At 50.7% G+C, this 60948-nt stretch overlaps 2 protein-coding genes across 5 annotated transcripts; one reads left to right on the forward strand and one right to left on the reverse strand.

Annotated features, from left to right (window-relative positions):
• Positions 1 to 3631: 3631 nt before the first annotated feature.
• Positions 3632 to 8672, reverse strand: ZDHHC22 (zinc finger DHHC-type palmitoyltransferase 22). Its single transcript, XM_069016011.1, has 2 exons — positions 8114 to 8672; positions 3632 to 3928 (listed from the first exon to the last, which is right to left on the reverse strand). The coding sequence occupies exons 1-2, from the start codon at positions 8670 to 8672 to the stop codon at positions 3663 to 3665; spliced, it is 825 nt and encodes a 274-aa protein (XP_068872112.1). The 3' UTR covers positions 3632 to 3662.
• A 17222-nt stretch (positions 8673 to 25894) lies between these two features.
• Positions 25895 to 60054, forward strand: TMEM63C (transmembrane protein 63C). Of its 4 annotated transcripts, none has more exons than XM_069017956.1 (24): positions 25895 to 25985; positions 44897 to 45011; positions 45281 to 45501; positions 45826 to 45905; positions 47053 to 47140; positions 50416 to 50453; positions 50872 to 51014; positions 51325 to 51376; positions 51819 to 51927; positions 52373 to 52446; positions 52551 to 52631; positions 52771 to 52891; positions 53008 to 53141; positions 53360 to 53482; positions 54007 to 54160; positions 54706 to 54812; positions 55598 to 55684; positions 56199 to 56264; positions 56381 to 56543; positions 56769 to 56874; positions 57074 to 57241; positions 57521 to 57636; positions 57783 to 57854; positions 57935 to 60054. In XM_069017956.1, exons 3-24 carry the CDS (start codon positions 45304 to 45306, stop codon positions 58145 to 58147), a joined length of 2493 nt encoding a protein of 830 aa, XP_068874057.1. In that variant the 5' UTR covers positions 25895 to 25985; positions 44897 to 45011; positions 45281 to 45303; the 3' UTR covers positions 58148 to 60054. The 4 variants fall into 4 exon arrangements, with proteins under 4 accessions (XP_068874057.1, XP_068874059.1, XP_068874060.1 ...); XM_069017958.1 differs by having other exon boundaries at positions 44918 to 45011; XM_069017957.1 differs by lacking the exon at positions 25895 to 25985 and adding an exon at positions 26237 to 26307.
• The last annotated feature ends 894 nt before the right edge of the window (positions 60055 to 60948 follow it).

Here is a 60948-nt window from a genome sequence, read left to right on the forward strand (position 1 = left end):
AGAGTTGCATCTGCTAATTTCCTCTACACTGCCATTGTAAAGACTTCTGAGACCTTAGGGGCAACACCATTTTTTCGGATAGTCACACTTAAAATAGACAACCCACTAAGCAAAAGTCTGTGGTTTCTGTGCAAGGTCTTAAGCAACAGGGAGCTTTTACTTCAGCCACTAGCATTACCAGAGAAGAAATCTGGTGGTCATCTGATTTTCCAAAGCCAGAGGAGCCTAAGTGCTTTATTTTTAAAACCTTTGCGAGTATTTAGACATTGCCACAAGAAATCATGTTCCAAAATATATTTGCTATTGCAGCTGCTATGTAATGAAATGCAAATAGTAAGTAATGACTCTTTAAGCACAGAAGATGAGAAGCTTTTATTATTTATCCTTAGAAAACTTTAGAGCCATTGAACAGATTTAGAATTTGTGACATTGCCATTGAGCTCAGCCTTCATTTACTAAATCATAGCTAAGAGCAAAGGTTCTGTTCACAGTTGTTGAGCCCTGTTACATTTTCTTGCCAAGGATTTCTGTAAGTATAGAAAGGTATGACGAGGAAGCGATGTCAGGGCAGCTGACTAAAAAAATACCCTTAACTGTTCCTGCAGAACCACTACCCCAAACAGGGCAGTCTGCACACTTGGGAAAGAGCAGAGAATTAAGCCAATATACAGGGTCAGTCTAATGTTACATTTTTATTGCTCTTTCCATCCCAGAGAGTTGTAACTATAAAGGCTGTATCCATCTGAAAGTCCCCCACAACTGCTGAAACCCAGTAGTTTGCTGCAAATGAACCACTTAGCTGCATAAAATGGTGATGCAGCAATTTCCAGCCAGGAACACAGGTGTCTGACAGGAAGAATAGTTGTGCGTGATTGTGCTGCAGTGACTCAAACTGGGATCTATCTGTGCTTCTGCAAGGACTGAAATTTTGTGGTGAGGGCAGACAGCTGTAACCCATTATGTAGACATAATCCAGCCCTGATGGGAAGAGGCAACAGGCTTCATGGGCAACTAATGTTGTTTATGTTTACTTGTACTGTATGGATTCTGTCCTTGCAGATTGGCCCATTGAAACTCGGAGTTTTCTGCCCTTCTCAGTGTGCAGCCCTAAGGAGCTTTACAGTCCGAGGCATTGTGGCAGCAGGTGCCAAGTGCCATGAGCTGCCCGAGACTGCAGTGTCCCTGAAAAGCCAAAAGCAGAGGGCAAAGATGTCAAACCATAATTTCTGCTGGTGGGAGGTAGCTTCTGGCTGAAATTTTGAAAGTCTGTTGTCTTTAAGTCTACAAAAGTGGAGAAGCTGGATCAGCAAGTCTGTGGAATAAGAACCATCCTTCCAAAGCAAAGTGTATGGCATGAGACTCTGGCTCTCATTCCAGTGTCTAGGTGACTGTCTGCTCACCTTGACACCATTTGCCAGGAAGGAATAATTTATGTCGAGATGCTGTTTGTGAGTGATGATAATAGCTTAATTTTCCCATAGCTTTGAGTTGACAAGCTATGAATTTGGTAGTGTAATTTATAAATAGAAATTGGAATGGGTCTGCAAATTGGTTATTAGATGCATTTTTAGATTGGTCATTACATTAAAGTAGAGAGGATGAAAGGACTTGTCAAAAATCACAGGATGAATTATTGGCAAAGCCAATAAACAAATCCTAATTTCTTCCTTTGACACATTTGTGTGTATGCTGTAACAAATGTACAGAGACAGCTAATGACAGCTAACTGTCAAAAAGCACACTACAGCTCATGTAAAAAATCAGAACACCTTTTATTGTTCACTGTTAGAGAAAATACAGCATATTACACACGGAAATAATGGTGTGTTCATGCGAACACAGTGTGGAAGGATGTATATCCTCCATGTTTTAGTTATCCAGCAAAGGGTTTTTCCAGTATATTTTCAAGGTTACTCTGCTCATCACAATAGACTTTGTTTGTTATTGATTCAAACGTATTCAAGTGTAAAGCGGTCAAAAACGGTTACAAAGCCTGTAGGAACAAGTGCCTCCATTCTGCCTTGTGAGAAAAGCAAGGATGAAAGCAAGGTGCATTCCACTACTGGGAGCGCACCAAGAGCATTTCTGAGGAAGAAATAACATTTTTCACAGCTTGTCAGCATACTCCCCAGCCTATTAAAGAGAAGCAATGGATTCCTATCCAGCCCACATAAGCTGATGCAGTTTGCCAAAACAGAGGCTTCTCATTGCAGCTTCTGGGGAATCCAGTGCTATGACCCTGGTAGAGATGTCACGGTGTCCTTTCTTAAGGCATCTATAAGCATAGGATCTCAGCACTGATCTAATGGGCTGTTGCTGCAGCTAAAAAACAACTGACACATTAAGTTGATTAATCCCTGTAGTAATTCTATTAACATCCTTAATGGAGGTATAGCATGGATAAATTTACCCCTCTGCAGCTATGCGAGAGGGAATTGCCCTGGAGAGCCTCTAACTAAAGTGTGGCAGGGACGTCTGAGAAAAACATTTTTCTGTTTGTTTTAGTGCAAAATGAAGTGCCCTGATGGGCTGGAAAACCTCCCTGTCTTCTGGGATTCTGAACTCTTCACAGCATTAATGGTGCAGGTGTCCCCTGTGAGAGGGTGATGCATCAGGGCTCTGACACAGCAGCAATGCTCTTGGCACCCTCCCAACTGTTTGCTGTATGGCCACATTCCTTCTGTCTCTCTCACAGGTATGCATAATCTGCCTCATCACACGGCTTCTCAAACACAGCATTTTCCTTCACCTTTGTGGTTTCCTCTCCTTGTCCCTCCATCTGATCATGATTTATCTGCTTGCTGCTCCCTGTCAGAAGGGCAGCTTTGCCTGGACTCTGTCATTGGACAAAGGACTGCTACAAATAAGTAGCAGAGCAACAATCTTGACCTATCATTGTGTAGGGAACAGATCGAGAACAGAAATGAGAAATTCTCAATTTCTTTTTGTTTTCCTCCTGATTTTCTAGCCTGTGGAGAGAAGGTTTACCTGATACATTAACCATGTTCATAGCCTGTTCCTAGGACAGCTTGATTGCATTGCAGTTCTGTCATTAAGGGCTTCTCAGTATTCAGTGAATCAAGAATCATATCTTTAGATGGAAAGGACCTACAAGGATCATTGAAATCCAGCTCTTTGCCCTACACATGACAATCCCAAGAATCACACCATGTACCTGAGATATTGTCCAAACACTTCTGGAATGATGCTCCCATGTGAAGTTACCTCAAGTATGTAAGAGCCAAAAAGGCACCCCACAAAACCCTCCTTAGGACTAGACACCATTTTTACAGTCTTCCACAACAGCCCAGGCTCCTGCTTCTGTTTGTTAAGACTATACAGGGTGACTAATGGGGCTGGGGACTGGAGGATTTAGCAGGAAGCCACAGGAGGGCCTGACTAATTTTTCTGCTAGTTCAAAGACTGTTGCCACATATGCAGGTGCAGTGATGTGACTACTAAGCTGCAGTATCTCGTCTACATGGTTTGTGATTTCCATGTTAATATGCTAAATTTATTCTGTTTGATAGCCCATCCTTTCCTCCCACAGCGGCTGCAATCCCGAGAGATGGAGTAGCCCAGCTCTGTAGTGATCCAGGAGACAGTGGGAGAGAACAGGGAAGGTGTTTTGTGCGTGGGATGCACACACACACACGGGGATTTTATTTCTCTTTCTGCCTACGGTAGTTACTCTCCACGTTCAGCACAGGGATGAGAAGTCCTAGCAGCCACTTCTTGCCAAAGACTTCTTGCAGGTTCTCCCTCCAGGGCCGGGCTCTTACCACCATTCCTTTCCGCACCTGGTAGCGTGTCTGCCCACGCAGGATCAGCAACATCTGGTGGCAGCAGAAGCCGGCGCAGGCCAGTCCAATCCCAAGCCAGAGGTAGAGCATGAGGATAACAAACATCTCAGAGCTAAGGAGAGCTCCTGCAAACCAAGAGTTGTGGGGAGGGAGGACAATAAAAGAAAGAGCTTAGACAACACACCTCACATACAGTGTAACACAGCCCCAGGAACCAACAAACCACCTGTTTACTCTGGCCACAAGTGGGGAGGTAGGAACAAGACAGGCTGGTTTCTCTAACCATATTAAATTATTTCCTTCATAGTGTCTGATGCAATGGACCTGCTGGGGAAATACTAAAATGATAATGGTCTCTGTACACTTCTCCTTTTGCTGTTAATGTGAGGATCTAGATTACAGGGACAAATTCAGCCAGAAGTAAAGCATATCTGTAAGACTCCAGCACTATTTTGAACCATGATTAATTTATTTAAGGATTTACCCACTCATCACATTGAATCTAAGATTTCTAGGATTTTGAAAAGTGGATTCTACAGCATGTAGATCCTTCTAGAAGCTTTACTGTTTGTATTAAGACAAGGCAGAAGTATTTGAGCTGTCTCTCTTTTTCTCCGTCTCTACTGTATGAGAGTGTGTGTGTGTGTATATGTATACACACACATACATACATATATAGATAAATAAATGTTAAAAAAGAAAAATAAATCAATAATGACTTTCCTACCTTTGGGGCAAGGCAGTTTTCATGTGAATGCAAGAAAGAAACAGAAACCTTTCTAAAATACAATCCAAATTCCTTTAATTAGCTGATGCTAGAATACGCAAAATACTTGGAATGTCTGAAGCTCCTAATTCAACTGGTGGGTTTTTAGTATATATTTATGATGAATATATTTGAATAAAAATATTCTGTAGGCCCTTTCCTCTACAATGATTTTAGAACTCCTTCTGGAAAATATTAGTATAACAGCAGGTGTCACTGAGTGACCTTTCAGTGTGTAAGCAGATCTAAACCCATTAATATAATATTCTCTGTGTGCCCATATGATGTTTATGCACATATTTTGTGTATATTGGTATATTATTAAACACCCATATTTTCACACAGGCATATTTACACAAAGGAAATGAAATGTGTGTCAATACTGGTACAAATGGCTGATATCTTTTCACTGGTTCCTGTAAGGTTTAGAAATAAAAAAGTTCTCACATGCTTCTGTTCCTCTGGAAGACTTTGGGGCCAACAAGAGCAACAGTGATAGAGCAGGGATTGCATAGACAATAGAGGTGTACTGCCTAAAAGACGTACATGGGTGCTTCAGGTTTTAAGTTCAATACAAGGGTCGCTGGATATGCATCTCTTGCTTCCTGTTTTGCAATCTGTGAATCCCATCTTTTCCACCTGGCAGTGCTGTAAGTGAGAGATTGGGGCCGGCTCCTCTGAGGATAATTTGTAAGGACACTGACTACAGCCTCAAGCTTTCAGAGACTGTCTTCACTTGAAAAAGGCGCAGGAATCATTCCATTTTCTTCCTAAGTGCAGTGTCATCTTTCCCTTCTTATTAGATCCCATTCAGCTCAGTGGGCTCTGTATGCAACACAGCAAGAGAAGAACAAGCCCCTTAGGATAATGACAAATCCTCATACCAATTCTGTCAAAATAACTTAATCTACCAGGTAAGAAGCCCAGAGCCAAATATTGGATTCTCCGTCCCTCTTTTACTGGACCAGAGTGTGACAGATATTTGTTCTTTCCTACAGCTGATACTGAGATGGGATGATATGGAGAGAGACATTTGCTTTAGACCCTTTGCAAGGCAGCTATAAGCTTTATTTATATGACTTGCTGAAATTCAGCATCCAGGAAGTAATTACCCTTGTTTCTCCTTGAAGATATTAAGCCTCTCTGAGCCACCCTGTTCAGACACATGATTTTTAAAATCTTTTATTCAGGTTACCTACATAAAGCTTTTTCTATGATTTCTTTTGTGGGTCCAATCTGATGTGTTTACAATAGTGCTCTCCATTTGTCCCTCATCCCCACAGTCTCTTTTAGTCTCGGATTCTTTTTTGCTCTAAGTGACCCAGTGTGATCTCAAGCTTATATTGCCATATATTATCCATGCCAGAAAAGCTGTATTGTAGGCTGCAGTTATAGACTTTGGATCAGATTCTGAAATCCATGCCTGAGTACAGTCTGGGAAGAATGAGCCAGCTGAAAACTTTCCCAGCATGAAAGCAGGGAACACTTCCTGCAGACCAGCAGATTCACCCTTCATCCTCCTTTACTACTTCTGCAGTACAGTGGGCATGATGGAGAAGAAGAAAGATAAAGTGTCTTCCCTGCTATCACAGTTCTCTGTTTGGATCATACAACAACCCTTAAGTAATAGTTACATTAGCTGAAAAATACTGTGTGAGCAACCCTTCCAGGTAACTGTTCAGGACTGTGTTTTTCTTTCCTAAAATGGAGGTTAAATGTGCTGGTAGAAACCAGTAGGCCGTTCCTCCCAAGCAATCAAGACACCACATGCCTGTATCTTACTGTGTGAGGCAGCAGTTCTCTTCTCAGCAGAACTAGAGGTTTGGTGGGAGCTCCTGGATGCTGCTGCCTCTCAAGGGTGTTCTGGCTCTTAGCCCTGCACCCAGACCCATTGTGTCCCACTCAAACACTGTGCACATGCTGTCTTGGCACCACAGTTGCTGACACCAGAGCTGGGGCACTTCGGTGTCTCAGCAAATATATGCCAGGACCCACCTCTGTGCACATGAGCCCTCAGAGTCAGAGAAAACTAATTCCTTCATAATCTCCTCCCACATCACTGCTCCCCCTCCCAGACTGCTGTGCTGAGCAGAGCTTAGGCACAGGGGAAAATCATTCCCAGTGTTTTTAATGCTAGTAAAGCTCATGCAACATTATTTACAAAAATTCTTCTAGCTGGAAAAATGATTCCATAAAAATGTCATGGCAGGATTTCATGTTTATTGTCTCTCAGTGATTACCATGACAAATCTGCTAATTTGCCAAGTAGAGAGATATTTGTTTGTTTTCAGATGGCAACCCTGCAAACCCAGCCTGGAATCTGAAAAGCAAGTTGGGGCCTCTCTGGCTCCTGTATCCCCAGCACTGGAGTCTCCACACTCAGATCTTAATCAACACTTATGTTGACAGTGCACTAGCCAAAAGAGACTCCCTTCTTACTGAGCTCAGCTGAACCTCGAAAGCTAAAATATATGGGATACCTATTTTAGTCTAGTAAAGCTGATGTAAGTGTGTGAGGCAGGAGCTGCAAAGGGGGAAATGGCAATTTTCTGCAGTCGCTCTCAGGGCAGAGTAACAGTCTAGGCTGTCTGCATAATCCCTTCTCTGAGGTCAGGATCTGTTTAACTCTTGGATTTGGACAGAGAAAGGGTTGGGGCTGGAGAGTTTGAGGGTGTGTTGAAAGGTGAAAAGGCAAGGCTTCTTGCTCTGCAAGAGCAGAGGATGAGTTACGGGAGAAAAATCAGGAGAGGGAAGGAGAAGGGTTGTGGAGATTTACGGAAAGGCAGGGAGAGAGGGGAAAGGGGAAGAAGTAGAAAGAAGAGTGAGGAATGGTGGCAAGGAGAAGGAGGTATTTGCTTTTGGTGTGGAGCTTTTGCAAAGACCAGCACAGAGAATTTCCCCGGGTTCTCTGTGGACTTGTGTCCCAGACTGGGGTCACAAGACAGGTACCTAATCGTGTCACATTAACTCCTTTCTTGGTTTCTGTTGTCTGAACCCCAATTCTCCTCTGCTAGAAGGATGAAAAAATCTCAGTAAGTTTGCACTGCCAGGAGGCAGGAGGTGGGTGACAGTGAAGAGAGTGAGTGGACCTGGATGAAGAGAATGGAGATATACCTGCTGGGATATGGGGAACTTGCAGATTTGTAGGGTACAAAAACATACAAGACCCTCGACCTGTAGGACAGGCAAAAGATCCCCCATACCTGCAGTGAAATCTATCTCCTCTGTCTAATTACAACACATTCTGCATAACAGATAGTCCTATTCCATCACCACCAAGTTGGTTATAGGGCATTTTCTAGAGCCTAATGCATTAGGAATATGGCTATGGCTGTAACCTGGAGTGGGTCCCAGCTTCTTTTTCAGGTGAAGCAAAGTCTTTTGAGAAGGCTGGCTGTAGCCTCCAAAGAAGGCCAATTGCCCCTCTTGCCCATTTCCATACCACACCTCTACACAGACAGCTATCCAAGGAAGATCAGGTCCCCCCATCCCAGAAGCCCTGGAGGAGGAACATGCTCCTCACCTCTGAGCAAGGAGTCCTTACCTGAGAAGAATTGGCTGATGGAGTGAGGCAGAAGAGTGAGGAAGGCCAGTGGGTCCGCAAAGGACATGGAAAGTGTAGCAGAAATGTAAGCCATGCCTACCACCAGGGAGTCAAGGCAAGCCAGGGAGGTGTAGAGGCAGAACATGATGAAGTTTCGCATGTTCCTGCTCCCGATGCAGTTCCCTGTGAAGAAACAGTGGTGGTCATGCCTCTGGGTCACTCTGGCACACAGTCTACAGAAGTGAGTGCAGGGTAAGGCTGAGCCAGGGGACCTGTTTCCATCCAGCCAGTCTGCCATTTCGGCTCCTTTGCCCAAGTTTAAGTCCTTGCCCAAGTCCTCGGGGGAGCTCTGGATCACAAGGATGTAGTTGCCCAGGGCATTAGCTGAGAGGAAGAGGAAGAGGGCCCCATGCAGCAGAGCAGGCGAGAAAAGCGGGGTGGTGGAAGGGTCTCTGAACATGCTGGGGATGAAGACAAAGATCTGGAGGACGAAGGTCACTAGGGAGATGCACAAGAAGTACGCTGGAGCGACAACATTGAGCAACCTGAGAACTAGCATTGCGGATTACGTTCCTGCGGGGGAAAGCAAGGAGAGAAGGAACATCACCGCTCCGGCTGCACACTTCATCCTTCCATTTCCTGCCGGGTCCCGGCCCCGCTGCCTTCGGGAAATGCCCTCCGGGGGCCGCTCTCCCTCGCCGCCGCCGCCCCACGGCCCCGGCCGGGCCGGGGCAAAGGGACAGCCCGTGGGCAGCGACCGCTCCCCGGTCCCCCGAGGAGACACCCCGGCCCCGGCGCCAGCCTCCGGGGAACTTGCAGCAGCGGTGCCCCGGAGGGGCTGCAGAGGCTGGAAGGGGAGAGGCGGCTCCCGCGGTGTGCTGGCGATGTGAGCACTGCTCTGTTCGCCCAGCAGAGTCTCTCTGCCAGGCAGGGTCAGTTTTGGTATTGCATGAGAGGAAAAAAGGTGGTGCTGGAGGAGGGGGGAGTGAATTGGAAAGGAGGGGTGGGAGGAGGAGAAGGGGAGGGGGGAGAGGTTGCTCTAATCCACTGCAATACGGATCAAATCCAATGCTCTAATTTATCCCTTAAAGCCACGGATCTACAGATTACCTCTATGACCGCTGCCCTGTTCTGCACGAAATTAGAAAATAAACAAAACAGCTGGTCAAGTGCTGTCCGGATGCAACCTGCGGCGCTCGGCTACCGAGCCGGGGCAGCCCCGCAGCTGCAGCCGCAGCTCTGCCCGGGCACGACGCATCCCCGCCGGACGGGCGGGCACTCCCGGCCCCGGGGCTCAGCCTGCATCGTCAGGGCACAGGATAGCCCGGGGGGCCACACGCGGCGGGGCAGCGAGCTGGGTGGCGGTGTGGCTGTCCGGGCACCCCGAGCACACCCACGCCGGCAGCCCCAAGGACTCCCCAGCGCCAGTGTCTGCAGAGCCCCGGCGGCCCCGGACCCGCCTCGGCCCCGCGGCGCTGCGGGCTTCACGCTGCCACCTTGCAGTCCCCTTGTCCCCAGGCACGGCGGGTGCCGCCCGGTACCGGCGTGTCTGGCGCCGGCGGAGCCGCTGCTACAGCCGGCTATGCCGAGAACCCCACGGCAGCCGAGCCGGAGCGCAGCCCGGAGTCTGCCCTGTTCTTCCTCTCCCCCTTCCTCTTCCTCTCCCTTCCTGCTCTTTTCCTGACCCTCTTCTCTCTGCCCCTGCCCCGTGTCTCTCCTTGTGCTTGTCCTCGTCCCTGTGCTTTTCAACCCCGGACTTCTCCTTCTCCCTCCCTCTCTATGTCTCCCTCCCCCGTCCTGTTCTTGTCCGGTCTTCTCCCTTCCCGACCCTCCCCGTGTTCCTGCCCTCGCCCCTGCCCGTCCCCAGCGTAGCTGTCCCTTCAGCACCACTCGCACCTGCTGCAGGTCCTTCCACCTCCCACCGAGCACGACCTGGTCCAGAGGAAGAGAAAGATGTTCTTGGGCCTCTGAGATTCTGACAAGTCCCACGGGAGAGCAGAAGGGTGGGAGGAGGCATTTTGCTGCTTCAGCCCGCAGAACACCATTCCTTCCCACAGTGTGGGTGAGGGAGGCAAGGTGAGGTTTCTGTGTGTCCCCGTGCCGCCCCAAAGCTGCCCCTGTTGGAAGCAGCATTAAAGGCAAGGGGAAATGTGGGGGGCGGAGGGGGAGGTCTCTGCATGTTCAAAGCCTCCCTTAACACAAGCAGGAAAGGCTTTGATCTGGGCAGGTGGTGCCTGGGCAATAGAAGTAGCCTGGTGCTGGTAGAAGTTTTGCAGACATGTTTTCTCTCTGACAGCTACACACCCTCACCCCCCTCTGCCCACCCACGCTATCCTTGTACTGTCTACACAGGCTCTGTGCACAGCCTCTCCTTCTCCTACACACCTACGTGCTTGCACCCTCCCAGCTCCGATGAATAGCATCCCTGTCTCCCTCCACAGATGAGCCACCCATGACAGGAGAAGAGGAGAGAAGAGGGCTGTTGGGCTGCAGCTGTATCCCCTCTGCACTGGTGAAAAGTCAAATAAAAATGCATTTTACCTGATCTTAGTTCCTAGGCTTACTGGCCAGCCCCTCAGCACAGGCTGTGCTACTCTACAAGAGACTCTCCCCTTGCCTGAAGGTTCAGAGCAAAATGAAAGTGTGTTCATGTCTCAGTTTCTAGGGAGAGAGGACTGGAGGAGAAAGCGGCTGTGCTTGTCTCCTGCACGTGCACTAGCATGGAAGGTGCTGACAGCAACTGAGTGTTCAAAGGTTCTCTATTAGAAATAACTTTTCTCCCAGATAACTTTTTTGGTTCACCATTTCTGAGAAAAGCCGTGGCAATAACACAAGCAAGTGCAAACCAAGCCTGTAGGCACTGGATCTGCAGTGATGAACAGCTAAGAGACACCTCTGGCAGAACTGAAGGGGAAGCTGCTCAGAACCGATCTAGTTTTCACTCCCACCTCCCTCATTCTTCTGTCACGACTACTGAGAATAAAAATCCTCCAATATTCCGTCAACTCATCAATTTAAAGTAGACTGAGCCTTGCAATAGAGATACGTGACCCAGTCTAGGTTTTATCTTTAAATAATCAGACAGTGTTTTCTCCATATTTTAACAGCTTACATCAAAATAATAATAAAAAAATTACAGAGAAATCTTTTCATGTCATGAAAGACTCCCGACTATAGGGACTGCATCTCATGAAAGACATTAAGCCTGCCTGTGGAGGGAACATCAAAAGCTGCAGCCAAAGCGAGGGGAGGAAGGGAAGGGAAGGGAAGGGAAGGGAAGGGAAGGGAAGGGAAGGGAAGGGAAGGGAAGGGAAGGGAAGGGAAGGGAAGGGAAGGGAAGGGAAGGGAAGGGAAGGGAAGGGAAGGGAAGGGAAGGGAAGGGAAGGGAAGGGAAGGGAAGGGAAGGGAAGGGAAGGGAAGGGAAGGGAAGGGAAGGGAAGGGAAGGGAAGGGAAGGGAAGGGAAGGGAAGGGAAGGGAAGGACTGGTTTCCACTGGAATGGAAGATTGGCAAGGCAGATTATTCCCCACATTCTCATTAAAATGCTCCTGCACATTGATGCATATGATTTATCTTTGTCAAAATAGTAGATTCATATTTTACAGTATAGCAGAAAAAGTCCTCTTTCGGTGCTGTTGTGCTGATATTATGAGCTGTTTGCAGGATGGGGAGAAGTCGACTGGGGATGAATTTGCCTATGTATATACATGTGTATATAAGAGAGAGATGGGTAAATAAGGAGATTAGCACAGGAAGTAAGCAAAAAGTGGGAACAGTCGTTAATTTGGAGCAAGCATTAAAAAGTAATATTTACTGCATGAATTGGGTTTTCTGCTGTGAAATTAACATCATGAGACAACTTGGGGGTGTGACACTCAGAAATATTATCTCCTTTTCTCTTCTCTGAGTCTGGTTTTGACCCAGGAGATGGAGTATTTCCCCATTCTGCTTTTCAACCATAGTTAAAATCACTTCACTCATGTGTCAAGATTTCCTTGTCTTTTGAGTAGGGCAAGGATGATGCTATCTGCCTTTGTTCAGAAGATCTTGGCAGCTGGGCATACAACATGTAAGAGCAATTTATTGTTCTCATTACCTACTATGCAGATCTTCTCCAGAAATTAGCACAGTATACCGCAGCCAGTCCCTCTCTCAACACCAGCCTTGATGATTCTGAGTGTCACCACTCCACTCTCCCCTGCTGGCCAATTGTGTGCAGGGACTTCCCTTAATATGGACTCTTTCCCAGTATGTCCCTTTAGCAAGCAGGGTAGGAAGCCACTGACATGATCTATACACTTGCTAGCCAGCTGGTGATTCCAACCTCTCATTCAGTTATCTGGGCTACATTTGATGATTGGCAGATGACAGTTTTCATAGCTTTGTCCCCAGATCTCCTAATTCTTTGTGCTCAGAGATTTCAAACAGAATAAAATACTGTTCCAGTTGATGCCATGCTCTGATACAGCCTGCTCAACATCTTCGAAGGTTTCACTTTAAATTGAATCCTAAATTATTTATAATTTCTTTCATCTCAAAATGTGCATTGCCTTAGCCTGTACCATTAGTTTATTGTTCAAGATACAGTCTGATGGTGATTCTTCTCTGAAATGAGTCATTTAACTTCTGCTATTTGCTGTTACCTTTGTAAAGAAATGAATGCTCTCTGTGGTAAACCAGGTGTTGCTTGGTTTAAATTATCACTTAACTACAAGTTTTATATAGTGGTTTTTGGTTTGGTTTGGTTTTTCTTTTTCTGGATAGTTAGCCTTCAAAATTTGAACACCCACAATGTCTGGAGAGGTTTCCTGTTTGATTAGGTAAAGCTGAATGGCCACAAAAAGTATCAGGGGAGGCCAGATGTCTTCAGTTTAGCAGCAAAACAAATGTAGCATGGCTGAGCTTCATGCCTTTATGCTGACCAGCTTCAAATCTGCCTAGGTGGAGGCATGATTACTGAGAGCAAAAGGGTGCTCAGCCCTTTCCTCATTCAGTTCTGGCTTATAGTACATAGGTTGTCAGGATGGACCTGATCTTCCTTAAACACAAATCTAGTGCTAAGCTTCTATTCTTAGTGAGAAATGGCCTTCAGAGGCCAACTCAACCATCTTTCCCAATTTTTCATATCCTTGCTCCAAGCTTACCTGTCCTTTGAAGACAAAAGTCAGATCAAGTCCTGAAGATCTCAGGTGATGGAGATTCTCCACCACCTCCAGGCAATCCATTCAGCTACTTGTTATCCATTCAGAATATTTCATGCATAACGTGGAACTCCCTTGCAGCAGTCTAAGGTCTTAGTCCTTATCCCAGTGGATTGAGAGAAAGATAAATCTTTTCCTCATTGCAGTCTTTTACATACTTGAAAGTGGCTACCATGTCTTCTCTAGATTAAGCTATTCAAGTCCTTTAATTCTACCTTTTGGACTGTGTTCAAAAACCTCTGAAAGAAAGAGCAAGGGTCCTGGGATATTGTTCCTATTGTACAAGTGCCTGAGAGGGGCATCCTGCACCGAGATCAGGCAGACTGACAGTATGGTTTTTGGCAGCTGGGTTTTAATTGATGTAGATTGCCCATTGTGGTGCTTCAGTTGTGCTGAAGGGTTTAATGAGGAGAATGTTTATTACCAAAGGAAGAGATGGTAACTAAATGGGTGACCCACAGTCATGACTTTAGCATGCTGACAAGCACGTGCTGGATCTGAATTTATGACTTCAGCTACTGAACCTCTTTTTCAGCTCCCATCTGGCCAATCTCCCATCTGTCTGGGGGAAATACTTGGAACCCCACTCTTCCAAAGAGCTTGTTCTCCACCTTTCCTTGTGACAATGTTCTTTAGAGAATGGCAACACTTCAGAAGATGGAGTGAACTGTTTATTCACAAAAGGTCAATTGCCTCCAAATAAAGAATGAGTTGTTGAGAAGGCTGTAAAAGATGTTTTATGCATATCAAACAAAACACCTTTTGAACTTCTGAATAGCAATGCCTCCCCACAGGCTGCTGTCATTTCTGCCAGAAAGTCCAAAACTTGGGTGCTCCCAGTAGTGTGAACACCAAGGATATATATAGACAAGGAAAAAACTAACTGGTTTGTAAGATGTGTCTCAGTGGTCTTCTAATTCACAGTATTTCTTTTTAAACAGGACTTGATTCCTAAGGCACAAGCAAAGCCATACTTCAAAACATTAGCTTACTTTGCTTGGCTATGCTCTGCCTCAGTTGGTGCTGGCTGCATGGCCTGCTTCTCTTCCTGCAAGCATGGAGCTGCCACAATGGCTACATCCCTCTGATGCTGATGGTGACTAACAGGGGAGTGCCATGACTATGAGATACCAGCTGTTTACAGGCACTCAGCAGGAATACAGAGCTCCGGCCACAAAAAATCAGAGCAGCCACTAATATTGCCTCTTCTTGTGTGAAAGTCCTTACATGTCTCATTGTCCTTCCCAACCTATCTCATTCTCTTGGAGACATATAAACATCTAAATAATTTTTTGGGAGCAGAGGAGAAAGACCAAATGGCCAGCATGTTTCCAAGGAGCTGGGATATCACATTGTTCATGATGCTCTGGTCCATTTTAGCCAGCCCATGCAATGGAGCAACAGGCCTGTGTGAAGCAAGGGCTCTAAGTCACAATTTATGGTGTACCCACCGTGTCAGGAAAGCTGTTGCAAAAATCAACATTTCACTTATTTTCTGCTTGGTGGTGGTGTCAGGAAACAAACTTTTGCAGTCAAGTGAAGTTCAGTGTGTCAGAGCATAACAGCAGGAAGAGAAAATATTGATGATAGGTGGGAAGGGAGTATTGTAGGAAGGAAGGCACTCTTGGGCCCAAGCTCAGGCCAGGGTTGTTGTCTGTGGCTGTGGTCCGCTCTCTCCTCCATCCCCCTCACCCTGCAAATGCTCCTAAGCTCTGTCCTCATAATGGTGTGGGAATTCTTCCCCTAAGAGACTCAAGATTCTTCCCTTCAAGTGCCTACAGCTGCTCCCTTCATCAAACTCTGCCCATAATACTGTCTCAACACCAGAGGAATAGCTGAATGCTGCAGCAAAACCCCCTATGGAAAAGCTCCAGTAGTGAAAAGAAAAAGAAAGAAAAGAAAAGGGGAAGTACTATGGGCATTTTGTTCCTGCAAAGCTCTGAGCATGCTCTGCAGGTATCTGGGTGCACTTGAGTTCCTGTCATCCCCAGCAGGCCTCAGTACCACATGTTATATCCTAACAACAAAGTGTCATGGTAGGACTCTTCTCCTTGCTTTCAAGATACTTTGACTATCAGGTAAAGTACACAATAAAACATCTCTAAAAACATTTGTCTCAGCTGACTGATTTGGAGCTCCTGAGCCATAAAGCTCAAGACAACTGAGCAGAGCCATCACTCCCAGGTGACTATCATGGAAAGTTATTGGAGCAAGGTTCCTGACATTCTGCATCATTTCCAGGCAGGACATTGCAGGAACAGAGCTCTTAAGGAGTAGAAAATTAAACTAATAAATGTAAATGGTGTTTATTGCAAGGGAGGATTAAACCCCAAACTAACAGGCATGAACATGTGAGGATGGGCATCCAAAGCAATCTTCCGTCAGCAGAAGCAGCTCCTGCTCCAGAAATCGTGCACTGCCCTTTTTCACAGGTCTAGCTTCTTCCTTCCCACCCCCAGCTGGCTGCCCAACCCTCGTCTGCCATCGTTGGATGCTTTCAGCATTGTGTCAAATTTATACTGGGCATATCAAGATGCAGGAGCCCTGATCTTCCTTTCTGGTTGTGAAGTGTCAAGCACACCTAGGGAATCCTATAAATAATAAACAATAACACATGCACATATTCATAACCAAGTCATTGTTTACATAGTGAATATTCAGCACACACCAGATGGTTCTTCTTTCACTGCCTCCAAAATGGAAATGACCAGTTACTAAAGATAAAATATTCCTTCCCTCTACTGCTTCCCTAGGGCTCCTACTTGTTGTTCTCTTGTAGAACTGCTGCTCCCTAGAGAAGGAAGCCTTTCAGCCTTGGAAACATTGAAATCAGATCTGAAATATGAAATGTTTCAGCAGAAGCTGCAGATAAACGAACATAATGTTAAATCAATTCCAGAAAATAGGCTTGGATTAATCCTCCTGCCTGCTGCAGCAGTGCTCTGGGAGAAGAAATCTCTTCCCCCACTGTCACATGGCTGCTGCCTCTGCTATCAAGATGTCCCTCCATTGGGTCTGTAAGAGCAGTTCCTAAATTACTTTTGCTCTTCAAAAATGCTAGCTAGCAGCCAGTGCACTACATGTACTGCACACAGCCACCACCCAGCCACACTGCAGGTGGCAATGATTTTAACTGATTACTACGTGTTGCTACAGGGAGGGCCAGACTCTGCCTGCTTCATTTCCACCCATCCCAGTGGCTGCAGTTTTCATTTATGATCTCTTACATAAGATGCACTAACAGCACCGGGAGAAGAAACCAGGCCCTCAGCCACTCAATGCCAAGTCAGACCATCTTGCTTCTTGCCTTTCTTTGTCCCCACCTGCAATACATAAGCTTGCCCAGCTCCATTGAGGAGATGGTCCTATCCCATCCCATCCTATCCCATCCCATCCAGTATTTTGGTATGAAAGACGCTAGGCTCAAACCTTTGCAGATTTAGGAGGACCTTGAGTCCAGGCACTTCACTTTCCAAGCACATGCTTAAGCCTCAGATTTGGTGCAGAAGAAGGGCCATTATCTCTGCCAGTCAGGTGCCCACATGGAAGCGATTCCCACACTGATCCCTGAGTCAAGTTGCATTCTGCAGCTCTGAGCTAGGCACCCGTTCAGCTCCATCACCAGCCAGGGCATCCTCTTGGCAGCTCTCTGTCCCTACTGGTGAGGAACAGCATCTTTTCCTGGAGCAAGTCTGGCTTGCTTTAACAGAAGAAATTCAAAGTACCATTCAGGAAGAAGAGGCAGAACCATGTCCTCTTCTCAGGAGGCTGGAGGCAGCCCCACACTCACCTTTTCCCAGCCCCCGTGTGACCTGGACTTTCAGGGGAGGCAACTCTCTCTTTGTGCCATAAGGATGGGGGTGCGGGTGGGACTGGGCAAGCTATTCCTACAAACGCTGGGAGCAAACCCCAGGCCCCTGAGGCCAATACCACCTCTGGGCTAGGCAGGGCTGAAGGGTAAACCTTGCTCTAGGAATATCATCTCCCTAGATGAGCCAAGGAAAAATAGTTGAGATGCTACTTTCTTTTCTCAGCTGTATGAAAAAAAAGACACGATTTGATAATGGATAGCTGTTTGCCAGTTTCCAGGAACCACCTGATGTATTTGGTATCAAAAAAATGAAGATCTTAGCACTGCTTTGAGTAAGGTTAAGCTGATGGCACTTCACCAAGGTCAACTACACATGAGTCTGCCAGAAGAAAGAGCATGCATCTGTCAGATGGTAATTTCCTTCATCCCCAAGCTTCTGGGCACCTCCAAAGGCCAGTGATAGTCCAGGGACTACAGAGCCACTGTAATGTCTGCTGTGGGGACAACACCTTCAGTCATATTCTCCCTCCTCACAGGGATAGTGACCGAGTGAGGAAAACCAGAGGACTGCACTGGAGAAGCAGTGGTTCTCCTCAGGGGAGGACTGTAGGGGATAACTACTGAGGACCACAGCGTAAACAGCAAGAAGAAAGGGGAATTATACCCATCTGAAGACCCACTGAGGAGCTAGGGAAGGAAACAGGAAAATGAGGAATAAATTTAAGGGAGAAGTTCCATAGCAGTGAGACTGGACTTTCTCCAGACTTGTCTTCACTTGCTTCTCTCAGACTCCTGTCTGGTGGATTTGGGGTAAGCACAGCCAGTAGCTGGGTTTCCAAAATGCCTGCCAGAAGCAGAAGCCAGAATCTGCTTCACTCACAGCTTGGGAAAGGGAGCTGTCCCATAGAACTGGCAGGTGTAGCAGGCGCCTTCCACTCTGGGAGCAGAGGGAGCAGCGGCTGCACAGTGGACAGCAAGGACAAGGTCACTTTCAGGGGTTCAAGGGGACCAGGGCCAAGAAGAGCCTTGTGGAGAGCTCAGGCAGAAGGAATCCTGGCATGATGTGGAGGACAGGACGTAAAGGAGGTGGGAAACAAGAGTGGAAGAGATGAAGATGCGGGGTTGGAGGGGATTTCAGCGTGATATGAAAGCTGGAAAGAACAAGGGTGGTCGGGGTCAGAAAGAGCCAGCAGAGAGGCTGGGGTGCTCGCCGGGATGAGAGGGTCAGGCGGCACTGGCTTCCCAGGCACCCTTCCGGCGCCGACCCTCCCCGTCGAACCTGCCGGGACACCCGTTCCCTGCCCGGTTTTCCAGCTGCTGCTGGCCCCTCTCCGACACGTTTGCAACCAAGGGAGGGCTGCAGGTCCACGCGTGACAGGTGAGTCTCTCACCTCCTGAGGAATGACCAGCGGGGTGCTGGGGATAGGTTGGCACATGGAGGGACACAGCCCCCCGGCCCGGCACGGCCCGGCACGGCCCGGCACGGCCCGGCACGGCCCGGCACGGCCCGGCACGGCCCGGCACGGCCCTGGGTGTGGCAGGGATGCCGGGCCAGGCCGGCAGGTGGCGCTGGGAACGCGCCGGGAGCTGCGGGAGGAGGAAGCGGAGGAAGGAGGTGAGCGGAGCCAGGGGAGGAGTGCGTGGTCTGCCCGCGGTCTCACAGGGCGAGGACATTTGTGGACGTGGGATGGGAGCCAACCATCCCTACCCCAGAGAAGTCTCTGCCCTGTCACCCTCTCCAGCTCCGCCGGGGAGCCCCCAGCCCTGCAGCTGTGATCAACCTTTGGAGGGCAGTGCTTTCTTCCCGAGCAGGACCCACCTGCAGAGCAGCATCCCCCACCGAGAGCTCTCCAAACTGCCACTGGTGAGGACTGCAGTCCTCAGTACAGGAGGACAAAATATACATCAGATGTGATGTATCTTTTACCTGCTGCAGTAGGATGCTCTTTTGCAACGTGGCTAAATATGGTCCGGGAGTCCTCCAAGCTTTTGCTTGGGAGATGTAGTGCTTTCTCCTTGTTCGTTATGCCACATATTACATTGGTCACCAACAGGGAGCAAAAGAGCTGCTGCATCTGCCTTGTCTCAGTATGGTGGAGCTCTCCCTGCAGCTCTGGGAGGTCTGCTGATGCAGTGGCAGAGCTGCCAGCTGCAGAGCTACCCAGGAAGGTGGATGAGGGACCAGATGTAGGGCTGTGATCAGCAGTGACCACCAGTGTTTTAGGAGTCTGCTTGTCATGGGATGGCATTATTAGCCATAAATTGTTTGTCATTCACTCACATTTCCCTTCTGGTTTCAGTTCAGTTGAGCATTCCCAGATTCTCCCAGGTGTAACTCCAGCCTGATAAACTCCATATTATCTCCACCTGAGTGGTGCCTTCATTTCAGTGCATGTGAGAAGGAAGGGAAGGATAAAAGAGGTGCAAAGAATAGAACCATAGACTCATAGGGCGGTTTGGGTTGGAAGGAACCTTCTAGATCATCTAGTCCCAATGTCCTGCCATTAGCCGTGATACCTTCCACTAGAACAGATTGGTCAAAGCCCCATCTAGCCTTGGGCTTGAACATTTTCAGAGAGGGCAGCCACAATTTCTCTGAGCAACTTGGTCCGGTGCCTCATCACTCTCACAGTAAGGAATTTCTTCCTAATATCTAATCTAAACCTACTCTCTTTCAGTTTGAAGCCACTGCCCCTTGTCCTATCACTACATGCCCCTGTAGGTGTCCCTTTCCAGCTCTCTTGTAGGCTGCGTTTAGGTACTGGAAGGTGCTATAAGCTCTCCCTGGAGCACCTCTTCTGCTCCAGCCTGAACAACCCTAACTCTCTCAGCCCATCTTCACAGAAGATGGATGAAGTTGAAGGTGATAAATTATACACACAGTAAAACCATAGGTAAAGCCAGCAGCATGAGCAGGGAAATTAATAAATAATTATTTGTTGTCAATTAGGCTCAAACGTTGACCACATCTTCCAGGCAGAGAAATGGATGAAAGTAGCTTGTCAGTGGGTCAGAAGAGACACAAGGAGACATTGTGTCCTTCATACAATGTGTGGCTTCACCAGGGAGCATCTTGCTGCAAAGTGCTGTGGATGTCCACAATTTATATGCTTCTGAATCTCCTTCAAGAGCAATGTGTTTGCTGGTGAATAGGAGAGGACACTAAAGGAGCATCATCCACCTGCTCTGTTCTTAATTTCTTCTCAAGATGTTTGCTGCCAGCCACTTCCAGAAACAGAATGATAGCCTACACAAACCTGTTTTCTGACCTAGAATGGCCCTTCCTTTTTCTTTCCTTTTTGTATTTTTTTTTCATTCTATTGCTATTCTCTACATAGAAAAAGGGCCAATGAGCTACTTAGAAAATAAGTTTTTGTTGAATATTCTGTTTATGAGACAGCCTATTTAGAGTTAATGACTTTCACAAGGGACTACACCACTGTGCATTAGCTAGCTGTGCTGCTGGCAACTGTTTTAGCCAGGGAGAGCATCAGTGCATTGAGTGTTTGCTCCCAGGAAGGCTGGCATGTGGGCAGAGACACAGCCTGCATGCAGAGCCCCGCATTTGGCCGGAACATTATGGTTCATTACATGATGTGCATCTTCCTCACTGCCTCTCCCAGCTCAGCCTGTTAGCTTACATCTTTCCCCTATAAGCCACTGACAGTCTCATTAAAACTACCATCACTTTTCCCTGGTCTATCTGCAATCAGTCTTTCATGGCTCTAGACATCATCAAAAATGCCATTTTCTGCTTCAGAAGATCAGGTGCTCAGCCTGGATCTTCTTCTCCTATGTCAGGAATTACCAGTTGCACCTCTTGAAGCCAAGGCATCATTTTCCTGAGACTTCCAGAAAATATTTCACTCTGATCCATGACCTCCATTTCAAGTTCCATATAACCATGTTTTTATTTTGTTTCTTTCTCACACACATTTGCCTAAGAGAGGGAGATGTATTTTACACAGAGTAAATGAACCCATGTTCCTTTCTGCATCCATCTCCACAAGGAAGTGACATGGCACATCCTAGGCTTTGAGAGCAGACACGGTGGGCCAGGTCAGAATGTCTGGTATTGATAGGGTAGGCCTGACCTCTGGGGAAGTGCACACTACCTATTTGCAGAATAATGCAAGGATGTTTGATGCACAAAAGCTCAATTGGTGCTATCAAGTGCAAGCCTGACTGTCTAGTTCTCCACTGGGTCCTTCTTCAAGGAGGTGAGTGAAGTGTTCCATGTCGCTAAGGCAGTATCAGGGTAGGGAAAAGTGGAGGAACATTTGATTAGTGGCAGGATGTTGGGATGAAGAGAGGAAAGCCCCAAGCAAGAGGTTGCACCATTTGCTTGTGGTGATACAGGACCTGGTGGGAGCATCTACAGAGACACTGCTGCAGGCAGTAGTGGCTGACAGCCAGGAGGGCTGGGGATGGTATTTGTGAAGATGAACATGTTGGGTTTAGGCTGCATTGGGGACTTGGACAACTTGGGCTGCCTGCATTGAGGGCCCAGCTATGGTGTCTTTTGGAGCAGGGCTGGTGGTGTCTGGGCAGCACCATGGGAATATCTTGCTTACCCAGGCCCGCCAAAGAACAGAGATATAGAGTCACAGAGAAATCTTGTGCCTGCAAGTACTGAGCCACATTGCCCCACCTGACTGGCAATTGGGAAGAGCCAATTAGCATATATTAATGCAACTGATTAGTGCGTGGTCACGCAGCCTGGGTGGTGGGTGATTTTTGGAGCAGATTTGAAATTATAAGCATGCAGACACCAAACCACGAGGGAGCCGGCATGGGGGAGAGACAATTTCCCAGCATAGCAGCTGCGGCCCCAGTTTCTCAGCTATTCCCAATGGCAAGCTGCCTTCAGAGAGCCCTGAGAAGATCTGGGGTGAGCACTTGAAAATTAAGAAATTAACTTTTTTAATTAACGGAACACAGGTGGCTGGTGTGATGGTGGCTCAGCCTCTGCTGCAGCTCTTCCAGCCTCTCCTTTTGCACGGCATAAGTGCCGTGGTCTCCTGTGGGAAGGGAGAAGCACCTTGCCTGGGCCGGGGGTCCCCGCCAGGAGCCCCCAGTGGAGGGCACAGAGCCCTCCCCAGTGCAGGGGGCTGCGGGTCTGAGGCAGCCGCCTCTGCCGGATGTCAGGGGGGGTATGCGGGAGGTGGTGCCCCGCATTCGGGCTCTGGGAGCGGGCTGTGGGACAGCCCGGAGTTCCCTGGCCGGGCTGTGGCTGGGGCTGACTCTGCCTTAGCGCGGGGTGGTGCCCGCAGCTCCCCCGCGCTCCGATGTGCGCGCTGCAAGGAGCTGCTGCCGACAGGAGCTCCGTTTCCTTAGTTACGGCAGGCAGGAGATATTTCGGGAAGGAGGCAGGCAGCGCTAGGAAAGGCCGGCAGGTCTGGGGAGAGAAAGCTCTGCGGTGCCCGGGCTTCACCATCCCTGTACACCGTGTCTGAACTGCCCGGGCTCCGTTTCCCGGAGTCCAGATCGAAGGAATGTCGGGCGCCCATGGCCGGGACTGGAGTCGGCACAGAAGGGCTGCAGTTCCGTGCCAGGGAAAATCCGCCCACACCGCGGGGTGAGCGCAGCTCCGACCTCCGCAGGCGTGAGCTTCCATCTCTTCCCTGGGGTTAATCTCCCACTTGCCCAGGGATGAGAAGAAATTCATTCCTGCTTTTGCAGCATGAAAATAATGCAATGATTCTATCAGCCCTCCAAGGAAACAAGTAATTCTGTCCTAGAAGCAGTTTGCAGGTAAGAAAGTCTGGGACCGCATCCAGGGCTGTGCTATACCATTTCATGCTTTTGCCCATTTCAAGCTTCCCTTCCCAGATTCTGTATCCAGGTCTGCCCACTCTGCAGAGTCCCATGGAGCCCTGCATTGGCTCCCACCCCTGCACTAGGGAGGTCAAGGCACTCTGCGATGGTCACCTACAGGCAACCATTTGCCAAGGGCTTGCATGCCGCGCTCAGCACACTCCAGCTGGCCCACTCATCCTGGTGGGGAGCAGCCAACATGGGGATATCCCAGCAGTGCCATGCCATGCTAAGCTGGGCTGTCAGCCAGGGGCTCAAACACAGTCTAGGTGGCTCCAGGGGCAGGGATCAGGGACTAAAAGTGTTCTAATTCCCTGACCCTTCAAGTCTGCCCCTGGTCAGGGCAATTCGCAGATTTCCGGTTTCACACGAATCAGCTCCATAGGGGTATTCAAAGGCACATCTCCAGGTAAAGGCCACACCTTTGCCAGTATTTGGCTCTGAAGCTCAGAGACACTGGTGCTGCCCAAGGATAAACCAAGAGCCTTTTTTAAAAACATAGATGCAATAGCCTTTTTCTACAGATGTCATTCTCAGGAACAGTTGCACCATCTTGCTTGAAATATGTCTAGACAAATTCAGCCTGAGTCCCTCAATCTGCCTGGAGAAATTCAGCGTAAATATTAAGGCCATAAATGATGGAAAAGAGGAATTACAATTGGGAGATTCACACAGCAGGATGCAGTGTCACAGTCCCAGCTTCCAAGCAGCTCCCTGTGCCTCATCCTCCTGCTGCCTCTGGCCGCAGCTCCACGTCTCTCCCACACTGCTGCAGGGTTATAAGTGATGCAGGAAGGAGGTATTGTGTTCCTTCACACCCAGAGCTGGAGCTGAGCCACACACCGCTCATGCTTCTCAGGCATGTGGAGGACTTAAAATCCATGGGATGCCTGAGCCCTTGTGAGACTGCACCTGTAAGGCTCTTCTTGGGCCAAAATCATGGCCAGTGAGGCTCAGTATGTAACAGAAGATGAAGGAGTTTTTCTCCCTTTTAGGGTTCCTCTGTATTTCCTTTTTGGTTTATTATTCTATTCTATTCTATTCTATTCTATTCTATTCTATTCTATTCTATTCTATTCTATTCTATTCTATTCTATTCTATTCCAACTAGGCACAATCTGTGCCAGAGGCAGGAGAAACAAGTATCTCCAGGGAATGACTTACACGCCAGCTAGGTTTGTCCAGCTTTATGTGATCCCTGATGTCTTGGCAGGTAAAAGGAAGGGGAGAGGGTGTTCCCACCTTTGGGACTGGGGCAGCTCACCAGCAGCAATGTTGCCAGATCTGCTCAGAAATTAAGATTTCCCAGGAGCGTTTGCGAATTTAAGTGATTGAACATGTTGGCTTCCAGTTCAGTAGGTCAGAGAAGCCATGGCTTATGAAAAACAGTCTTTACTTGCTGAGAAGTAGGGGATCAAATATTGGGGACCCAGGGGCAGATCACAGTCGTGAGGCATTTTAGAAAATCCCCATGGATTTTTTTCTCCCACAAGCTCCCATTACTCATTGCTTGCAGAGCACGTGTTGCACTAAGCTGGCATGGTCCTCTCTGCTCTCTCCTAAGGTAGACAGTGTCCCCTGATGCACGGCAGCAGGCAAGGTCTCCAAAGCTTGGTGATGCTGTAGGACTGCCACTGGCTTGTCTGGAATGAGAAGGCAAACTCTGTGGCTTCTACACATCATACATATGGCTAAGGAAGATAGCAGTGAAAGAGATTTTGAAATATTTTTTTATTCAGTTGTTCCCTAAAGTCTTGGGCATGTGTTGTTTGGGCTATGGTAGCTCCTAGAAGTCACTGGTTGGAGATAAAGGTCTCATTTATATGAGACTCATTTACATGAAACTGAAGTTTTATCAAAAGACATCATGTGGTAGCCAGCCTGTTATCTGCACCATGTTCCAGCAGACCCGAAGTCAGCTGAGGGCTACCTCAGCCTTGGGGAGCCTAAAAAAAGAAAGGAAATACACTAGGGGGTACACCTGGCTTTCACCTCTTGGTTCCTCATGGTCTGTGAGCTGTGCCAGCCATTTCCACTTGCAGTATGAATTAAGCTGTTATATCATGTTAATTCCCTGATGCTTCTCCTGGTGATTTTCCTAGCTGTGCTTGTAAGATTGGAAGGTCTTTTATTTAAATGGTTGGAGTTTAACCACTGGACTGTGCTTCTTCAGCCCAGAAGTGATGAAATGAGCCTAAACAAGCCTTCAGAGGATGCTGCAGAACAATACTATTTACTCAGCATCTGGAGAAGCCACAGATGTGGGACCCCAGGTCTCACATACGAGGCAGGAGGAATGAAGCACTTGGCATGTCAGTGAGACTTCTCTGCAGTCACATTCTGGTGACTGTTCCCTGGTAGCCCACTTGCAGGTGAGTCTCTGACCATCACTTGGGTGTTGGGTGCCAGCCGTTCGAAACACCCAGTACTGCGGCCCTGAGGGTGCTGTGGGAGGTTTCTCCAGCACAGAGTGCACTGCTTGCATCGTCACGGATTGGAGAAATGGGGACCAAGCTAGGATGCTCACGGAAAACGAGGCTCTCAGTGCTCCTTTGCAGTTGGTGGGTCAGGTCCCTGTCTGTCCTGCTGATCATTCCATACGAAGGCAGAGACCCTCTGCAGGAACAAGACCCGTGGGAACGTTCTTAGCTACCACCCCTGCTGCCACCCCTGCCAAGCAGCTGAGCAATGCTTCATCAAGGGGAGAGGATTTGCAAACGGTGTTGAGGTCTCAGATGTACCCACCCCCTGCCCCTACCACTACCCTACCCCGTGCGCCCCACCGCAGCGGCTGATGGCCCCGGAGGCCCGTTCCGCTCGCCCCTGGGGCACACGCCGGGCAGCCATCCCGAGGAGCCCGAGCGCCGCGGAAGCTGCTCCGAGCGGCGGATGAGGCGGGCACAGCCTCACACCCAGAAATAGCCTGAGACGCGCAGACCCCGCACCCAGGCGTTCTGCCGGCAGCTCCCCGCCCGCTCCCCGCTCCGAGCGCCGGGGCCGCCGCCTCGCCGCCTCCTCCCCGCACGGATGCCACGGGGCGCACGGTAGGCAGAGCGGCGGGGGCTGCTCGACCCCGGCTCGGGCCGGGAGGCGGCTGCGGCTCCCCACGCGGGGCCCGGAGCTCCGGCGGCGCAGGCCCCGGGGCCCAGCACCGGTGAGGCGGAGGGAGCAGCCCGAGCACCGCAGCCCGCGGACCGCGGCCTCTCCGCCGCAGCGGGGCGGGCGGGGGGCGGGGCGGCGGCGGCCCCGGCCCCTTCCCCTGCCGGTGCCGGGCCCGGGCCGGTGCCGGGCAGCCCGAGGCGACCGCGGGGAGGGGAGGAGGGAGGCGGCGGGAGCAGGGCCCGGAGCGAGCGGACCCCCCAGCAGGTCAGTGCGGGACGGGAGCCGCGGTCCGGGCTGTGGGGCTTGGCGGGCGCGGCAGCGGGCTGGGGGCCCGGCGGGCAGCGGGGCTCCAGCGAGGGGGGACTGGGGCGCCCCTGGGGTGCAGGACGGACCCGGGGGCACGACCTGGCGGTGCGGTGGTTGGGGTGGGGAGGAAGCGTGCGTGGGACTGACCCCGGCGCGCCCACGCCGAGCTGCGCCTGCCGGGTGCGACTGCGGCGGGGGATGCTCACCGGGCGGGTAAGCCGGCATCTCCTCGAGCAGCCCCAGGACAGCTCGCCAGGGCCGTCCCGCGGGTCCGGGAGGCAGGGACGGGTTTGGGTCGGTGTTGTGGGAGATTTCTGGGTTACTTGGCTCTGTTTAGACACTGTTTGCCCGCCTTCATCTTGGACCATGTACCAAAGTGTTTGTAAGTAATGCTTGCGTCTGCCTGTCTGATGGGCGGCTGAGGCCCAGCAAGGCACAGGGGCTTCCCTGGGCTGCTGGAACAAGTTGGTGGCAGAAGCAGGGAGTGAGTCCCAGCCCCTCAGTATCATCTCCCAGTGCACATGCACTGGCCTGCGCCACTGGCCTGTGATGCGAGATAAAATGTCACCCCACCGCTGTGTCATGTCATGGCTTGTCGGTCCTCACGTCATCCTGGCCACAGAATCGTCCTTCTGGGAGCTACACCTGATGGTGTTAGATATGCTTTGTGCTGGCAGGGGAGAGGAGGGGGAACTTCTCCCCATTTCTCCCTCCAGTTTTGTTACAATGATGATTTTGAGAGGGCTGGTAGGTCAGGGTGATCTAATGCTCTGGCCAAGCCGCTCTCCCCCAGTTTACAACTTCATCCAGATTTGTCCATGGATGAAGGCCCTGCCTTCTCCCGTGTTTGCTTCCCCATCCTCACTAGCAGCAGCAGTGCTGCACAGTGGGTTTGCTATTCAGAAACCTCCTAAACAGAAGGAGTGTTACCCAGGAGAAAGAGAGAGAGAGACCTTTGTCTGGCTGACAGATGTTGTTTCTGCATGAACATCTTTTTCCTTTTAACTGTTTAGCCACCATCTCCAGGACTGATGTACATGCCAGCCTTCTCCCCTTTCAGAGAGTTCAGGGGAAAGCAGGGTGTGGAGGGAAAACTGGGTGGGGAAACAAGGTATGAGAAAGCACTTTGCCCCATGTTGGAGATTTACAGTTCTGTATAACCAGTCAGGCTGCCTATTTGAGTGGAAGAGAGACAACAAAATATGCCATTTGGGAGAAAAGGTGTTGTTGTAGTGGTTTGCAGTATTTGTTCAGTGGGGAGAGGGGGGAAAGTGGAAAAAATAGGAAGCAGAAAGACTGATTCTGGTACCAGACCAGAGCCTTGGCCTCGCTACCTTCCCTGCTGCCCTGCAAAGTGGTGGTCAAGGCCGGGCAACAGATGGAGAGGGAAGCAGAAGCAGCTCCTTCAGGAAGGATTTGTCTAAAGTATCCTGGCAAACAGCCACTGGCAAACAAATAAGTAATAAATAAAAACAGGGAGGCCACCAGCACCCCTGCGGCCTCTGACTCCATAGCACATATGGGCTTTTCTGGCTACCCTGTGAGCTGAAACCTCTGCCTTCTTCCCATGGCTCCATCCTGGCTCCTGAAACTCCATTCCAATGCCTTTCAGCTCTTTTTTTTTTTTTTTTTAAGATAACATTTGAATCGCTCTGTAACTACTCTCCTCTTCAAAGCTTTTCCGGAGGTTAACTATTTCATCTCTGGTTTGGTGGCTGCTGACAATGGTAAGCATAGGGTGGTCCTGTGAAGGACAGAAATAGTGGTGCTTGCTGGGGTTGCTGATCAGGGGTGTGCGTAGGCCCTCACAGGTAAATACTTCCTTCCATGCAGAGACTTCTGGCCCACGGGAACATAAGGCAGATTTCAGCACAGCTTCAGAGCCTGCATCTGCAGAATTGTAAAAGGATGAGTGTCTCTGCTTTAAAATATTTCTTGCAGGAAATACTCTCGTCTTAAGAGACTTCGAGGACTTTCCAAAAGCAGCAAGAAGAGGGAGAAATGTTTCTAACACCCACAAGTGAATTGAATTGATATTAAACTAATCAATCACCTAAACTCCTAGGCAAACATCAGTGTGCTGTGCAAGTGCTGGCTCCTCCACGAACCCTACAAACACCAAAGCCTTCTACTGTTGTCACTCCTGTGTTTCTTACTTTGTTGCTGTAAATATATTTTGTGTACTTAGCCCTAAGTTTGAAGAAAACGTTGCATTGCTGATGCATTGTGCTCAGAGCAAAAGCAAGTTTGTTTTGAGATTATTTCAGGACTGGAGAAGCAGCTCCAGTCCTAATTTCCTTCGGCTGTGGCTTGAACACATTCAGTCCCTAACCAGCTGTCATACTCAAACACAAGAGGACTTAGAGCTTTAGAAGATCCCACTTGGCATCTACCTGCACTTGAAGGTGCTTAAATATCCTTTGAAAGCTTGTTTGAAGTAACTGCTTCAAATGTGTCTGAGACTAGTAATTAGGCTGTGATCACGTATTGTTATTAGGTGGGGACAATGTCAGCAGTTTGCTCACACTATTACAGCAACAATGGGACAGACAGAGAGCGGTGCACCGCCCTTCCCATCCCCCGGGCCGCTATTGTTGCTGGCTAATGGGTGAGAAAGGGCATGGCAGGTCCCCCTGGGCCTCTCTGCAGAGTAGCTTGGAGGGGGCCATGGGCTTGCCTCTCCCAGCCTGCTGCCGTGGTCCCTGTGTCATCCTCACCTCCCTGGCAGTTCAGTTGTCGCTTGATCTCACACCTCCTCACCAGGTTTGTTTCTTATGACTTGTCTTGATGGTTACCTTAGCCCCAGTGTTGTCCTGCTTTACCTGTCCTAGCTGGTATGGCCCTCTCTTGGTTGATGGCTGTGTTGGCTTAAGAACTGCAGCCATGCTGAGGGCTGCAGAGAAAACCTCTTTGCCTGAGAAACTGGCTTCCTAATTGAAATTACCATAATGTTGTCCAGCCTCTGAGGAGAATGAATACCACTGTATAGAAGCATTTCAACACTGGAATCAGTTGTGTAGTTCCAAGCAGAGTCTCCATGAGAAGCTGGGGTTACCATTTTCACCAAGGAGGGGCTTCTTGCAGTCATAGTTTGATCTTAAATAAAGATGTGCTTAAAATGGAGTACTAGAGCATAGAGATTCGGTGCTCCTGTTCAGTGGGAGCACGTGAAAACTTTGGGTGACCTGATTCCCCTCTCCCCAGCACCAAAGTCTTGTGTCTTGTCATCCACAGATTTGTGGGTGAACAGAGAGGAAGGCAGGATCTGAACAAGACAGGCTCCGCTGCACCCCCAAGTGCTAAAAGGCAGCTTGTGAGAGGTGGAAAAATGTGTCATCATGTAATTTTGAGTTCCTCTAATAGAGATAGGAAAAGGCTCTGGCCCTGCTTCACTGGAGAACACTTTATTATTAGCTGGGAGTTGGTGGTAGGAGACAGCTGGGGCAGGAGGTGATGGAGGTTGAGAAAATGAGCCCCTTAATGTGCTGTGTTGAATGGTCAAGGGGAGACCAAAATTCAGAGAAGCTAGGGGTGCAGGAGTTAGGGCAAACAACAGTTCTGGAAATGTATCTGGGGAGTGGCTCCCAGCTGTTGCCCGAAGTGAGCCTGTGGTATCCTGAGGGAAGGTCTGGGGCCTCTGCATTGTCCAAGCCAAGGTGGCCCTGCCAGAGGAATCCTCTCGCTGTGCTACCCATGCAGCAAGGTGACCCACGCTAAGGTGACACACCAGGGAAGTGGCGCAAGCTGAGGTGCTGACATCGTGTGAGGGCTGGCAAGCTGGGGCTGACTCTTGAGGCATGGAAGTGGCTGGCCATGGACCACAGACACCTGTGCTGCCAGGATCCCAGCCAGCATTGGGACAGCCTCTAGTAACATGGGGCTTGGGACACACCTGGCTGGAGGATCTGATTGGGATGGTCTTCTTGGCATGGCTGTGGTTGGGGGCAGAGTGTTTGTACTTTGAGATATTCAAAACCTTCTGGGACACAGCCCTGAGGAACCTCTTCCAGCTGACCCTACTTTGAGAAGGGAGGCGGCCCTTCAGCCTCAATGCTTCTGAGCTTATTTGTGCTGTTGTCTGACAAATTCAGTCACTGTGGGGTAATCCCCAAGGTAGCATTAGAGAAATGACCACAGGTTGAAGTTTGCCTAGCTTCCCTTTGTCTGCAAGCAGCATTCTGAAGGTCTCTACAAGACTAGGAGACTGCCAGGGCTTGCAGGCTCCAGGCTGGGGATGTGCCCTGTTCACTGTGTTTCTGGGCTGCTTTTCTCAGGGAGGGCACAACTACCTGGGAGTATAATGGCAAAGAGGACAGAAAAATGAACCAAACTTTAAAGACTTCAGAGTAAACTTGTTCTGTGCCTTGTTTGGCTCTTGACCTGCTGCTGAATAGAATGGATGGATTAAAGTCAGGACTTAAATTAATGATCATAAAGTCACGACCTAAGTACCTGTTTTTAATCGTGTACACTTCTGCTCTTTTCCTAAAGTTAAGTTGATTCTCAGTGATGAGCATGATGTAGGGCTTAGGGCTGAGCAGGAGGCTGCACTATGCTAAGCGAGTGAGTTTATAGCTAACATATGGTTTTTTAGACAATGTCTATATTTCTTGCATTAAAAAATGGTGAGTGATGCATTTCTTATTAGATATAACTTATTTATTATAAATTTGGTCCAGCTATATTTCAGTGGAAAATGAAGTCCAATTGAAAATGCAGTGTGAGCATTTTAAAGTGGTTTCTAGTTGGTTAAATAAAACTGCTTAAAATGTATGAAGACATTATTTATATATGTAATGAATTTAACAATACTATATTGCTATACTATATTGTATTACTATAATACTGTATCATAGGAACAGAATTGTATTATAGGAGATACAAAATATAGCCAGTGATATAACCTGATTATTTCTGACATTTAAGAATTCAGAACTAGTAGAGATTATCCTCTCACAGTTCATCTTCATTAGGCTTTGAAGGGGAACCAGGCTTTCCTGCATTAACCTGCAGTAATTTTTCAGAACTTTTACTAAACTAATCAGTGTACTAAGTTAATGGAAACATTTTTTCCCCTCTACTTTCAAAAAAGGTTGCTGCTGTCAGAACCACTTTCGCAGTTCATCAGGCTTTAGCTCCAGGTGCTCAGCCACTGAGCGGATTTGGCAGCAAGGACATACTGCATGAATTTCCAGTGACTTATTTTTCACTGATGAGAGACATCTGAGGTCTTAGCATGTAGGTTTTAAGAACTTCCAATTTTAAATTTGCTGTCTTTAATTTAAAAAGTTTTTAGTTCAGACAAAATCTGATAGCTTTTCAGTCAGGTGTATGTTTCCAAGAATCATAATTCTTTTATTTGTTCTGGCTCCAAGTCCTCTTTATTGCTTTTTCCTTTCATATTACTGCTGCTAATCTTCTCATCAAGCAGTTTCATTTGATTTTTCTGTTGGGAGGTTTTCATCAAGCTTAATTTTCTTTTATCCAAGTTTTTAATTTCTTATGTTTTCTTTCATGAAGTTTCATCAAATTTTTCCTTCTTTAAAAACAAAGAAAGGCCAAACAAAGGAAATAACTGTGGTAGTGGCTGTGTAACCTCCTGAGAATTGTGTGTTTTAAAGACTTTCATGTTTTGTTCAGTCATTTCAGGAGTCAGAGGATTGATGTCTTTGCAAATACAGTCCTCTGATATCCTACACATTGGGCTGGAAAAAGCTAGCTGTGGAAAATTTTAGTAACTGAACTTAGAGAAACTATGACCATGCCCTAAGTCTTGGGTACATACATACATACACTATGATGACTATAGCTTTGTGTGTGCTCCAGGTTTCAGGATTCCTTCATCCTGGTAGCTACATCTGAAGGACCAGCTGTTTATTTGGTCAGTCCCTGCACAGAGGTAAACTTCGGAGGTTTCTTTCCCTCCATAGTGAGAAGGTGAATTCCAGCCCTCTTAAAAGGCATGTTGCAGTTTCTTTCAGCAGAGAAGAGATTTCACTCCATATTTCTTTGGGCCTTGTTTTTTTGTTTTTTGGGGGCTTTGGGGGGTTATTTTCATTTTGGGGGGTTTTGAGGAGATTTTTGGGGTTTTCATTTTGTTTTTTTTTGGTGTTGTTTTGTTGTTGTTGTTTTGGGATTTGTTTATTTTTGGTTTTGTTTAGTGGAAAATATCCTGGAGGCAGCATAAATTTCTGTATATGTGTAGCCTTAAGAGTCCAAGCTGGGAGCAATAGTCAGGGTATCCATCCAACTCCCCAGGTGCCCACGGGAGCCCTCTGTGCCAGTGCTGTGTCCTCCCCATCCCCTGGGGCAGGAGAAGAGCTGCACATGCATTTGATGGGACCCTGCCGACCCTCGGCTCCAGGCCTGCTCTCAGTGCTGCAGGCTGGTTCTGTGCTCCCTGAACACTCTGGGGAAAGCTCTCGGTTCCTCACAGCTCACCTTGTTTGAGAGGTGGAAAGCAGGGAGAGTGTTTGTGTCAGCAGGTATCTCTCCCCCTGACTGAGCAGAGCGAAGCTGGGGAGCTGGGTTTTGTGGCCATGCCCTGTGCGTGGCCAGCCTGGTGCTCTGCACAGCAGCAGCAGCACTGTTGGAGCTCTCTTCAGTCTGGTCCTGCAGCTCATTTAGCACTGGGTTTCTCCATGACATGGTGAGCATTAGGAGGAGCCTTTCCAGTGTCCTCTTGTGGTTCTTCACACCTGGCTTTTGTTATTGCTTGGTCCCCTCCCTCCAGCATGACATTCATGTGCCCCATGACACAGCTGTGCTGCCAGGAGAAGCATGGAAAGCAGCTGGGCAGAGTTTGGAGACTCTGTGTGTGTCCTGCAGGTATCAGTGTATCCCCAGGGAAGAAGCAACAGAGGGAATTCAGCTTCATGAATGGGAATTCAACTTAAATGTTGATGCCCACCACTCTGGGCTGCTTGTTCAGAGCTCTGCTCACCCTCCCAGGGCTGTGGTTGGTACAAGGATGGTGGGATGAGCCAGAACCTCCATAGTATCTGTGGTTGCACAGATTTTTGTCTCTAGTGAGTGCAGGTGTGCTACTGGCAATAGTGAAGCTGAGGGGTATTTCTCTGCGGGATGTGTCCATGCTTTACTGGCAGTGCTGGTTGCCCCAGGGAGTCAGTCTGGGAGGTGGCAGCTGTGCTGATGTCTCATGCATTCGCACCTTGCATTTTCCCAAACTGGCTGGCAGTGTTTCCAGGTGGAGAGATGCTTCTCAGAGCAGGGACGGCAGCTGTGCAGCACAGTGAGCACCAAACTGCCCCTTACATCAGTCAGATAGTGGATGAGGAGGTGAAGACCCTCACTCATTTACTAAATGCCTTGCTCGTGCTGCAGAGGTCGAATATGGGATCAGGTTCTTGGGGTGCTCAGTGCAGAGCCACAGTACACGGTGGCAAGTTGGGATGTGCTGGATGGGGATGCAGGCAGGGAGAACAGCCTATCCAAAGCCAGGGATAAAGCAGGAGCCTTGTCTGGGACTGGGCAAGGATACCCAGCCACTCCCCAAACAGCTCCATCAATGCTGCATCCCCAAACATCTCTTCCGAAATGGACACAGAGCCTGTCTGATTCCTGCTAATTGTGGCAGGGCCTCAATAGCTTCTGGGCTGTGGAGATGCTTGCAGTGGTTCTTGCTGCAACACTGATCACTGCCAGGTAGGGGGATCAGAGAGAGATATACCATCCTGCTGACACTGGGTCCCCAAATCTCTTCAGCCAGCTATATTCCTAGTGCTGGCTCTACTATGCCCAAACCACCCTGGAAGAACGAGGAGGCATGAACTTGGGGAGGTTCCTTTTGCAGCCATCTCCTGCAGTGCCTCATGTTCAATTTCCCATTCTTTCCTGTTCCATGTGAGCAGTGTTTATGTGGAGCACAGGGGGTGGCTGCCTGGGGACCCTGTGCTGCTGGCAGAGTGGGCAAATCAGCTCAGGGGCTGCCAACCCTTCCCTGAGCACCAGCCTGGCTGTGTGGTCCTTTGTGTAGGGAAGGTAGGCTTGTGAAGAGAAGCCAGGGACAATCTCTCTGCCTTCCCTCTGATTTTCCCCCTGATCCTAGACAGCCTTTTTCCAAGGCTGAATTGCGCATGAAGCATCTCTGATGCTGCCTTTTGGATGCAGCATGCTTGAAAGGATGCGACCCCCCAGCAAACTTGCCAGGCTGGGCTGGCAGCCCCTGTGCAGTGTTGTGCTGTGTGCTCTTGCAGCAGAAAAAGCTTGCAGGTCGCTCTGTGACCACCCCACTGCCAAATCTGCCATCTGTCTCACATCCTCTGGGCAATGCTGTGCCTCCCAGCCCACGGCTTCTCTTCTCCCAATGCCTTGTCCCTTTCCCAGCCTGGCTGCTGTACATGTCCAGATGTGACACTTCCTTCTCTGCCTGAAGGGAAGAAAAACATTTCTTGTGTTTTTCTCCATCGCATCCGTCACTCCCAACACCCCTTGCGCTGGTGTGGGCAGCTGCTGGCCAGTGGGTATAGCCAGAGCAGGGCAGGACAGCAGCGCAGTGGGTGCAGGCAGTGCCAGCCTGCAGCACTGGCACAAGAGTCTGTTTGCTGACCATCTGTGTCCCATTCATCCCCTGTGCTGGGCCACCCGCCTGTGATAGGTGTGTATTGGGGGGATCATGAACCCCAGTTCTTGTCCCAAAAGTCCTATGATTTCCTTCTTATCTCTGGTGCTCCAGGGCCATTTGACTCCCCAGATCCTTACCATGGAGGAGATGAGAGCAGGCTGGTGGGTGTGATGGGCTGCCTGCTCTGCTCTGCTTGGCTCTGCTGTGCCCTGCAGCAGGTACATGGCTGTAGCTGTGCTCAGGTGTTGTGGGCAGGGGAATTCCTGGGGATGATGCAAATGATGGGGACAAGTCTTGTCACCATACATGCGCACCTGTCTCACTAGGAGGAGGTCAAAACAGTCGTGCTTTGCAGAGCTACTTGTCTGCAACTCCACATGTGCCTGGGAGAGCCATTTTCCTTCCTGGCTGAAGCAGCAGCTTTCCTCTCATCTCCCCCAAAAGCTGTGTGGGCTGCAGAGACAACTGGATGTGTGCCTCAGCGACCGAGGGAGAGCGACTACCCGCTCCCTCCACTTCCCTGGTGAATAGCATTGCCAAGATTGCCCTGCATGGTGTGCACCATCAAAAGCTTTCCCTTCCCTTTGATGCACTATTGACTCAAACCGGTGTGCAGAGTGCTAATCCCTCTGGCACTGCTGGATGTAACTAGCATGGCTGGATGTGACTGACACAGTGACTGCTGGGGCCATCCCCACTTGTGCAACCCACTGGTGCCAGAGCCTTCACTGAGCTGCCAGCTCCCATGCTCCCAGGGCAGTGTGATTCATCCCAGTCATATGGTGTTACCCAAATCTGCTCAGAAGCTGGGCAGAGGAGGGGAGAAAGCCTTGTCAAGGCCAGGATTGGTGAGCGGTTGTGCTCATGGGCTCCTGCTGCAGCCCAAACCTCACTCTGCCCTTGGCACCAACCACAGGCAATAGAAATGTTCTGGCTCTGCTCTAGATTTTATATGCACTAAAATCATATTTTGTGTGTGTGTGTATGTATATGTATGTGGTGTTGTAATCCACTGCTCTCAGGAAGAAGCTTCTGTGCTTGCAGAGAGAGGAGCTGGGCAGGGCAGGAGTGTTTCTTTGCTTCTGTAGCAGAGTCAGCTGTGGAGGATGTTGTGACTGCTTGAAGATGGGGAGAAGTGAAGGGTGGAGAGGCTGGTGGCAGCCAGGCACCAAGGCATACCTCAGAACGGTGTGGAGGACCATGTCTGAACCCAGGCGAAGGGGATCAACAGGATAACCATAACACTGCCCAGTGGCTCCTAGGAAGCTGTGGGATGAGGGTGCTTGGTGGGAGGGTGCTCCCAGCTCCCTGTCAGGCAGCAGCAGGCTGGAATGGAGCAGAGCTGTGCCCAGCAGCACAAGTGTCAGGCCCTCGGTAGCCCACCGAGGTGGACTCACTACACATTGTGCAGCAGGCTGATGGGCATCAGCCGTGAGGAGGGCTGGCTGGAGCTCAGCAGCTGAGAGCAGCTGCACAAGGGCTTGAAATGTGCCTGCTTTCTCCACCAACTCAGCAGTGAGGTCCCTGCCATCCCCAGGTGTGTCATGCTGTCCTGGCCAGGCAGGACACCGGGGTGCAAAGCCACCAGTATTGCCTGGCCCAGCCGCTGCAATATTGGGCTTCCCAGTCTGCATCCTTTTCATGCACAACCCAACTCTTTGTCAGTCTCCTTCCCTCTGCCCTGGGGTGGAGTTCCCTCAGGTGATGGCCCCAGCCATGCTGGCTGCTCCCATGGCTGGCAGTCTCTGCAGCAGGTGGCTTTATAAAAGGTATAAAAGGCATCAGATAAATGTCCCACTCTTCCTTTTTATCTCCCACAGCTCCCTGCTCCCCAAACAGTGGAAGGAATTTGGGGAGGAAAGAGCTGCCTTTTCCCTATTTCCATCCTGTCTTGTTCCCCATCTCCAGGAACCAAAATGCGCCTGGCATCTTGTGGCATTGTGAAAGATGCCTGTGACTTGTGGTGACAGCTTCAGTCTGGGCCCTGACCAAGGTACAGCTACTCCTGGTTTCTGTACAGGTTTCCACAAGGGAGTGTTTTTCCCAGTGGAGGTGGCACTTTTCCTTCACAAAGGCCTTAAAATCCTCCTCTCTGTGAGCACTGTAACCTGGGTGGCAGAAGAACAAATCTGCTTGTAACTGCCTGATATCCCACCACTGTTGCAGCCTTGCTGAGATGTGTCTTCCTTGCTCTTCAATTCCAAATGGGAGCTGCTTCTGTAAAGTGGGCTGTTCATGGGGGCACATGCTGTGGGCTTGGAGCTGGCAGCTGATACAGAACCTGGAGATACCCTTTGCAGGGAAGTTCAAGCCCTTCCCTAGGGCCAGCTGCTGCCGTGTACCTCAGTCACACAGGCAGCAGGGGCTGGGAGTTGTTCTCATCTGCATGTATCATCATTAATTAATTGCAAGTGCAGGGGTTGCTCTGGGACTGTGAACAGCATGCATCAGCCCAGCTTGGAGCAGGGATCTGGTGGTACCACAATGTCTCTTTACTGTTTTCCTGAAATACTGCTTTTCTGAATGGACGTGTGTGTGCATGTGTATAGGTTAACTGAGAACCCCAGCATGATACCCTTTCCCTTTCCCACGTGTGAGCTCCCCATTCCCTGAAGTCAACCCTGGCTTTGTCATAGTATCATACAAAAGTCTGGGTGGAAAAGGACTTTTTAAAAATGTCTTCTAGTCCAATGCCCCTGCAGTAAGCATGAACATCTTCAACCTGACCAGGTTGCCCACAACACTGTCCAACCTGACCTTGAATGTTTCCAGGGATGGGGCATCTGCCACATATGTGGGCAACTTGTGCCAGTGTTTCACCATCCTCAACTTAGAAAATTTCTTTCTTATATCTAGTCCGAATCTATCCTCTTTTAGTTTGAAACCCTGTCGCTACGAGGTGTATTGAAAAGTCTGCTCCCATCTTTATTATAAGGCCCCTTTCCCATCTCCCTGCTCCCAGCCATCACCTACCAGCAGCCCAGCAGTGCCCCGCTCTCTGTGTGGGCTGGGTCTGGTCCAGGTAATCCTTTGTGCTGAAGAATGTTGATTTAAGTTTTATCAGAGGACAAGGGTGCATGATACTCTGGGGAGCTTGCAGCCCCATTAGCTCATGTTTGCTTGGTGCATTGCACACACAAAATGTTCTGTGGCGGGCTGTGTGCACGGCAGGAGAGTGAAATGCAAACCAAATACGGGTTAGAGCCAACCTGCACTGGCAGCTTAGTCAAATGTGGCAAAAATGGCTGGGGGTGGAATAAATAAATTCTGCTCCGATTCTTCCTTCCCAATCTCAGTGCGCTGGCTCCAGCAGCCGCTGGCTCGCACATGTGTGGAGGAGGCGCTGGAGAAGAGCTGCTCTGTGCACAGCATCTCCCACACACACTGGCCCAAACAAATCTCCCTGGCTGTAGGTCTCACTGTAAGCACTGTTTGCTCTTGGTTGCCTGGGGTTTGGCTTTATTCTGCCAAGGAGCACTGCAGCAAGTCAGTGTTGGCCTGCTCAGTCCACAGCATCCCTGCAGGAGAAGGGGCCTATGCAGGTGGCTGTTTGGAAGGCCACAACCATTGTCCTGCAGAGAGTCCCAGTGGAGGCTGGGGATTGGGATGCCTTCTCGTTCAAAAACTTCATGGAACTTAGTCTGCCCAAGTGCCAAAAACCCACCCTGCATGGTGGTTCTGGGGAAGAAGGGGAGGGCAGAGAGCTGTGAGTGATGTGACAGCCACCACAGGAACACATAGCAGGGGAGGGGTTTGTATTGGTTTCAGGTGAGTCCCTGGGGCAGCATGACCCTGCACAGGGTTTCCTGAAGGTAGTGGCAACCTGCCAATCCTAAGTGCAGAAAAACTTGCTTAGCTCCCCAAAATGGGGTCAGTCTCAGCCTCCTAGTGGGTTACATTATTTAGACAAACAGTGTGGCAGGGCAGGTTGGGAATGATGAAGCATTGGGGGAGGAGCAGCAGTGCCAAAGGCAAACTCACCGCTGAGGGGAGGGACCTCACTGTGCGGTTTGCATCCCTGGGTGGGCTCATGGGTTGGCTCTTTCCCCAGCCTCCCTGCCCTGGCTGGCAGTGAGCTGGCAGTGAGCCTCAGTGAGAGAGCAGTGCCAGAGCTTACTGGTAGGGAAGATGAAGTTTATCCATACCACTTTTGAGCAGGTTTCTATTACACAGTCATGCACTCACATTCATTTTCTCATTAAGTGGTGGGTGTGGGTGTGAAATGGAGTAGAATCAATGAAATATGAGTCCTTCTGACCTCTCTGAGTGATCATATCTTCATTGGCAATGACAAAAGTAGTATTTGAGCAGGTGTTTTGTACCTGTTAGGAGTCATCTGTTGCTGCAGTGGTCCTTTGCCTCCAACCCTTACTAACGCCATCCTCCATAGTCCACAAGACACGTTGCTGCTTGTGGTATGCTCCTCCTTGTTTGAAAGATGCATCTGATTTGCAAGAGGCTAACAGAACAGGCTGGTGCATGTCCCATGTCCTGCTGGTGATACGATGGGGTCTTCTGCTGGTGGGTTGTCTGTCTCGCACCCTGACAGGGTGTGGGCACAGCATTCACACCGGTGTCAGTGAGCCCTGCCCAGGGATGCTGCTGCCCCACAGGTGCTCATCTCACCAACCACGAGCCAGAATCTCTCTTTGCTTTTTGGACCTGGAGGCCATTAATCTTAAGAGGGAAGGTTGAAGGGAGAGCCAGGGAGGAATGCCTTGGACCTCTGTGGGGTTTTGGAGGGCTGTGTCTGTGGTCCCATCCCCTCTGTGCTCATACCCCTCGGGGATAGATGTGGCCCATGGTGTGCTTGTTCTCCCACGCACCAAGTTACAGGAATGGAGAGGTCACCATGCCCTGTGGTGCCAAAACTGCCGGGGGGTGTGTTGAGCTCAGTGCAGGCTGCTGCTGAGCCTTTTCCCATCCTGAGGTACTTGGTTAGCCCTGCTGCGTAAGTGGCAGTGGCTCAGGTTGCCTGCTCTCCCTGTCACTGCAGTCCTGCAAAGTCAGTCACTGCAGTCCTGCAGGGTGGGATGCTGGAGGTTTGCCTGCCTGCCTGGTCCTGTGCACACCAGGGCATGAACCTGATCTCCCTGTTACAGCATCCTTGTTTTTCCCTTCCACAGCCTGGCCATGACTTTGTGATAGAAGAAGGATGTTGAAGCAGTCAAGTAGCATAGATGCTTGTTTTCTAACTCTAGGTCCTCAGCCTGGCTGTTCTGTGTGGCCACAGACTGCTCCATCAGCAGTCCTATGCCCTGGTTGCCCTCTAGCCAGCCAAAGTCAGTAATCCCACCTGTGCCAGAGTGGGATGCTAAGGCTGGATGAATGTAGGCATGCTGGGAAACCCAGCTTAGTCATCTCAACGCTCCCAAGACTGTTTTGATGTTTTGCTACTCCAGCTGTCCGTGAATCCCCTAGCAAATGAGTTTGCTGGCAGGATGCTTCAAGGGAAAGAGAAATTATGAAAAATTGCATTCGCATAAAAGACATGCCTTATCTTTAATTGGAAATCTGATTCTCTGGATTAGTGCCCACCCAACCGGAGAGAAGAAACATATGCTGATGTATCAACAAAACAAAGAGGGCAGTGAATATTCAAGGCAAACCTTACATGCACTGAAAATGCTTCATAGAAATTATCCAGCAAATCAGTTTCAATGGAAAATCTCATGCATTCACTGTCCATTCACAGGCCACAAAGAGGAGAAAGAATTGCCCTACATGTTTTCTGACTTTTTTCTAACCCTATTTCAGTATCTTTCCTCTAAGTAAGACCTATAATGGATAGATCGTATATTGAAATTCCTGCCTTTATGTTATTGCTTCATTTTCCCACCTGCAGCCCTGTCCACCCCTGTGTTTCTTGACTAGTCCATTGCTGTCAATTCTCTGGACAGTGGCTGCTCTGAGGAACATCTGCCTGTGGCTGGCGTCTAGAGGCCCTGCCTCATACACAGCTGATGGGTAGCTGTCCTGACACCTTCTGGAGGTGAAGGTACCCATCCAGCTCTGTTATTCACAACAGTATTTGTTCCTTTGGCCCCTAAAGATTGGGAGAAGCACAATGGCAGTGGCATAGCTGGGAACAGGAACTGGGTTGGTGATGCTGTGGGTTTTGTTGAACCTTTCAGATACTACTGCAGAGTGCCATCAGCTGAGTATTGTAAATTCTGAATTTTCTCATTTGTATGATGTGAAAATTTAACTTGGGCATTTCAACAATGACTTTAAGTGTGACCTACAGTGTCCCTGTGATTTCTCATTCCGTATGCCAAAAAACTTGCCTCTCCAACCAGAGGGAGTTTGAACATGTTCTAGAGGTCTGCATTTAAGCTGTTCTTCGTGCACATGAGCAGAAATCTCCTCCACTGCTTCTGCTGCATGCTGTTGCTAGAACATATACATGACTTACTTTTAGCTGGTTGCTCCCATTAGTTATTTTAATGGTAACACTGCAGCTATATAATTTGCATAAGCTTTTCTGAAAGCAGCACCATAAAAGGTGAGACTAGCTGGAACAAATGGCTTAGAAAAGTAGTGGTTTGGGTATTTGGAGGTGAGTTTCTGTGGCTATCTGGCAATGAAAGGACCAGCGAAAAGGCAGGAGAGTGGCTTGAGATCAGGTTCAGAGGAGCTGTGATACACTGCAAAGGCTGTGTTTACAGGCCTGAGCATGATATCACGGCTCCTTTGGACTCCTTTGGAGTTGGAGGTGCTTAAGAGAGAGAGGACAGAGCTGGACTGGGTGTTCAAGTATCTTCTGCTCTGAAATTTCTCTGTGCAGTCTGGCATTGTATCAGCAGTGCTGTGTGGAGAGAAATGGGCTGGAAGGGTGAAGGCTTGCTTTTGGGAGGTTTCTGGGCAGGAGAGCTGGGAGCAGGAGATATTAGCACCATCTCCAGGAGGAACCCATTGCTTTTGGCCACCAGGAGCAAAATATCTGATATGGGAGAGAAGGGGATAGCAACAAGCACTTGATAGAGAAACACAGCTTGTGCAGATCCCTGTGAAAATCCCTCTCACCCTGCCATCCTCCAACAGGATGTTCCTCCTACGAGCGTGAAGCTGGTGCCTAGAAACAAGCTGCAGGATCTTACTGCTGGGTAGTGGAGTGGTGGTGACTGAGAAGGGACTTGGAGGTTGCTAAGAGTCTCCTTGTTTATTTGCTGATGGTCTAACAGCTCCGTCGGTCAGAGACACACTCTCCTTGTTAACAAAAAGGCAGTGAATTATTTAGCAGCTGAAAATGCCAGATGGCAATAGCTCTGCTGCTTACAGGAGGAGGGGAGAGAGGGAGACATGCACATGGTGGGGAACAGATTGAGAGCATTTCCATAGCAAAAAGCAGACCCCGGCTAGAGGTCCTAGTGGCCCCGGGTGGTTGCCTGATGGCAAGCAGGAGGCAGGCAAGCCAGGGCAAATAGCTGCTGCTTGCCAGAGTAGCCCCCTCACTTCTTACAGGTCTCTTCTGGAGGTCCCTTGTCAGGGGTCACTATCCTGGTGGGACCATGCTGGCCCTTGAAGTACAGGACTCCCAGCCATGACTGGGAGGCAGGCTGTGACTGAGAGCACTACAGGGATGCTTTGCCAGCCCATCCATCACTCCACACCCAGGTGCAAGTATCAGCCCCAAGTCTACTGGGATGCCCTTTGGAGAAGTATCAGCATATCTCAAGTGACCTGGCAGTTCTTTTGAGAGTCTCACTAATGTTCAGCTGTCCTAGCTTGGGCAGTGATGTCTCCAGACACCACAGACTGGATGTGTGTATGGATAGGAACCTCTGAGGAGAACTGAAGGTGCAGCATGGGCAGGTCTGTAGCAGACACGGAAGCCCATGGCTCAGCTGATATTGCACCATGTGCACAGGAAGAGGGACTGCCATGTGTCTGCATGTCCTGGGGAATGTGGGGCCTGTAGCTCAGCAGCTTCTGACATCCCTTCAAGGCATCTATGCAGGTAGTCAGATGCCAACCTAATACTGCAGTGGGGTGAGGCTCAGGCTCTTCTGGGCTCATAACCTTGGTCCAATCATCCGAGCCACTCCTGGGCTTCCAGTGAAGATTTTTCTTTGGGATGGAATTTATGCTTCAGAAATGAAAATAGCAAGTCACCATCTTTTTTTGTGTATTTAATTTGAAAACTGCAGGCACCAAGAGCAGTTCTTAAATTCTTCAACACTCTGGAGAGCCTGAGTTGAGAATCCCTTGGGAATCCTCAGTGTCCAGGCTGTCAGATCTTTTTTTCTTTTTTTTTCCTTTGTTTTCCTTTTTTTTTTTTTTTTTGGTCAACTCTCATGTTTGAAAACCTCCCTCCTCTTCAGCGTATTCTTTCCCTGGATGAGGAGGTCAAAGAGAGTCAGTCTCTCAGGCATGTAATGTATGTCAGCTCCTGCAGCAGCACTCTTGCCCTGCCCATTCTGGTCAGCTGTGGGATGGGGGTGTCTGGGCGCCTCGTGACTTTAGGACAGGACTCCTCAAGCAGCAAACTGCAAGCTCTAAGAGAGAGAGGCTGAGGCCACAGCCATGCATATAAAATTAGGTGCTGCTGTAGTCCCCCATCTGTCACACTGACATAGAACAAGTAAATGTTTCCTAACAAAAGCAAATCTGTGTAGAGCTTAGGAATATCCTCTTTTTAAGCCAAGTAATTTTCTGTGTGATGTCTCTGTGCTCCCCAAGGACCTCTCAATTAGGTTTCCTTTGGTGCTGAAGAAGAGTTCATCCTGTTTGTTCTTGATCGCAAAAACAGCCATAAACACTTTGCATCTCCACATCCCTGGAGGTCCCCTCTGTCTTTGCATTCTCCTCCACTGCTTAATTAAACCATGGGTCCTGCTTCTCTTCCTCCATCCTGTTCATGTGGGCTTTGAGTGTCCTCCAGCAGGGATCACCTGGTGCTGGGTGACTGCAGGGGCCATAGCAGGGTCTGGCTGGAATATAGATAAAAAGCAAGGAGAAGAATGAATGCCCAGTGGCTTGGATGCAAATCTCACAGGAGTACATGTTATAAACCACTCTTGAGTTTTCACCTAGCCTTTGCACTGGTCACAATATACTGACCACAATATACTGTGCCCATCATGTCTTATAAACTTCAGGCAGGCCTGAAAATGTTCTTGTTAGGAGCACAAGTTCCTAAGAATAGAGATATAGAATAATTGTGGTTGGAAGGGCCCCCTTGGAGGTCATCTGATAAAGGTCCTTGCTCACGGCCAGGCCAGCTTCAAAATTATATTTGGCTGCTCAAGGCCTCCAAAGACTGGGTGGTCTCACCATAGACATAGCTGTTCTTCTCTGAAGGCCATGCAGCTCTCCAGGCACCAGAAGCAGCTGGCTAAAGGTGTTGAGGGTGACTCCAAGGCTCAGAGGCAGGACAGGTACATGAGGACAAGAGACTCTGGCCCACTTGTTCCCACCCCATATTTGTTAGTGTTTGCTATGCTGGTTCCCTCTCCTCATCTTTGTATGGTGAGTGCAGCAGCTGTTTGGCACTGTCCTGTGGCATCCCCATGAGTAAAAACCATGCTGTAGAGTGGTCATTCCCAGGGGCCCCAGGCACTGCAGGCTTGGAGAGGATCCACTCCTATCTAAAGCATGGTGGTAGGAAAGGTTATGGAAACAAGCCGCAGTCTTGGCCATTAATGGCCTTTAAATGTCTCCTGCCAGTGGGGACTGTAACCTACGGTATCAGCTCCTGGGGAAGGTGGCAGGAAGCCTGGCATTTAGGGTTTTGAGAAGCTGACTCTTCTGAAGAGATCAAGATGTCTTGGAAAGAGCAATTGGAAAGCAGGTGGAATGATGAAAGGGAAGTCTAACTCCTGAGTCACACAGATCTTGATGCTGGAGGAAGACATCAGGCTTAGGGATATTCCATAGGCAGTAGATATCTGGCTGTGGGGAGAGAAGCGAGTGCAGCCCCAGCAGCCCAGTTGTCAATATCATCATTGCTGTTTTTTTCAGAAATTCACACAAATGCTTCAGCTTCTCATTCCAGCCTGCTGACCACATCAGAGTGGCCATGGCTCAACCCAGCTTCCAGGACTGAGGAGCAGAGGTGGTGAGATACCTGTCTCAGGTATGACAGAGACAACCAAATAGCATGGGGTTTAATGGGGTGGGGAAAGGGCAGGAAGTAGCTGTGAGATTTCTTCAGCAACACCTCTGTATTCAACAACCTCTCCCTGAGAGAGACTGGGACTGGGGAAGCTCCGAGGTCACCAGCCAGCCCTCTCCCCTCCCTACCCTTAGTGACCTCCTCAGACTTTGATGGAAGAGACCTGGAAGAGCCATGGCCTCTTTTCAAGCAATGGCTTCTCCATCCACACCCCTGCCTCTGTGTTGCAGGGTGAGACCCCACGCCGGCGCTGATGGAGAGCACATACTCGATGGAGCCAGCACCTGATGGTGCTGGCCTCACCTCGCTGGATGTGCTCATCTTCCTGGACGCTCCAGTGAACAGCACGGAGGAGCAGTGCTTCAGCGCCCGCTCCCGCAGCACCGTCCTGGAGGGGCTGCCATTTGGTGGCGTGCCCACCGTGCTCGCCATCAACTTCACCCTCTGGCTGGTGAGGGCCAGGAGGGTGCCATTTCTAAGGGCTCTGCAGCCCCCACGTGCACTGACAGCCACACACAAGTGCAGCCCATGCACTGGTGCACCTGGCTGACTGGGGAACAGGGATGAGTGCAGAAGTCCAAGGGCTTTGCCCTCATCATGGTGGGCAGCAAAGGACACTTGGGCAGCAGTGGTGAGATTATGGAGCAGGAACAGTTTGGGGCAAGAGTTTTGCATGAGCTTGGGCTCACGAGTGAGAAAGCAGAAAGGAGGGATATGAGAAGATCCCATGGGGTGAGACCTTGCAGCAAAATACTCCTCTTTCTTCTTCTTCCAGCTTCTCCTTCTAGTCTTCTCATGTCTTCGGAAAGCGGCTTGGGACTACGGGCGCCTGGCACTGCTGATGGACAATGATAGGTGAGGAGGATGCAAAGCTGCTGCAGGTGATGGCTCCATTCTCTTCAAGAGGGCTGGAAGGAAGGCCAACACTGTGGGGTGACACACAGAGAAGTTCAGCAGGTGTTGCTGTCCCTTCTTCCCACTGGCAATGGCCTGGTGCCACCTTTTCCCATGGAGACACAGCCACCATCTGTGGCAGGGAGAGGGAAAGCCCAAGCCAGCTTTCATCCCCTCTAGCATTTGGTGACAGTGCTCTTGGTGCCATTGAGGGCACTGTTCTGGGAAGGATAAAGGCCCGAGAGCTGCTTTTGAGTGGGGACTGCGCCGCTGCCTCTTCTCCTGCCACTCTCTTGGGATGAGCAGGACTGGCTGGTGGAGGGGGCAGAGGGAGACACACAGCAATAAGACTGTTCCTCATGTCACCACAGCAACTTGCCTAGCCCATCATTTGGGCTAGGTGCAGAATTCCACAAAAATAGGCAGTGTTCTGGTAAAAGTGGAGCCCAGACCGTATTTCCAGGTGGGCTGTTCTGCCCAGAACAGCCTATCTGCCCAGAACAGCCAGTCTGCCAGAGCACAGCTCACCTTGGGCAACAAAGCACCCTTCTTTGCACAGGCAGGTGCACACTGGAGGGGTCAGTGCAAGGCTGGGCAGCCCACAAGAGCAAGCTCTGTTAAGTCCCTCTCCTGCCTCCTCCCCTCTCCAGCTCCTCTTGGCCTCTGAATCTGGAGCTGTCTGGCAATGAATACGTGATGTTTACCAGTGAGATCAAAGGGCAATCAAGATTTAAAATGCAGTTCCTTAAAAGGAATGATTACATTCCTTTTTACTGTAAAACCATTTGAGACATCTGAAAACAATGGAATAGAAATACCTGGTTCAACAGTCTCTTGTAATGGACCTAAGGCTACACCTCCATGAGCCCATCATGGGTCAGGGCCACAGAGAAGCCAGGGAGACTTGTTGGTGCAGAGGCAGCAAGACGCAATCCCTTTGTCCCAAGCCCAGCAGTAATCACTGTTCCAGGCCCAGTGTAGGATGCAGGGAGGGGGGAGGCATTTTCTGGGCTGCTCTCCTAGGAGAGACTTCTCCAAGGGTGCTTATCTTCTCCTGTCTGCTGCTTCTCTTCTGCCTCACCCATCCACTCGTCCCCTCACTGCAAAGCCTGACGTCGCTTTTCTATGGAGAGCAGAGTGAGAAGGAGAAGTCCCCATCAGAGAGCAGCCCTCTGGATGCCGACAACAAGGATGTGGTGAGTGCCAGTGGCTGTGGCAGCAGGAACCTGGGCTGGGCTCATCCTGGCCTAGCCTGTCCTGTTCTTCATCAGAAACCCAGGTCAGAAGTTAAATGGGAGAAATTAAATCTCCTGCTCAACATCCTTTAGCAGTGGGGAATTCAGGGCTTTTTGTCCTGGGTTCTTTGGGGCATCTATTTTGAATGGTAGTTTGGAGGGATGCCCGTGTCAGGGCAAGTGTCTCACAGCTGCATGGCTGTCCTTGCAGCTGTGGGAATCTAGTTGGATGCATGGCCAGTGCCTTGCTGCATGCCTGCAAGGACCTTTCCCACCCCTCAGGACAAAGTCTCCCACACCACATTTCCTCCTCTGCCAGCATCGTGGGGCTTTAAAGTAGTCTTCTGTTTCTCTCTACCACACTAGGCTTTGCTGGAAACAAACACAGATGGACACATTTTGCTGCCTCTTTCTTTTTTGGCAGAAAAAGCTCAAACATCAGTCACTGGTATGACTATGAACAAATGTCATGACTTATTTAAAAATTGAGGCAGGAAAGAACCAAAAGAAGCAAAATCCTTGCAGGTGGCAGGAGGCCAGTTTAAAGGCTCTGTACCAGATGCTCTAGGCAAATGTATATTGCTCATCAAAAAATAAGTGAGAAAGACTACAGGGAAAGCCAGCACACTAAAGAGCAGATTAAAGGAGATTATTAGAAGCAAGAAGACATCCTTTAAAAAGTCAGACTGTTCACAAATGAGGAAAATCTCAACTCTGCCAGGTTAGATGTAAAATACACTAAGAAGAGTGAAGAGCAGTTATGAGGAGAAGTTTGTAGAGATCATAAAAAGCTCAGAATCACAAAATCACAGAATGGGTAGAGTTGAAAAGGACCAAAGTGGGTCAACTGGTCCAACCTCCTTGCTCAAGCAGAGTCATCCTAGAGCACATGGCACAGGATTGTATCTTGAATATCTCCAGTGAAGGAGACTCCACAACCTTTCTGGGCAATCTGTTCCAGTGCATGGTGCTTTCTTCCAGTCCTCAGGCACCTCTCCTGATCACCAGGACCTCTCAAAGATAATCATGAGCTGCCTTGCTGTGGTGTCCGTCAGCTCTCTCAGCAGTCGTGGATGCATCCCATCAGGGCCCATGGACTGGTGGATGTCAAGTCTGGCTAGGTGTTTTCTAACTCAGTGCTCCTTCACTAGGGGAGAGTCTGTCTTCTAACATTCCTTTATCCTGATCTCTTGGGTCACAGATCCCAGAGGACTGGTCTTGTCAGTGAAGACTGATGCAAAGAAGTACTGGATTTTTCTTTGCACATCAGGAACAGGAAACATGCCAGAGGGTTTATAGTGCTGTTAGATATTGAAGATAGAAACTGTTCACTGGAGGAGGCAAAAATGCTGCCAGACAGCTAAATGAGGTTTGAGTGCCTTTATCCAGTGAGGAGATTGACCAGTTCATGCCCACGAAGCCTTCTCTGTGGAGATGCACCAAAACACCCCTCCAGCAGTGAGGTTGGAGGATGAGTTGCAATAAAAGCCTGACAAATTTCCACTGCCATCAGAAATTCCAAGGAGCAGGCACAGAACTTCTCACTCACCCTGAGATGAAAAGCCAGGCTACTGACTGGAGTGTGCAACCTCTCTCCTGTGTGTGGGAATCCTTAAGAATGTGGAATCAGCGGATAAATGCTGTTTTTGAAGAGGGTTTCTGGACAACGCAAGAAATTACAGCCCAGGGAGCTTGGGGTCTGCAGAGCCTCTTAGGCATGGTTGTCTGGAGCAGAGCCTTGGAGTAGGACATAGGAGGGGAACCTGCTGGGCTGTGCTAAGGGAGCGTCTGGCCCCTCTGGAGCTGTTGGGGATGTGGGTACGTCTGCATGTCCAAAGCCTCCTGTGGCTTTTGATCAGATGAAGCTGAGCTGGAGGATAGGAGGGAATGTCCAGGCATGAATAAAGTCAAGGGATGGAGAAGAGGAAGAAAATGCCAGCTCTCACAGGGCAGAGTAAAGGAATCCCCCATGCTTGGTGTCCCTCCTATCCAAGGTCAGCATAAACAGAGCTGGTGAAGGCTCTGGAGCACAAGCCTTACGAGGAGCAGCTGAGGGAGCTGGAGTTGTTCAGCCAGAGGGAAAGGAGGCTCAGAGAAGACCTTATTTCTCTGTACAACTACCTGAAAGGAGGCCATAGTGAGGTGGGGGTCAGTCTATTCTCCCAAGTAACAAGACACAGGACTAAATGGCTTCATTTGTAGCAGAGCATGTTATTGGAATATATTGGGTATTAGGAAAAAGTTCTTCGCTGAAAGGCAGGCTGCCCAGGGAAGTGATAGAATCACTATTCCTAGAGGTATTTAAAGGGTATGTAGATGTGGCACTTAGGGACATGATTTAGTAGTGGACTCAGCACTGCTCAGTTAATGGTTAATGATTTTAGGGGTCTTTTCTAACCTTATGATTCTATTATTCTATATAACCTCCAGAAAGCAGTGAAGAGGCCAAATGGATGAGTGCTATTTGGATCAGCCATGACCTGCAGAACTGCAGAGGGACCTTGAACTTGCATGATCTCTGGTGTTAGTACAATGTAAAATAATGCATAGGGGAGAAAACCCCTGTGCGTACACCGTGACAAGGAATAAGCTAGTTAGTACACAAGAACTTAGGCTGTCCTGTAGCACTCTACAGCAGTGCCACCTCAGCACTTGAGAGTAGTCAAAAAAGTACATTGAATTTTAGGGGCTGTCAGGGAAGGGGAAGAGGAGGGAGCTCTGGAAACAGGAGCCTATTACAATGAGCCTCCTAAATATTCAGAGGAAGCTGAGGTCCAGCAAGTCACCCCTGAAAGAGTAGGTTAAGGCTTCACCTCAGCTTCCTCTGCAAATCTTTCTGCAGCCAAAAATATGCACCTGACAGCCATCAGGTTGGTTGGTGTTTGTAGAGAGACTTCCCTGTCCCTTTATACTCCTGCCCTAGCAGACTCCTTGTTCCCCCTCACAGGAATTCTCTTATCACCACTTTCAAGAAGGTCTCATGGTCCCTCAGGGCTCTTGCCACCTAGAAGAGAGGTCCTACTCAGCTTCCCACCAGCTCTTTGGATGTGTTTTCCTTGCTTCTCCAGAGGCAGCTGCCTTTCCCACTGGGCTGAGAATTGCTGAGCTGCCATGGGCACCGCCTCCATTTGCCCCCTGGCCATAGGCACTGCACGACCTCTGCATGTGTCCCCAGCTCCTCACCAGGGAGGTGGGGATGGTTGCCCTTGTCTCATCCTGACTCTCTTTCCTTCTAGGGATTCTGTTCCTGGCTCCTTTCTATCTACCAGATGAAGTAAGTGTGTGCCCTTGGCATTATGGTCATGCCCCACCACCTGTGGGCACTGCTGGGGGAGCTCATCACCAGGAGCTCATCACCAGGAGCTGCTGGACCAGCAGCAGAGGAGAGCCCTCTTAAAACATGCATTCTGAAGAGAGAGCAGAGAGCTCACCCCTGCATTTCCTCCTGGCCCCTAGATCCTATCCCAAAGAAAAGGGCTTCAACCTCTCCTGATAGGAACCAATCCTGTAATGAGATGGCAGCTGGAGGGCTGCTTGGGTCCCTCATTCTGTCTGTGCTCAAATCCTTTGTGCCACAGTCAGGATGTCATGAGTTGGTGTGGGCTGTGAGAGACTGGAGAAAGCCAGTGTCCCTATGGCGGGAGGTGGTGGGGAGGAACCAGCCACACTCACCCCCACCTGCCTCTCTCCAGGGACGAGGAGATTCAGAGCAAGTGTGGGATCGATGCCACCACCTACCTCTCCTTCCAGCGGCACCTCCTGGTCCTGCTGATGCTGGTTTGCGTGCTCTCCGTGGCTGTCATCCTGCCTGTGAACTTCTCAGGGGACCTCCTGGGTAGGTGCTTCCCTAGTCACAGGATGACTCAGGAGTGCCATGCAAGCTTCCAAGCCTTTGGGCAAGCACTGTGCCTCTGGGACAGAAGGCAACAAAACCCCTCTCTCAGAAGCCCCCATGTGAGCAGGAGTCCACCTTCAGCTGTGGGACAGAGGAACATAAGAGGCTGGGAAATTCAGGGCAGTGGGGACTTGGTGGGGACCTGGGGGATGGAAAAGAAGGGAGCAAAGACCAGAGCCGATAACTGCAATAGGGACATGCACACTGCACTGGGTTCCCTTAACCTTCTGCTTCTCCTCTTCCTCTGCAGGACACAACCCCACCCACTTCGGCCGGACAACCATCGCCAACATCCCAACTCAGTAGGTGCTCCCACAGGCAGGGGGGCTGTGTGTGCTGCCGCTGTGGTGGGTGCTGCTGGGAGCACCTAGGCACAGAACTCACTACAGCCCCGTGCTGGGGACAGGGACAGCTCCGTGTGAGCAGCACGCCACTCTCACAGTAGCTCTGTGTCTCTGTTTTACGCATGAGCACAGTCAGGGCAGCCAACACAGTGGCCCTGCTTGTTGCACCCCCGTGCTGGCAGAAGTGCTCTCAGGGATGCTGCATGGCCTCATTTCTGTAGTATCTCAGTCAACACCGTGGGTGCTGCTCCTCTAGTTCCTGGGTGGGTGTCTGACAGCTGGCACGGGGAGGGCCTGCTGGGTGGAAGGGGTGGCCAGGGGTGAGATACTGAGTGCCATGCTGGTTCCTATGCCACATGCTCATCACAGTGCTCATTGATCTCCTCTTTCTCTCTTCCAGAGACCATCTCCTGTGGCTGCACAGCATCTTTGCCCTCATCTATTTCATCCTCACCGTCCTTTGCATGGCTCACCACTCTGTCCACCTGGAATATAGAGAGAATGAGAAGGTGAGCAACCACCCCTCCTCCAACCCTGCCTTGGTCAGTGCTAATGGATGGCTTTTTGCTTTGCACAAATGCTGGTCTCAGTAGGTACAGAGGGCTTTAAGAACAGCCTGGAACTGGGCTGGCAGGGAGAGGTATGGCTGATTTTCACCAGCTTCTGGATAAAGTGACAGCCTGGAGGCAAATCTCTCTCTTGCTGTCTTGTCTCTTGAGACTGAAGCTCTGCTGTATCCATCTGTCTGGGGTATGGCATTGTCTGGCTATGCCCCCAGGGTTTGGGATTGGGCATTGAGGAGATCTGTGCTGACTAGCCTCCAGGGTGGCAGTCGGTGCTCCAGCTCCCCTCTGGGTGAGCAGGGTGGCAGCAACATGTCCTGCAGATCCCTGCCCATCTTGCAGATCCTGCAGATCCATCCTGCAGATCCCTCTGCCTCTTCTCATCCCCCAGGTCGCCCGGACTCTGATGGTTACCCACATCCCCAAGGAGATCACAGACCCTTCTCTTATCATCAAGCATTTCCAGTGAGTAGCCATGTGCCACAGCCTTGCTGGGTGAGTGGCAGGCAGGTGGCAGGAACTGTCCCCATCCCCTGGCTCCTGGTGTCACCATGCCCCTATGCTTGCAGCGAGGCTTATCCCAGCTGCACCGTCACCAATGTCCAGTTCTGCTTCGACGTGCGCAAGCTGATGAAGCTGGATGCAGAGAGGTGAGTGGGTGCACGTCTGTGTTGCCTCTGTGCCTGGGTGTACTGCTCCTGTCCACCACATCCAGGCACCCAGTCTGGGTTTCTGTCTGTATACCTGGGGCTCCCCGAATGACCTTCACCCCTATCGGCTTCCTGGCAGGCGCAAAGCAATGAAGGGGCGGCTTTACTTTACCACCAAGGCACAGAAAGAGGGGAAGATCATGATCAAAACTCACCCCTGCGCCCGCATCTTCTGCTGCCGCTTCTGTGGCTTTGATGAGGTAGGAGGGTGCAGGCAGGGCTGCAGGCAGCACACCTGCACCATGGGCAAGGCAGAGTGTGGCAGCTTGCCCCTGCCCCAGCCTGGTGTGCGGCACAGCCCTGGCTGCTCCCGCAGGTGGATGCTGAGCAGTACTACGGGGAGCTGGAGGAGAAGCTCACAGATGAGTTCAATGCGGAGCGCAACCGCATCACGCTCAAGCGGCTTGACATGGCCTTCGTCACCTTCCAGGACGAGCGAATGACAGCTGTGTGAGTGCCCCTCATGCAACGGCCATGGGATGCCCCCCCAGCCTGTTGGCCACCACTGCTGGGGAACTGGGACACCTTGCCAGCTTTTCCAGCCAAAGCCAGGCAATGGGTCACTCTCCTCTATGCCTCTGCCATTTGCAAAGTTGGCTGCCCTGATAGAGCTGTGGGAAGGGTCTCGCAAGAAGTGAGACCTGACCCCTGGCTCCCTCTTCCTGCAGGATTTTGAAGGACTACAGCCACATCCACTGCCGCAAGCACCCCCAGCAGTCGTCTGTCACCACCGTGGTCAAGTCCCACCACTGGGGTGTTCGCTATGCCCCTGCACCCAGCGATATCATCTGGTGAACCCCCATGGCAGATGGGAGGGAGGAAGGGGGAACAAGCAGATGTGGGGAAGCCCATGTCCATAGCTATAAGGAGCCTATGCCCATAGCTTATAGGGAGCCCATATAGCTGTAGGGAGCCTATGTCTGTATCTGTAGGACACTTTCCCAGGGTGACAGGGGCTAAGAATCCCTCCTGTTGCCATAGCAGAAGTCAGCAGGGGTGATTGGGGTGATCACCCCAAGGGTGGCAGGGCTCAGCCAGCTGAGATTGGGGGTGATCACCAGACTCTGATTTCTCCAGCCTGATTCCAAAATCTCCTGGTGGTATGGACCTCTGCTGTGGCTGTTCTCTGGTCCAGGGGGCTCTGCATGTGACAGGAAAGCAGCGCAGGGAGGGGAAGAGGGCGAGCTCAAAGCAATGTCTGCCAGGATGGTTGGTGCAGATAGCTGGAGGCAGAGCTTCATGAAGCTATGCTGGGAGGCCCAGGACATGTGGCTTTTCCTCTTCATCATGTCCAAGTCGTGTTTTCCTCTTACAGGGAGAATTTATCAGTCCGTGGCACATCCTGGTGGGTGCGATTCTTCCTGCTTAATATCTGCCTGTTTGTCCTCCTCTTCTTCCTCACTACGCCAGCCATCATTGTCAACACTATGGACATGTTCAATGTCACACACCCTGTGGAGAGCCTCAAGGTAGTCCCTAAACGATGCCAATTGTACTAAAAAGTCATCATTTCCAGGCTTGTCTGTGACAGGGGGAGGGTACCAGCTCTACACTGGCCCAAGAAGATGAGCCATCACTAGGATGAGCATTGATGAGAAACAAGGTCATTGATGAGGTCATGTCTGTGCTTGCTATCCATCCCCTTCTGCTTGTGTTTCCAGTGGCAGAGCCCTGGGGCAGCTATGCAAACCTGAGCTTTGGTGCTGGTGTCCATGGAGGCAGGCAGGTTGCTGTCCACTCAAGAAGAAAGGTCTGGAAAGAGCTCAGGAGATGTTAGGAGCTGCCAGCAGCAGATCTTCTTGCTCATTGACTTGTGAGCTTTTGGGTGGGCACCGGGGCTCAGAACATGGCTGTGGTGCCTTTGGCTGGCCTCAAGTTCTTATCTCCTGAAACAAATGCCCCTGCTCAGGGAGGTGATGCCCCAGCCCACCTGCTGCACCACCATGTACTATCTCCAGCATGGCTGTGCTCTGGTGGGTTGCTGAGGGGGTGTCCGGCATCTCTCTTCCTGCAGAACCCCATCATCACCCAGTTTTTCCCCACGCTGCTGCTCTGGGCCTTCTCCGTCTTCTTGCCCTTCCTTGTCTACTACTCAGCATTCTTCGAGTCTCACTGGACGAGGTAATGGGGCTGGCCCCCACAGTCCCCCGGGCTGCCAGAGATGGGAGGAACTGCAGTGGAAGGGGAACCCACCCTGCAGGGAGGCAGGCAGTGGAACAGCAGACCCCCACAGTGGAGCAGAGCCCCCTGGGTGTTTCTCTCCATAGAAAGAAGCCGTTTGCTTCCCATAGTCCTGAACACTTTCAGGCTACTGACAGTCAGGTGGTTTTAAGATGGATCTGAAGAAGTCTGTGGGAGGGACAGTGTGATGGTGGACTGGCAGCAGCAGGGCCAACCCAGGCATGCTCTCAGCCCTCCAAGGAAGAGGTATGGGTTCAGAGCGCTTAAAGTAGAGGAAACTGCCCAACTCCTACAATGTGCTCTCTCTGTCTTCACCCTTCATCAGCCCCAGCCCCTGTGCCTGGTTTGATAAGTCCTTGTAGGAGCTTTTTCACCGTCTCCCTTCCTTTTTCTGGGGAAAATGGGAGGTCATGAACTTGTACTAGACACCCATCTGCCTCTTGTTGGGTCTATACCAGAAGGGATGGTAGGAGAGGGCAAGGATGAAGGAGGTGAGAGGCTGGGAGTACGAGAGCTTTCACTACAGCAAATTCCTCATGGTTACACACCCTGGCCTGGGAGAGGCTTTGCAAGACCCTAGGGGATCCTCAGATCAAATGCACACAGCTTTGTGTGGCTGGGAGTTACTCCTTGGTGAAAAGAGAGACCCAGCCCAGCCCCTCACTCCACCTGCTGCTCTTTCCCAAAAAAGTGCAGTGTTCTTTTCTTGTCTTCCCTCTCTGCAGATCAAGTGAAAATCAAATCACCATGCACAAGTGCTTCTTCTTCCTGGTGTTCATGGTTATCATCCTGCCCTCACTGGGTCTGAGCAGGTACAGACCACCCTGCCATGCTGCTCTCCCTGCTCACAAGCTGCCAGGATCACACGCAGGCCCCTCACCCTGGCAATCCAGCCCCAAAGGGCTAAGGTCCCACTGCCACTGAAACACAGCAGTCTCTGGGGGGGAGAACACTCTTTAGCAGTGCTGAGCCACTCACAGATGGTCACAGACAGAAACCTTCCCTGCAGAGGAGTGGAGCAGAGCAGTTTACCAGGCTGCCACAGCTGACCCAGTGGGGCTGGTAGCAGTGATCAGCTGCTGCTTGGGTTCAGCAGACCCTAAAAGGACCTGGTCAGGGGTCTGCATAACCCCATCTACAGCAATCCTGGCCATCCAGGAGGCAAGCACACACTCCACGGTGGTCTTGTGTGGCAGAGGGGGCTGCTCTGGCAGTGTAGGGTCCAGAGGGTCTTGCCTGATCAGGGCAGGGGAAAGCACATGCCTTCTGGGTGTCTCTCACATAGCTCACCCTCTTTCTGAGCTGCTCCTCTTCTCTCCCCTCCAGCCTGGACCTGTTTTTCCGCTGGCTCTTTGATACCCACTTTCTGGATGAGGCTGAAGTCAAGTTCCAGTGAGTAGCAGGAAGCTCCCAAACTTCCCAGGCAAGCGGGAGCACCTGTTGTCCGTCGCCAGCAGCTCTTGCTGAGCATTCTCTCACTGTCTCACCTCTCTCTGTCCCTGGGGCAGGTGTGTTTTCCTCCCAGACAACGGCGCTTTCTTCGTCAACTACGTAGTCACCTCCAGCCTGATTGGCACGGCCATGGAGCTGCTGCGCATCCCAGGCCTCCTCGTCTACACTGCTCGCCTCTGCTTTGCCAAGTCCGAGCCCGAGCGGCTCCATGTCAAGCGGGTATGTGGCTCTGGTCACCTGTGAGCCTACGTGACTCCCAGCACAGCACAGGGATGCACCCACTGGAAATTCAGGCTGTCGTGGTTTTGTGGGGATGCATGTGGGGACTTCTTCAGGCCCCTTGGGGGCTAGTAGGGGTGAGGCAGTCCTGTGGGCTGGGGTGCAAAGGCAAGTGCAGCCTTTGCAGTGATGGAGGCAGCAATGACACTGTTGGTTGTGCCCCAGAGCCAAGCTTACCAGTTCCAGTTTGGACTAGAGTACGCCTGGACCTGCTGTATCTTCTCTGTTGTCATGACCTACAGCATCACCTGCCCCATCATCGTCCCCTTTGGTGAGTATGGTCCCATGCCCATGGTCCCAGCCATGCCAAGAACAGCCTGTCCCAGCCACCAGCAGCAGCATGGGAGTGCGGGCTTCCTGCATGGTACAGGAGGGTACCCTTGGGCATCATCCCCAGTGCCTGCCCTGCATCCTTGTGTCCTGGCTGTTCCCATTGCCCTCCTCCCAAATGGCTCCTCTTGTCCCACCAGGGTTGCTCTACATGCTGCTCAAGCACATGGTTGACCGGTACAACATCTACTATGTGTACATCCCCACCAAACTGAACCAGCGCCTCCACGTCGCTGCCATCAGCCAGGTCGTGGTGGCCCCCATCCTCTGCATGTTCTGGCTGCTCTTCTTCTCCGTCCTGCGCCTCGGTAGGGAGAGCCTGGAACTGCACCCTGCCACTGCTGAGGGTCGTGTTGATGCTTGGGGGTGACAAGCCACTGGTGTCACCCTTGAGTTAGGCATGGCATGGAGGGTGGTAAGGGGGAAGGTGTTGGGAAGACCTGGCAGATGAAGGAGGTGTCAGCTCGTATTTTAGGGAGGGGATTGAGAGCTTGTAAAACCCAAAGCAGCCACCAGCCTGGGGCTCAACTGGACATGCAGCAGGTTCTTGGAAGCTTATGTGCTGCCCCAGTGTCTCTGTGCTCTAGGTCCCACCCGGCCTGTCACCCTCTTCACCTTTGTGGTCCTCCTCTCCTGCATCATCTTCTCCTTCTTTGGCCTCTGCCTGAAGAAGCTGCAGCCGCGGAAACCCTCCAGCTACCAGGTGAATGCAGCCACCCACCCCACGGTTCCTTCACCCCACTGCATCCCCTCCTCACTTGCCATGGGGAGTCTGACATAGCACCTGGCTGTCCCCAGCCAAAGCTGGGCCCCCAAACCATGATTTCCTCATGGCCTCCTTCTCCTCAGATGTCTGACCAGTCTGAGGGCACCTTCAATGACGTGGAGCGGAGCAGTGTTTCCTCCACCCCTAACTCCAATGTGAGTACCCCTCCCCAGCCCTGATGTGGCCACCTGCTCTGGCTCCCCTGGGTCCTGATGGCCCACTGCCCCCCGGGCAGCTCTTTGTGGCCACTGTCCTGCAGGAGCCTGAGCTGAGCCTGACGCCAGCAGCCTCTCCAGCACACCAGTCCTATGGCACCATGGGCAACCACCTGGAGCCGGCGGAGGATGGGGAGGATGGGGGGCTGCAGAGCTTCGAGACAGAGCTGGAGACAGTGGAGGGCGAGTACAGGAGTGGCCCTGTGATAGAGAGCCAGGCTCGCTACCAATGAACATCCCTGGCACTGGCTGGGAACAGACTGTGCTGAGAGAGGAGGACGTGCCGTGGGGCAGGGAGGAGCCTTCCCTGCACTGGTGGGGGCCACCTTGCTAATGGGACAGGGGACAAGAGGACTGATGTGAGGGGAAGACACCACTGCATGGGCAGTGGCAGGAGGCTCTGGTGGTACCTCCCACTGCCTACACTGGCTAAGCCCCTTATTGTCCCCCTGTCCCCACCTGCCTCTTCCAGCCCACAGTGTGGGAGAGGGGGTGCAGCAGTATAGGGAGAGGGTCTCTCTGAGAGGCCATGCTTTTGGGGGCAGGAGGAAAGCCCTGGCCCCTCTGAGAGGAGGAAGCAGCCCAGACAGCCCAGATGAATGTGCCTGCCACCACGCTGTCCTCTGGGTCCTCAGAGGCAGGGGACAACCACCCCTAACCCTTGCATCTCAATCCATCCACCCATTGCTCGGGCAGCTGTCCTGCTGCCTCCCCTGCTGCTGGCCTGCAGGCTGCTGCCTGCCCCGCTTTGTCCATTTTAGCAGGGACTGCTGACATGCGTGTGCTTTGGTAGAGGAGGTGAGTGTCCCTACATTGGCCACCAGAGCCCCTACATGAGCACCAGCAGCCCTGCACCAAGGCAGACATCAAATGCAAGCCCAGCTCTTCCTCGACCTCCCACCCCATCCCCCCATCTTGCCGCACTACGTCCGTGTCCTTGGGCTCTTGGGGAGAAGTAGGAGATCAAGAGACAAGTGTGTTTAATGGCTTTGAGGACAGCTCCTTGTCACTCCTCTTCCCTGGTGGCACCCCATCATGCTCGTGCTCTCACTGGGGCTGCCCATGGGACCCAGCATAGTTCTGTCCTAATGCAACAGAACAGGTGGAACAGGTGGAGTCTGGCAGGACCCAGTTTCCAGGTCCTCCAGGTCCACCACATCCGCCTGCCCTTGTCCACAAGCTGCAGCTGTGGGTTGCTCCCCCAGTAGCCACACTGCCTCTTGAATGTGAGTCCTGCTGTGGTTAGTGTAAATGTGCCATTACCTGCCCATACAGCATCCCTGCAGTTTTCTAGCTCATCCAGAGTAGCTGTGGTGGCCCCTGGGGACAAGGGTTTATCCTCATCCTGCTCAGCTTCTCTCCCACCATAGCCCACCTGGGCATGCTGGCTCCTCATTCCGCCCTGCTTTGGCCTCAGGGCTGATTTTCCTGTCCCTGATTCTCCTGCTAGCTTCAGAGCAACTGGAGTTGCCACCGTCCCGGGGCAGTGCCAGGAGGGAAGGGAGGAAAGTGCAGCTCTGCCAGCACCAGAGCTGGCTGGCATTGGGAGTGCTGCTGTGCAAAGGCACATGCTCAGCCGTGGTGCTGGTTAGCATTAGTAGTGCCGCTGGGAGGAGGGGTACAGTGTGCCAGCTCTGGGCTGGGGGGGAGGCTGAAAGGCAGCCCAGCAGTGAGAGCATCAAGTGGGCCCTTGGGGCATTTCTGTGGGGCTGGTGGATCTCAGCTCAGCCAGCTAGCAGTCCCATGGCCCCCATCCCACCCACACCCCTGCATGCTGGGGCAGTGGCTGCAGCACAGGAGCCACAAAGCGGTTGGCTCGGGGGAGCCTTGAGCTCAGACGCTCCTTTCCAATCCCAAAAAGTTCTCTGGGGGGTTTGTGGCTTCCTGCCCAGGTGCCCCTGCAGCTGTCCACAGCTCAGCTGCTCCCCTCACTGCCCGCTCCAGAGGCAGCCCCAGGCAGGGCACGGGGATGCTGGTGGCCTCTCTGAGGGTAGAAGCAAGTGCCTGCTAGTGGCACTGTGTCCTCGGGAGCTCGGGCTGCTGGTCTTATTGCCCTTGGCTGCCCCATTGTAGGAATGTGCCAGAGGCCTGTACCTTCTTGTGATTTATTGCTATGACCGTGCCTTGAATAAAATGACTTCACCCAGCTGCTGCCTGGCGTTGTCACCCCATGCATCTTTCCTGGCGCTTGGAACACAAGCCCTATGAGCAATGACTGAGGGAGCTGGGGTTGTTCAGCCTGGAGAAAAGGAGACTCAGAGGTGACCTTATCACTCTCTACAGCTTCCTGAAGGGTGGTTGTAGTCAGGTGGGGGTTGGTCTCTCTCCAGGCAGCAACTGACAGAACGAGAGGGCACAGTCTTAAGCTGCACCAGGGGAAATATAGGTTGGATATTAGGAAAAAGTTTTTTTACAGAAAGAGTGGTGAAGTACTGGAATTGTCTGCCCAGGGAGGTGGTGGAGTCATGATCCCTGCATGTGTTTAAAAAAAGATTGGATGTGGCACTCGGTGCCATGGTTTAGTTGAGGTTAGGGCATGATGATCTTGAAGGTCTCTTCAAACCTGCTGATTCTGTGTAGGGGGAGCCGCCCTTGCCACTGGAGCCTTTTCCCACCTGTGGGCTGCATTTGACCCTGCCTGGGGATCTCCTGCAGAGGCTTTAGTGGCAAGGAGACTGCTTGGACACATACCCACCTCCAGACTGCCCACTATGATCCCCATAAAAACAAACTCCAGCAAATGGGCAGAAGCAGCAAAGTTTCCGGAGTGGAAGAGCACCTTGCTGTGTCCCATCAGACAGACTGGCACAGCCCTTGGCACCATCCCTACATTGGGGATGGGTTGCAGTCCTGGGACAGTCATGTGCTTTCCTTGTCTGCCTTCTGTCAGCAGTCACTCCATTGGCAGAGCTGGCTCAAAACACCACCAAAGGTGCAGGTGCTGCCTGGAGGTCGCAGGACAGTAGCCTGGAGCCCCTCTGGGACCACAGCAAGGGGCAGGGGCAGGAGGAACCCATCCCATCTGAAGATGAAC

Source organism: Aphelocoma coerulescens, chromosome 5 (assembly GCF_041296385.1).
Source record: "Aphelocoma coerulescens isolate FSJ_1873_10779 chromosome 5, UR_Acoe_1.0, whole genome shotgun sequence".
Taxonomy (NCBI): Eukaryota; Metazoa; Chordata; class Aves; order Passeriformes; family Corvidae; genus Aphelocoma; species Aphelocoma coerulescens.

Excerpts from the sequence above, each read along its gene's own strand:
- ZDHHC22 (XM_069016011.1), bottom strand. The coding sequence starts at position 8,672 with ATGCTAGTTCTCAGGTTGCTCAATGTTGTCGCTCCAGCGTACTTCTTG. Across the intron at positions 3,929-8,113 it reads CATCAGCCAATTCTTCTCAG|GAGCTCTCCTTAGCTCTGAG; the intron begins GTAAGGACTCCT and ends CTTGGTTTGCAG.
- TMEM63C (XM_069017956.1), top strand. The coding sequence starts at position 45,304 with ATGGAGAGCACATACTCGATGGAGCCAGCACCTGATGGTGCTGGCCTC. Across the intron at positions 52,892-53,007 it reads GCTTCTGTGGCTTTGATGAG|GTGGATGCTGAGCAGTACTA; the intron begins GTAGGAGGGTGC and ends CTGCTCCCGCAG. Across the intron at positions 54,161-54,705 it reads ACCCTGTGGAGAGCCTCAAG|AACCCCATCATCACCCAGTT; the intron begins GTAGTCCCTAAA and ends CTCTTCCTGCAG.